Consider the following 72,089-nt stretch of genomic DNA (forward strand, 5'->3'; position numbering starts at 1 on the left):
ATATCTCATGGGAGAGTTTTTAGTAAATGCACATTTTACTATTGTTGAATCATTTTCTAAAAAAGTTGTTTTATAGCTTTCCCACCCTTTTCTATCGCATTATCTAATCCAGAGTTTTAGTCCACATTTACTCTGCATCTCTTACCCAGGTTTGCTGTAGAGAGATTTTCAGTGGTCACACTCTGTACCTTTTCATAGAGAAGTTGCTGTCTTGATTCTTTCAGTAACTAACCACCACTTATAGTCTCGAAATTAAAATGGAGATTGTCACAAAAAATTAATAATCGTTTGATAGATCTGCTTCAGTCCATTATGTTCATTTTAACCCTTCAAGTGATGTGACACTCATAAACTTCCGGTGCGTTCCCCAGTATCTCATGCAGTGTGATGTGCCAGAGCCAGAACAACTGTGCTCTTGTATCAAGTAATTCCTGTAGTTTTGGAAAATGGTCGGTGGAGACTCATTTGAGGAGTGGCTTCATCTATACATTTTAGTCAGAGGAAATTTGAAGGACAAAATAATAACCTTTGTTATAAAAACATCTTAATATAAGAACATTTAAAAAGTCTTAGAAATAATAATAAACCTTAGAAGTAAAGCAATGGCTACTAGAGGAATGATACTTGGATAATGTTTGAGTTAAACCAAATCCAACAAATATTTTTATTGGAGTGTTCCTTTTGTTCCCCTTGAAAATGTTTTATATTATTGAATATCACATGTCTCTCTGAATTTCTGTTTTCAGGCACGTTTCCTGCTAGGAACATATGGAAAGGGTAAATGTCTGGAGTACAACTTGAATGATATTATAAACTATGAGAGAGGATCTTGAAGGATTAATGCAGTTAAAAGAGCTAAAACTATGTCTGCAGTTAGATTTAGACAGCCATTTTGCTTATCCTAGACTCCTTTTATAGAATATGAAAAAGAAAATGTGAAAAGCAGACCTTATAAAAATCCTGCATCTTTATGTGTTTACGTTTTGATGTTGGTGTCAATTTCCTCTCCTACAGATGCTGGGTACTATTATGTTTTGAACACAGAGGCATTTCGTGTGTGTAAAACTGCAGAGAATTCTAGTGGTGGACATTTATAAATCGTTAATGATTTTCATGGAGAACTTTCGCTCAGAACTTACTGCTGATTCATACAGATCCCTATGCCTGTGTCTCATGAACAGGCTGAAGCATTGTGATCCTTAGATGCTAGAGGTGAATTTAAGAGCTGGCCAAAATAAGGGCAGATACGGGCAATTACTTCACTAAATCAGGCATAAAATGTGCTATTAGTATTTGGCTCATTTAGTCTTCAGTTCTCTACCTTGCAGAGGTTGCAAAGACATGGCCTTTCTTTCCTCTCATACCTTTAAGTTTAGACCTCCAGGGAAAAGTGCACCCACGCGTTGTCTTCCTGTGACTGCTTTTGTCCCAGAACCCTCGCTGGCTGAGGCACAGTGGGTGAACCAGGCAGTGCAGGACTCAGGGGCTGGGGGTAGTCGCAGGCTGGGGTGTGGCGCCAGCCTGGAGAGGTGGTGATATTGACCGCACGTCTGATCACGTGCCAGACCATTGGGCACACGTGTTCCTGGGGGGGCCTGGCAGTAAATCTAGAAGGTAGGCTTATTACTCTTATTTTACAAGTAAGGTAGCTAGTTTAAGATTTTCTTGCCTAAGTCTTCAGAAGTTCAGACCTAGGATAAAAATGTGACTCTGTTTACCAAGTCTGCTTTACCTTTGTTTTACTTTTGTTGTTATTTTTATTACTGAATCTAGTCTTACACATTTTAAGCTTACTTATCCAGCTTGTTAATGACTTGCTCTGTGAAAAACTGACATTATATTGGTCAGTGCTAGGAGCATTTAATATTTTACCAGTCAAAAGGAGATCATCAAAGCATTTTAATTCTTATTTTGGCGTCAGCTCACAAAGCTGAAGTAAGGGATGCTGGTAGAGGAGATGAGTGGTCCTTTAAGTATGATCCCAGAATGCTCTGAATTGATTCAGTCGTCATGTAGGCCTGAAATTGGTCGTCATTCAAAATTCAGGGCAGATGGTCTACAGAGCTTTCAGGTACTCCTGGGTATTTATCAATTAAGATTCAGCAGCATTTTGCCTGTTCTCATTAGGTAATTACATTAAACATATTTCTTATCACAGAAAAGAAAAACCTAATTATCAAATCTTGATTAAACCTTGTGCCAGAGGCTAACCTTTTGACCAGTGACATATGACCATGATAAAAGAAAGTCAAACCAGCAAATCCCCTAGGGGGACAGACAATGACTAGCAAACACCCAGGAGCTGATCCAGGAAATGTGTTTGCTCTTTCTTTGTCCTGCTCCTTCCTACTATGATTATAAATAATATTAGCATCATTGAAACCACATGTATTGTTCACATCTATGACACTTTTTCCTATAAGTATGTCTTGATTTTGCTTTAAAGCTAAAGCTCTTCAAAATATATTTTTGAAGAAAAGCTTTGGTGGCCAACAAATGGGCACCAACACATTTTTCTTTCTTCTGCTTCCTCTTTGTAGGTAGATGACAGAAGGTTGCATTGAAATACATTTAGAGAGTAACTTCTCTTTCCATTTTTATTGAATCTAATGTGACAGTAAACTAAAGCCTAAGGCTCTTTTAGTCTCTGACACTTTTATATTTTAAATTCTAACTTCATCAGGCTAATATCACCAATCTAGATATTTCTCACAAAATGTTCTAAAAGTTGATTATTGGATTTTTGGGGCTAGCATGGCATGATCACATTTATGATGATAATCCCAGGGTTTGATGTGGTAGATGTTTTTTATTGTCTATAATAATTTAGAAGGATTTGAGGCCTAGAGAGTTAAAGGGAATTTTCCCATTTTTAAACTGTCTGGTACCTAAAACTTTGTCTCATTTCGCCATATATAATGTATCCTCAGTGGGGAATCAAGTTTGCTAAACGACGCCATTTCTATAATAATTTCTGTTATTAGTGCACACTTGGATTCATAAACAAGTTGATTACAAGAAACTGATCCCCACACTCCTCCCTGAAGTGCCTTTCTCCTGTGTGAAAGGGCATAGTTTCCCCTCCAGCAGGTCTGCTTATATTGAAAGGTCCTTTCTAGTTTCAGCTCTTATGAAAGTATGTAGGATTAAGACTCTCCTGAAAGAGTCTTTTCTTAACCAACTTATAAAAATTAGCCTCTCCCCTCCCTGCTCTGGCAATTATTTTGTTTGTTTATTTTGGCTTATGGTTTACCCCAGAAGCAAGAAAACTCTACAAGGCCAGGGGTCATGTCTGCCTTACTTACCATTGTTTTCTCAGTGATCATGGTTCAATGCCTGGCACACAGTGGCTGCTTAAGAAATATCTGGAGGTGGAATGAATGCGTGAATGAGTGGATGTATACATGAATTAATGACTGAGGAAGAAGGGTGGATGATGTGATCAGTGGTGAATTTCATCTGGATCACTTCTGAAGGGACCCCAGTATATTCAGTTTTGTAACCACCAACAGCCCCAGGCTGAGTGATGAATAACGAATAACAACAAAAATCCAGCAGGCAGATTTACTAATCTTACTAGAGTCACTTCCATTTATTAAACTCATGCTCTATGTCAGACTCCATGCTACATGTGCCATTCTGGGGTTTTTTGTTGTTTTTTTTTTTAGTCATCTGTATAACACTTGAAAGGTCAGGACCAGCTTCATTAAGGAGGTGATATCTGAGTAAGATAGAAGGCAGATAAGAAAAAGAAGAGCAGAGTTCTGAGGTCTTATGCAGATAATTCAGGCACAAAGTATGCTATTAGCATTTGCCAGATATAGATTTTCACTGTGGGGAAATAGTCTTCTTTGTCTTTTTGCTATTTTGAATTTGGCTGCCAAGAGAATAAAAGGCACAAACTCTTTGTCCTGTGGTAAATGTCTTCCCCCAGAGCTAGCCTGATGCCATCACCCGCATCAGTGGTAGTGAGAAGTGGCATTCCAGCTCCCAGTTTAATTGGCAGAAGGAGGAGGCAGGTCAATGACATCCATATGTCTGCCAGGTGGGTAGTGCCAGTTGCAGCATATGTCTATCAGTCAGCAGCCCTGCTCAGTGTATAGTCTTCGTCAATGTGGGGAGGGTCAGCGCTCAGAGAGGCCTTCTGGGAGGGTAGTGTGTGCAACTCACAGGAAAAGACATTGCAAAGCATCTTGTCAGAAGGAGCTTGAGCGTCTTCGTCCCTTCTCCCCTTCACACGCAACCATGTAGTAGGACAGAAGACAATTCAGAGGTGGATTTCTTGTGATGAGAAGTACCTGCAAGTAGGTGAGTTTTGAAGTGCCAGATAGAGTGACTCCATCCTTTTGATTGTATAAGGAACCAAAAGAACCATTTGAGCATTAGGATGCAATTCTGACACTTGAAGTACATTAATACATTTTTTTTCATCAAGCCATATAAAGACCAGAGACATATATCAACTGCACTGTTTCTTGGCTGTCACTTGTGTTTGAAAGCAGCAGATTGACAGGCATTTTCTGTACCCTGGGCTAACTTAGCTATGGTTCCCTGCCCTTGTTAGTTTGAAGAAAGGTGGATAATGAGATCAAAGGTAACAGACTTATAATATTTCATCTTGCTGTCAGAACCTATCACTTAAATAATTGGAAAATCCTGAAACACTGAAATAAAAGTAGACCTTAAGGGAGTAGAAAGGATTTTTTTAAAAAGAGGATGAGAGGCATAAAAAGAAGAAAGAAATTTGACTCTGGGAGATAACGACATGTCAGTGTATGCTCTCTCCCTGCAGCAAGTATACCACCATGGTGGGGTTGATAGTAGTGGAAGAGGCTCTATGTGTGTGGGGACGGGGTACACGGGTACAACTTTTGCTTAATTTTCCTGAAAACTTAAAACTGCTCTGAAAAATCAAGTCTGTTTGAAAATTTAAATGGATAAGTGTTTTAAAATCCATGCATTCTGTTGGGATATTACAGTTTGCAAGACGTAAGTATTCATATTGATGACCACATTCATGTGAATGACCACGCACCCACTGGGGAGGTCTGAACATTCAGTCACATCTGTTTCCTTCTTGTGAGTTCTTCCCTCAAAAGGCAGTGGCTTTGTTACTTCTTCTTTGAGGTATACTTCCATATCAACATATCATTTTGCTCATATACATGAAAATTTACTTTTGAGTGATGTCTAACAGGATTATCAAAACTTGAGAGTTTTGAAAGAATTTCTCCCAGGCCACTCTGAAGATTCAAAGATCTAAAGATCATTGTGGATCAAGCTGGGCCACCATAGATAGGGAACCATGATGTAAGGCTTGGGAAGTTCAGTTCCTTGGTTCCCATAATTGGTGAGATATTCTCAGCAATTATGGTGATTCTGTCTCTGTAAAATCTAGAGGAGACTTTCAAGTTTAGGGCTATGTTTGCTCTATTAATTTGTGAAGTTCTTGCCTTGCCTGTGGTTTCTCTAAATAAGAAAGTGTTTAGTAACAACTAGAACAGGAACAGAATCACAGACCTGGAGATCATATGGAGGGTTACCAGTGGAGAGGAGAAGGGGGGAGAATGGGGAGAAAAGGTACAGGAAATAAGAAGCAACATTGGTAGGTATGAAATAGACAGGGGAAGGTTGAGAATAATATAGGAAATGGAGAAACCAAAGAACTTATATGTATGACCCATGGACTTGAACTAAGGTGGGGGAATGATGGTGGGAGGGTCGGTGCAGGGTAGAGGGTAATAAAGAGGAGAAAAAAGTGAGAGAACTGTAATAACATAATCAATAAGATATACTTTTTAAAAGTTAAAAAATAGAGTTCAGTGTAGTCTCATTTGTTTATTTATTCATTTTTGTTTCCCTTGCCTAAAGAGATACATCAGAAAACAATAGCACTACAAGCAATGTCCGAAATTTTACGACCTGTGTTTTATTTTACAATTTTTATGGTTTTGGGTCTAATATTTAAGTCTTTGGTTCATTTTGAATTTATTCCTACGTGGTGTAAGAAGGTAGTCTAGTTTAATTTTTTTGCACATATCTGTCCAATTTTCCCAACACTGTTTATTGAATAATCTGTCTTTAACCCATTGTATGTGCTTGCTTCCTCTGTTGAATATTAATTGACTGTAAAAGTGGGAGTTTATTTCTGGGCTTTCTATTTTATTACATTGATGTATATATCTGTTTTCATGCCAGTATCCTGCAGTTTGGATTACTGTGGCTTTATAGTATAGTTTGATATTAGGTGGCATGATTCCTCCAACTCTGTTCTTCATTCTTAGTATCACTGTTGCTATGCAGAGCCTTTTGTGGTTCCATATAAATTTTTGAAATATTTGCTTTAATTCTGTGTAATTGGAATCTTGATAGAAATGTTAAAGGGACTTACCTAAGAAAAAGAAGATAAAAAAGATGAACAGTGAAAGGACAGCAAACTCACAGTTATTAACAACCACACCTAAAACAAAAGCAAATTAAGAGGACAGGTAAATCAGGAGCAGAACCATAGAAATGAAGATCACATGGAGGGTTAGCAACAGGGTAGTGGGAGGAGGAGAAGGAGGGAGAAGGTACAGAAAATAAGTAGCATAGATGGTAGGTAGAAAGTAGATAGGGGGGAGGGCAAGAATAGTAGGGGAGATATAGAATCTAAAGAACTTGAGACACATGGACATAAACTAAAGGGGAGAATGATGGGGGAGGGGGTGTGAGGGGTGGAGGGGAATGAAGGGGGGAATAGAACAACTGTAATGGCATAATTAATAAAATACATTAAAAAAGAAATTTTGTTGAATCTGTAGATTGTTTTGTATAGTATGGACATTCTAATGATGTTAATACTTCCTATTCATGAACACAATATGTACTTTGACTTATTTGTATCTTCAATTTCTTTCTTTGGTGTCTTATAATTTTCTGAGTACAGGTCATTTACATCCTTGGTTAGATACATTATTCTTTTTGAAGCAATTGTCAGTGGGATTGTTTTCTTTTTTTTTAAATTTTTTTTAAAGATTTTATTTATTTATCTTTTAGAGGGGAAGGGAAGGAGAAAGGGAGAGAAACATCAATGTATGGTTGCCTTTCGTGCATCCCCTGCTGGGAACTGGCCTGCAGGGAGCCGGCCTGCCACCCCAGTATGTGCCCTGACTGGGAATCGAACCGCGATTGTCTGGTTCGCAGGCCCATGCTCAATCCACTGAGCTACACCAGCCAGGGCTGGGATTGTTTTCTTAAATCTTCTTTTTGATAGTTTATTTGTGGCATATAAAAATGCAAATGATTTCTAGATGGTAATTTTATATCCTGCTACTTTACTGAATTCATTTATTGATCCTAGTAATTTCCTGGTATAATCTTTAGGGTTCACTACGCAGAGTATCATGTCATCTGCAAATAAAGACAGTTTTACTTTTTTCCTTTCCAATTTTGATGCCTTTAATATCTATTTCTTGTCTGATTGCTGTAGCTAGGACTTCCAGTACTAAGTTGAATAAGGGAAGTGAAAGTGGACATCCCTGTCTTGTTCCCAATCATAAGAGGAACATTTGTAGTTTTTGCACATTGAGTATGATGCTGGCAGTGGGTTTGTCATATACAGCCTTTATTATATTTAGGTATGTTCCCTTTTTCTCACTTTGCTGAGAGTTTTTTTTTATCATAAATGGGTATTGGATTTTATCAAATGCTTTTTCTGCATCTATCAACACCAAAAAAAATTCAATTAAAAAATGGACAAGGAACCTGAATAGACACTTCTTCAGTGAGGACATACAAATGGCTAGTAGACAAGAAAAGATGCTCAACATCACCAATAATCAGAGAAATGAGAATTAAAACCACAGCGAGACATCTCCTCACAGCTGTCAGAAAGGCTATCATCAATAAATCAACCACCAACAAGTGCTGGTGAGGATGTGGAGAAAGGGGAACCCTTTTGCACTGTTGGTGGGAATGCAGACTGGTGCAGCCACTGTGGAAAGTAGTATGGAAACATCTCAAAAAATTAAAAATGGGACTGCCTTTTGACCTAGCTATCCTACTTCTAGGAATATATCTGAAGAAACCCAAAACAACTTCCAGTGAAGATGGAGGCGTAGGTGGAAACACTGTGCCTCCTCGCACAACCAAGTTTAAAGACAACAAAGTCTTAGTAACAAAAATGCAGTCAAAACACAGAAAATTGAACTGTAAAGAAGTCCAACAACAACAAACCGTTCAGCCAGACTGGTAAGAGGGGTGGAGTCAGTGGCGGAGTGGGGTCAGGAAGGAAAGATTGGTGGATCAACCCAGGAGCACAAGCGGCAGTTGGTCAATCCCAGGTGTGGGGTGGCAATGGGTGGACCCAGTGAGGGCTAAAGGTGGCTGGCTGACTGTGGTCACTCATTAGTGCACAGGTAAACCAAGTGAAGGAGTGAGCAGTGAGACAGACTGCTCAGGCCAGGGTCCCAGGGACAGGAATTAGAGCCTGAAAGCACCAATTGGAAAGACTTTTGGGGTTGAGGTGCCAGGAGAAGCTCCGAGGCTCACAGAAAGTTTGTTGGAGAGACCCACGGGGTCCTGGAGGGTACACAAGCCCACACACCCGGGAACCAGCACCAGAAGGGCCCAATTTGCTTGTGGGAAGTGGCAGAGGTGACAGAAATCTGAGAGAGAGCAGAACAAACAGCATTGCCCTTCTCTGACCCTGCTGCCACATACAGCATCACAAACCAGCGCCTACATTGCCCCGCCCTGGTGAACACCTAAGGCTCCACCCCTCATATGTAACAGGTGTCAACAGACCAAAACATTATGGCTCAAGAACAGCTCAAAGCCCCAGAGCCAATAATTCTAAGCGACCAAGAGATAGCCAAACTTTCAGATGCACAGTTCAAAACACTGGTGATCAGGATGCTCACAGAACTGGTTGATTTTAGTCACAAATTAGTCACAAATTAGAGGAACAAATGAAGGCTAAACTAATTGAAATGAAGGGAAATGCACAGGAAACCAACAGTGATGGAAAGGAATCTGGGAACTCAAATCAAGGGAGTGGACCAGAAGGAAGAAAAAAATGACCAAACAGAAAAGAATGAAGAAACAAGAATTCAAAAATATGAGGAGAGGCTTAGGAACCTCCAGGACATCTTTAAATGTTCCGACATTCAAATTATAGGGGTACCAGAGGGGGAAGAGGAAGAGCAACAAGTGGAAAACTTATCTGAACAACTAATAAAGGAAAACTTCCCCAATCTGGCAAAGGCAATAGACTTCCAGGAAATCCAGGAAGCTCAGAGAGTCCCAAAGAAGTTGGACCCAAGAAAAAACACACCAAGGCACATCATCATTACATTAGCCAAGATTAAAATGAAGGAGAGATCCTAGAAGCAGCAAGAGATAAGGGGACAGTCACCTACAAAGGAGTTCCCATCAGACCGTCAGCTGATTTCTCAAAAGAGACCTTACAGGCAAGAAGGGGCTGGAAAGAAATAACTTAAGGGGGGATTTTGAGGGAAAGAACACAAGAGGCGGGGGGGGGAGGGGGGGGAAGGGGGTGGGGGGGAAATAAAAAAAAAGAAAAAAAAAGAAGTATTCCAAGTCATGAAATCCAAAGACCTACATATCCAGCACAACTTTCATTTAGAATGGAAGGACAGATAAAGTGCTTCTCAGATAAGATCAAATTCAAGGAGTTCATCATCACCAAGCCCTTATCATATGAAATGTTAAAGGGACTTATCTAAGAAAAAGAAGATAAAACAGATGAACAGTGAAAGGACAGCAAACTCAGTTATTAACAACCACACCTAAAACAAAGGCAAACTAAGAGGACAGCTAGATCAGGAGCAGAACCATAGAAATGAAGATCACATGGAGGGTTAGCAACAGGGAAGTGGGAGGAGGAGAAGGAGGGAGAAGGTACATAGAATAAGTAGCATAGATGGTAGGTAGAAAATAGACAGAGGGGAGGGCAAGAATAGTATGGGAAATATAGAATCTAATGAACTTGTGACACATGGACATAAATGAAAGGGGGGAATGGTGGGGGTGGGGTGTGCAGGGTGGAGGGGAATGAAGGGGGAATAGGACAACTATAATGGCATAATCAATAAAATATAGTTTTTAAAAAGAAACCCAAAACACTAATTCAAAAGAACATAAACTTTCTATGTTCATTGCAGTGTTATTTATTGATACAATCACCAAGATATGGAAAGAGCCCAAGTGTCCATCAGTAGCTGAGTGGATAAAACAGCTATGGGACATTTATACAATGGAATAGTACTTGGCCATAAAAGAGAAGAAACTTTTACCCTTTGAGACAGTATGGATGGAGAACATTAGGCTAAGTGAAATAAGCCAAATACCATATGATTTCACTCATATGGAATCTAGTAACAAACTGAACTAAAATGCAAAATAGAGACAGACTCATAGAGAGCAAGCAGGGTGACAGCTATGAGGGGGTTAGGGAGTGGAGAGATTGAGCAAAAAGGAAAAAGGACTCATGGACATGTGCAACAGTGTGGTAATTGTAGGGTGGGGAGGGGATATAAGGGGAATAAATGGTAATGGAAAAAATATAGTGAAAAAAAGAATGAGTTTGGTAAGGTGAGGAAATTCATGTTTTCCTTTTCAATTGATTTTAATCCATGTCTCTAACTATATGGCTTACAAATAGTGCTTCCTTTTGTTCTATAAAGTTTTCATTTCAAATTGATTGTTACAGTGGAGAAAACTTCATGTCCATTGGGCAGAATTTGGAAAAATATTCATGAAATGTTAAAGTGGTAAATCAGAATGCATCATTTTTTACCCTTTTAATTTGGCCAAGATTTCTGGGAAAAGATATAGCAAATGGTGGGGACACATTAAAACCCAAACTTGAGATCTGCAATATTAAGAAAAGGAAATGAATGAGTATGTGCTACCCTGTGGAGGTGCAGTGGTTCTCGTTTGGGTTTCTGTGATGTGCTCTGTGAGTTCAGAAATCCAGTTACTGTACGTATGATTAAATAATTCAATTCCTTGTGTTTTTACGAACTCTTTAAACATTTATCAGTGAATGGTTTTTAAGTATATTACGATCTCTTTCTCAATTACCTCCTCTTTGAGAATTTCAAAATCGTACTCTAGTCTGTTGAATATTACATATTTCCATTTGTAGGATGTATTAAAATGGCTTTGGGAACTGTTTCCTGGACACCAGAAAATATCAGTGTCATAATAAAAACCCAACTCTGTACAAAAGGCACTGATTAATATAGTGTTTTTTCTTAGCTACTGAATGATTCATCAACTATTTATTGGACTTCAGAAAGAAGTTCATAAAAATGGAAGATAACAATTAAAACTCCCTGAGGGTTAATAATTACCATCCAGTTTTCTTAAATGTATTACCTTACATATTAAAAATAATTCCTATACAGTATATCTCTCTGTAATCTGTGTGAATGCACACACTTATAAATTCATCATTTTTCTAAGTAATGGTTTTGTGTTGTGTTTTTATTCTACTATTATTCTTAAAATAGAGCTGAGAGCAGGAAGCTTCCAATTCTGAATCTGTTATGTAAGCCTATTTATAAGCCTCTTTTAGTTGGCACTGTTTGTATTTAATTATTACTAACTCTTTATTTCCTGTGGAAAAAATCAAATAAATATTATAAATATTTCTTCAGATTATATAATGAATCCCCTTATATTTGGGTTAAATCTTTGTAAAACAAGCCTTTCAGCATCACTTCTAGTGGGAAATATTATATAATTTCAACACAGTGAGATCGATATAAAATTTACTTCCTATAAAGTTTATTCTATGTAATGTTTATTTTTTGGAAAACCATTCTCACACGCAACTGACAACTCTTTTCTCATCCTTAAAATATTGTGTTCTTTATCTGACTTGGAAAACATTATGAAAAAGGCTCACTTTAATTCTATTGTTCAACAACAGTGAAAACCCCCTTATATGTGGTGGTCATGCAGTCGGTATAGAAAGCAATGTTCTGGAACTCAAGAATATTTATTATTAATGTTTTAATTGTAGTTCTTGTCACTTAAATAGAAAACACCTAGAGATCAGATTGCTTACAATTACGAATCTATTTATTAGGCAAAACAATCAATAATAACCAAAATCAATGACCTATTTAGGCAAAAAAATCAAGTCACTTGATTTTGTGTCTTGGATCAAGTTTCCCCCCACTTGGCTTTGTAAAGATAGTTTAAGGCAATATTGCTCAGTGTTATCTGAAGCCCTCCTGCATGGAAGTGACCTGAGGTTCTGGTTAAAGATGCACATCTTTGGACCCAGCACTTCCTGGAAGGAGCTCTCCTCAGATTTCGTAATGATTCCTATCTCGTCAAACATAATCATCATCTGGCTACTCGCTAGCACTTGCCACAGGTGCCTGTTTCTCCTCTTGGTGCACTTTCTCCCCCAACATTTGTGAAAAGGCCTTCTTGGTACCTCTCAGCAACAGCCCAGTGTCCTTGCCTAGTTCTTCCTCTTTTAAGAATATGCTCTTTTAACCAGTATCCGATACTTTTCCCATCCTGCCAAGCTGTGGCACCATATTTCTTTGTTATTTTAATCACTTACTGTTAGGACATTCCACCTTCTAGGAGCTGATTCATTATCAGTACATTTTAGATTTAGAAAGTCCATTGAATTTAGGAACTTTGATATAAGTGGATTTAAAGGGGATTCCTGTTCATAAGAAGAGTTCATATAAAGTTATCAATTTAAGAAAGTAATAAAAACCTCTAAACAGACAAAAAATTATCAAGGGAAAAGCAAGTAGCAAGCCATTGGTGAAGCCATTCACAATTTAATAAAAGTTAATAGGGATTTCACCCACCAAAGAGTATAAAGTATTACATATAAAATTGGTATAATTATGTAACTATCACAGCAAAGGAGGTTGGATGGCTCCACAGAGCTATTTCTGATTCTTTGATCTTATTACTTACTCACAAGTAATGTTTCTTTATGAAGCAGCTCATGTTGCATTTTGTTATAATTATGATGTTCGTGTCTGTTGTCTGGCAGTGCAAGGGAGACAACTGAGTGAGAATATAAAAAGGGGCGGAGAAAGTTATGAAGCACAGCAAAGGTTGATAGGCTTAAAAACCATCATCCAGGAAACAATAATCACTCCAGTAAATAATCTTGGGATTGGAAAACGGCTTACAACATTTATACAAAAAAACATTTCTCAGCACCTATTGTATATAAAAATGGTAAGCATTTCAGCACTTCCAAGAAATTGCAGATGCAAATGTACGTCAGATGTAGATTCTGACTCAGGAAATTTAGAGTAGGGGAAATTTGTCAAGAATATGGATACTTATGATTGTGGTTCCGTTAAATACAGTAGTTCAGAGTAGGGAAGCTATCTTTTGAAGAGTTTTATATTAACAGGAAATAAGTGACATTTTAAAAGCATAAACCTGATTAAGTCTCCTCCACTTTAAAATACAATGCTGTTTGCAACAGTCTTTTTTCTTACAAAACTTTTTACAACGAAATGAATAATATATCCCTTCCTTTAACCCTGAGTATTTTTCCAGAATGCTTCTACCCTCCTCATGCAAAGTTCTCAAAAGGAAGAATCTTTAGTTCCCTTTTCCACCTTTTAAACTAAAGCCCATTGACTCAACTATCAACTACAAACTGACTTCCACATCCACTTTTCCTCACCCGCAGTCAGTGCCAAATACAGCAAACTGTGTTCCGTCCATTTAATTACCTTATACATCGTCTGCATTTAGCTCTTGATTTTTTTCCCTTGAAACTGTTTCCTCTCCTAGTATCTTAGATTTTGTGTTCAGTTAATGATTCCTTTTCAGACTTCTTCTCGAGGTTCTCTTTCTCACCAGTACCTTAAATGTTGGTATGCTTGAGCGATTCATCCTTGGTTCTTTCAATTATTTTTCTCATCATAGTTTTCCTGGCTGAAACCCCCATTCTTATGGCTTTTTTCCTACAAATAACTCATGTCTCCTACAAAAGATTTGTGCTTGCTTTTCCACAATGTAGAGAAGCTTTTCAGCCAAGAGCTGTACTTTCCAGACCAAGCTCCCTTGGATCCAGGAGATGGCACAAGAGCTGTTCATGACAGTAGAATAGAAGGAGAAGTAACAAGTCATTTCTGGGCCCGGAGCTTAAAAAAACACTCTTCTGACTTTTCCCGTCCATCTGTTGGCCCTGGGAGAAAGCGGAATGACACAGTGAGAGTATCCTGGGACCCATAATCGGGCTGTGACTAACTACCAGCCGGAAACATGTATAATTGACATTTATGTGAGTCAAAAATAAATTTATATTATATTATGACACTGGGATTGGGAATTTATTTATTACTGTAGCTAACATTAATATAGAAGTTGGCAACTTAAAGTGTGGTGCTGTAATTAAAAAACTTAAAATATGTGGAATTCAATTAGCATTTTGGTAGTATCAGAGTGTGGAAAGATTATGATAAAGTCACACAATGGCAAAATATTTGATGAACTATTGCCTATAATAATTTGGAAGATATACAAGACTCCTGTCTGTAGTTAATACTGTTTGTTGATTGTTACTGGTTGAGTTTAACAAGGTATGAGAAGGAAAAAATGAAGTTGGGCAAGAAAAAATCATTATACAAGCAATGAATGAATGAAGTAGAGAGCGTTCAGAAATATGAAACCTCTCAAGGTGATAAAAGTTTACAAATTTTAGAGCCAAGTCAAAAAGCATTTTTTAAGAATGTTTGAAAAATGCTTCGAGGAGATGCAATACCAAAGGTATAGTCTATGAGAGAAATAATTGATAAGCTGGACTTCATTAAAATTGAAAACTTACGCTCTTTGAAAGACAAGCAAATAAGAAGACATCACAAATTGGAAGAAAATATTTGCAAAAGATATATTTGATCAAGGACTTTAACCAAAATATACCCAGAACTCTTTAAAAAAATCAACAATAAGAAAATGAACAACCTATTAAAAAGCAGGCAAAGGTCTGAACAGACACCATGCTACAGAAGATATGCAGATGGAAAATAAGCATATAAGAAGGTGCTCACATTATACACCATTAGGGAATGGTAAATTAAAATGATGAAATGTCACTACATACCTATTAACATGGTGAAAATCAAAAACACTGACACCACCAAGTACTAGTAAAAATGTAGAGTAATAGGAAGTCATTAATTGCTGGTGGAATGAAAATTAGTACAGCCACTTTGGAAGATATTTTGCAGTTTCTTATAAAACTAAAGATACTCTTAGCATATAGTCCAGTAATATTGCTCCTTGGTACTTACCCTAATAAAATGAAAACTTTGCACATACGGATGTTTACAGCAGCTTTATTTATAATTGCTGAAACTTAAAAGCAACCAAAATGTCTTTAAGTAGGTGAATGAATAAATTAACTATGGTACACACAGTGGAATATTATTCAGGGCTAAAAAGGAATGAGCTATCTAGCCATGAAAAGACACAGAGATGAAAATGGAGACATAAGTGATACCCCAGAAATACTAAAGGTCACAAGAGAATGCTGCCAACAATTATTTACACACTAACTGTGTGCTCTGGAAGAAATCAGTAGATTCCTAGAAACATGAACCTATGAAAGACTGAATCATGAAGAAATAGAAGGGCATCCACAGACTAATAACAAGTAAGGTGATTGGAGCAGTAATCAAACATCTCCAACAAAGAAACACTCAAGACCAGATGGTTTCATGGGTGGGTTCTATCAAACATTTAAAGGAGAATTAACATGAGTCCCTCTCAAATTCTTCCAAACAATTGAAGAGGACATTCAAACTCATTTTTTAAGGCTAGCATTATCCTTATACCAACACCAGGAAAGGATGCTACAAGAAAAGCACAAGCCAGTATTTCCAATGAACATCAATACAAAAATCCTAAACAAAATACTGGCGAACCAAATTGGACAGCACATTAAAAAGATCGTAAACCGTGATCCAGTGGGATTGGTCTTTGAAGTTTGTTGCAGGCTACAAAATCCACTTTTTGTGTGTGGACAGATTATACCTCACCATTTCTTTTTATCTTCTACAGTAGTTTATTGCAAAAGGGGCTGATTCTAGTCAATGGCTGTGTGATTTTTTTCTCCAGTGAAGGAGGGAGCAGAATAGACAAGGGAGGGATAGAGTAAGTGAAGACACTGTGGTTGGCTAAGCACTCCGTTGGAATGGTCAATGGGATGTCTATTAGTCAGTTTCAGCTTGACTGCCCTTTCACAGTGCAAAAGGCTTTCTGTCACCCACGTCATCAGCAACTTCCATGCTCAGGAGGAGTTCTCATGGAAGTGTTTCTTGTTGATTTACAAGTTTGTGTGTATGTGTGCCTATGTTTGATGAAAATCCGGTGAAGGTACTGAGTTTAGGAAATGGCTGTAAGTGATTGAGTAGAAAACAAGAATTCAGTGGCATTTGAAAGAGGCAGCTAGAAGTTATCTTGAGTTTCCCCAATTGCTGATTAGAATTTACAAAAATCTAGGGAGAAAGTTGTAACAAAATGGGAAAGTTTGGAGCTGGAGCTAATCTTATTTGGAGCTTAAGGAAGTGAGTGATTCGCTTTGATGCTTTGATCACATAAAGCATTTATATTTTAGCATTAATCAAAATGTTAAAGGATGACATTTCTTGCTTGAAATTTGAGGCACATATGGAGTAGAGATAATTTTGGGTACATCTCAAGGGGCTGAGAGAAAGACAGAAGAAGATGTAAGTGAAAGGGTAGTCTAGAGAGAGGTCACTGGAAGGAAGAGGGGAGAGGAAGAGTCAAAAGTCATTTCCAAATACCCATTTCCCCAAGATGCCCTCAGAGACCTGGCACTTCTTATTTCTCTGTTTTATTTCCTTCCCCTATCCAAGCCCTGGTGGAGCCTGCTATTATTTACAGGTATCTGCTCTTCTTCCTGAGTGTGCAGCTACATGACATTTCCCAGTGTCCTTGCATCTAAGTCGAACCATGGTATCTGAGCTATGGAACGTGGGCAGAATGTTGCGAACTACTTCTTGGGTTGGCCTTCAACTATTTTCTTTTTCTCCTTTCAACTTCATGGCCATAAAAAAGGTTGAGGAGATACTTCCCGGGAGAGATCCTGACAGGGGACATTGGCCTTTGACTTTATGTAAGTGGTAACCATTTTTTGTTCAGCCATTGATATCTTGTTTTTGTTTTTACAGTAGTGACTGCTACTCTGACTTGCTATGACAATCAGGGCCAACTCTCTCCACCTCTGTATCTCTCTCTTCTCAACTGTTGCCTCAATCTCCCCCTCATTTTCTATCTGGTCTTCATCTTTCCTTTGTGCATGCGGCTTATGTGACATTCAGTGGCAGGGTGGGCATGACGAGGGCAGGAAAAGGGGCTGATTTGAGGGAATGGTGACTAGTTATACTGGAGAAGAGGAGAATTCAGTAGAAGCTGGACCAAAGGCAGCTGGCAGCTGGCAGGTACCGTGGGACTCCTGTTGGTCCCTCTCACTGGATAAATTTGGATTCTGTGCTACCTTCACTGCTCTGACCGTTCATGACTTGTCAGCCATGTGCAGAATTGTGTTGTCTTCAGAGAGGGGTTGAAGAAGATTTGGAAGATTTGACTTTAAGCTAATTGAGGACAGGGATTGCATATCTTTGTAGATTTATATTTTATTTGTTAAGAGTTTTAAAAAAGAGAGGATGTAATTTTTGACAGGCTTAATGAAATTAAAGAAAGCACTAAAATCTGCCTCCAAGATACTGATTTAAAAAATGCTTAAACTGTGTCATTAAATAAACCCTAATAAATTTTCATTCTATTATGAGCATTTTGTTAAAATGTGCTTATGCTTCCCAAGGTCAAAAGCACCTCCTTTATGCAAAGGTCTTGACGTCAGCAGTTCCTGTCAAGGCCAGATGGTTTGCCTCGAAGAACTTATCTACTGTCTCTTGTTAAGCACTGTGGGCTGCTTATGACATATTTTAGATTCTATAGTTAATTTTCAGGGCATTCATGTATACGAGGTTCATTTTAAATCCTTTAACACATTTTCCTCATATGGATGTTACAGTCCCTTGTGAGAACATGTGTTGGTTATGTTAGAATTAGACTTAAAGTAACAAATTGACTTCCTTTAAAGGCTGTAGAAAATTTTAACCCTCAGGAATAAAAACCTAATTAGGTGGTTAAGTCTTAGGGAACAAGTGAAAATAGACAAGGGGAATTTTTCTGGCAGAGCCCCCCACTCTGAAAACCCATGGGGATGGGGAGTCGTCAGGAGACCAGTGTTTTCTCCTACAGTCCTCCCAGGTACCTGCTGCCATGTGGTGCAGTGCTCAGGTGAACAGATGCTGAGATGGGGGATGAAGAGAAGAGGGCAGTGGGCCAGTAATTCGGGGAAGCAGAGTGTGGAAGGAAATGTAGAGTTGCCTGTTTGTAAGAAGCAGAGATTCAGGGGAGATGAATTCTGTGATGATTATAAGCAAGGGCAAAGATGAGCTCATTCAGAATAATTTTTCTTTTTTAGGCCTGAAAGATTACATTAAATTGGAATCTTTTTCTACTCTTGCTTTGTCCCTCTTTAAACTGGACTCTCCTTGACCTGCTCCAGGCCATGCCTCTGTATCCCCTAAACACTTGGATATGTATAATTTCTCATACATTATCTCTTTTTATCCTGGCAGTAGGCATGTGAAGTAGGAGGTGTCTTCAGTTTATAAACCAGGAAAGGAAGGCCCAGAAGGCTTGTAGATCTATTTTGAATATCTTACAAGCAGGGTGTTTCAAGTGTGGGTCATTTGTTTCTAAACCTTATGATTAACTTATAATGTGTTCATTGCTAGCTTATGAATCTCTTTATAATCTAGTTCTTTCCTTCTCAGGCTTTGTATCTCGTCACTTTCTCACTTTGCAATCTGTTTTTCAGTCATGTGGAACATCTTTCAATGTCTTGCTTTGCCACAGCCTCTCTCGGTTCGGAGGATTCACTCGTGTTGTCTGCTTCTGCCTTTAACACTCTGGCCACTGTTTTGTCTGATTAACTCAGTTGGTCTTCACATTTCGTCCTATGGGTCAGCACTTCCAGAGAGTCTGGACTGACCGGTGCTCTCTGTAGTGGCCCCCAGAGTGCCTTGCTCGCCCTTTCTCTTCATATTTTTCATGCTTAATGTGTTAAAACTGTATCACCCACTGGTGTGTGACCTGTGTGAGAGGAGCAGACCACATCTGTTTTACTCAGTGTTTGGGTCACAGTAGGTGTTCAATATTTATTCTTTAACTGACTGAAAGAATGAATGAATGGGTGGTTGAATATTCTGTATTCTAAGTTACCCTTTTGTCTAGCTCCTTTCCAAGTCTCCTTGAATATTTTCTCAAACGTTTTAACATACTAAGAATAACAGTTAATTTGGCTTAAAGGTGTGTGCTATGTTTACAGATATGAAGCCTCTCTAGTCATTCCTTGGTTTTCTGAAAGCAATAGAAGACCAGGCAGCACTTTGAGACAAAAGAATAAATAAAAAATCCCATGTTGCTAGTTTTCTGGTTCCACTTTTTCTCACTGCCAAAAATAGCCCTGAACACTACTAGTCAATTCTGCTTTTTTAGTCCATCTTTCAAAATTTGTGGATATTTTCTGTGAACCATTTGATACCTATACAGAGCTAAATGATAGTTCAAAATAACCATAAAAATGCAAATTTATAGGAGTTCCCCATTGAGCAGGAAAGGTTATTTGAATTTCTAGTCAGAACATATTGTAATCTTAGACCTTGCTGAAATCAGTCCCCTTGAGATTTTCTATCCGTAACTTTAGTAATTGTCTTCTTCCAATTCTTTGTTAGATTCCCTCAGTCCCGTCTTGCAACTTTGAAAACTTAGGCATTCCTTGATAGAGATTAAAAAAAAACCTCAAATGAATAAAAGCTTCTCAAAGGTTATCTCTCTTGAACTATGTCCAAATTTCCCACAAATGAGCTACATAAAATCTTGCCATATGTTCTTCTTTATATTTGGTACATTATAAAATGAGCTAGGTATATTCATTCACTGATTGATGAAAGTCATTAGTTTCTGAATATTTAGATAACTCACTGTCTGGTATTGTTTGATTTACCTAGACAAGTGAAATGTGGTTAAAACAGCCTTTGGGTCTTGCACCATGGGGCCCCCTCTTTCGGCGTGGAAAAGGTCTGGGCAGCTGGCTGCCAGCTGGAGCCTCATACTGTTTTACTGAAGTGGAATTGGGACTGTAACAAGCTTAATTATAACAAGACATCACCTGCATCACAGAGCCTGTTACCCCCCCTGCCCGCAAGAGCTCCCTCCCACTTCTTTTTCTTTTTAACACATTGCTGGTTGTTTTGAAGCCTGTTTTCAATATTTCCACCCAGGCCTTATTTAAGCTGAAAGCTTTTTTAGTGATATGCTTGATTTAGTTACAATGACTTAAAAGGGTAAATCAAATCTAGCTACTTTTGTGTAGGTAAGATGAGGAATAGGGTGAGGGAACTTGGAAATAATGGTGTTATCCATGAACTTGATTTAAATAATAGATCTGGCTAGATCATCTGTTTCATGGAGTTGATAAGGAAACCGTATGTTCATATCATTAGTATATGTTTCCTGAGGGTTTACCTTTATTTTGCTTTATGATTCTCTTAAGCATATTATATAATGTAAGCCTCACATTTGATTGTAAGTACTTCCTAATGTAGGTGAAACAGTTTTCAGCATGTGACACTTAGGAAATACCATCAATAGCTTGACTTATCAGAAGTCTATATGAATTTGCAAAAAGAGATTAATGATCACAGATTTAAACATTATGTTATAAACCCTTGTATTTTCTTTTTAACATGAGCTGCTAAATGCTGATTAACAGCTGGTATTTCCTTTGTGTTGTGTTTTTGGTTCATGAACAAATGATTGCTAACCTCTTTAAGATGATGACCTGGGGGAGGATTTAGAGAAAGATTTGAAATTACCTTTTAAACAGGAAGAGAAAAAAAGTGATGGAAGTTTCTGAAGGTGACAATAGTAATGATACAATGTGAAAATGTTGGTTCAGAGTAATAATCCCTGTTGCTTTTTGTGCTAAAATATTTCTAGATCCTGAGCAGCCTGGAAATGCACAGGGCCACCTGAATAAATTAGATGTTAGCATAAAATAAGTGGAATTGACCCTTTTGGGCTTATTTTTGTAGCTTTCTTGTCAATAAAGTAATTACATTCTATATGTCGGTAACACTTGGGATTAGAGATATTTATAGGTCTTGGAAAAAGAACTGAGGACAGTTGGCTGAGCCCCACAATCATATTCCAATAGACAGGGTTTCCTAAACTGAAAATTGGATGAAAGGACCAACTGTAATATTTACTGTATACTCTGTGTTAAGTTTATCTGATACGTGATAGTCAGTGAGAGACAGGGAAATGCCATATTGCTTTGGACAATCTTATGAGGGAACATAGTCCTGTAATGGAAGAAAATAAACCATGATTCTTATAATTATTGTATGTATTATACTGCTTAGTCTGTTGTTCACATATTTTAATGGTTCAATTCAATTTCCCTCAAGCCCTAGACTCAAACAGGATCTCTTCCTTGTAGCTTTTCCTGACTTTTCCTCCTACTCACCCCACCCTCCCCTCCAGCAGGATTACTATCTCCTTCTCTGCACAGTGCATTCCTCTTCTATTACAGCGCTTCTCAAATTGCATCGTAATTATTTGTTTACATATCTGTCTGCCTCACCAGACTGTGAGCTCTTCAAGGACTGAGACAGTGTTTTATGTAATTCATTTGGTATATCCACAGCCTGTCAGTGTCTGGCACATAATAGGCACATAATAAATGCTGAAAGGAAAAAAAAGGGTGGAGATTAATGAATGAATGTAAATTATTGTCATCTCTGATTTATTTGGCAGTCACATCAGGAGTGTGCGAAAAAGAAACGCCCATCTTACTACTCCTTCAATGTCATGTAGTCTTTTCCAGAACACTGTGGAGTGTTTAACAGTCCCCTCCACTCATATTGCGTACTTCCACAGTAATGACAACAGCACCATAATTACAGCGCAAACACTACCCAATCACTGTAAGGCATACCCAGTTGCAGTTCTGGAATCTAACAGTGCAGTTTTTGGTTTCAATTGTAATTCACTCATTAAAAAAAAAAACATAATGTTTGACTGGTTATATAAAACTTGTTAAATAATTGTTAGACTTTTAAAATTCATTTGTATTTACAAATAGTTTAAATTGGAATTTATCCTTTGGAAAATAAATAAAGGGTTTATTAAGCAGGCATTGGTGCAATCAAGTAACTGGGCTTGTTGGTAAAAGGTATAGTCAAAGGTTAATAACAGTCAGTGAGTAAGTAGGATGGTAGCTGAAAAGCCTGCTGGACATTAGGTTCATCCTTTGAACAAATGTTTCAGTTTCATTAAAAATTAAAATGCATTCCATTCATATTTTCTTATTACTATGTAAATTCATGTGTATTTAAGAAAAATGTAATTATTCTAGTTTCACTCACTTACGCTTGAGTCCTTAAAAGGATGTTTGGTGATGGAGAAGAGGGGCCTCTTTTTTGGCTGTGCTCCTTATTATTTAAGCCCCCTATGACATTTTTTCCCTCACCTCCAACAAACCTGACTAGTTAGGTGGTCTCGCAGTAGCGCAATTGCCTCCAATACCAATTCTGCCTGAAAAAAATGGGGAGAATATTTTACCCAATATCCAGATTAAAATATGTCTGATAGGTTATGTTGTTTTTATGAACAAACTTATATACAATCAAGCAACATGTAGAATTGCAGCATGAACATGTGTAGATCTTTAAGAACAGGGACTTTCTTTATCTCAGTTATACTGTTGGGTCCTAGCAGGATGCCTGGAGCAAAACAGAAACTCAGTGAATACTGAATATGGATTAACTGACGAATGCATCAGCAAATGTCATAGGGTAGAATCCATTGGTTTGTTTGGTGATGAAGTCAACAGAAGGAAATGCAAAGGGCATTTTTGTACTTGAAGCATGCGAGGAATTTCAGTTATGGTTAGGTGATTGCAGAGGGGGAAAACTTGATTTATATTCAATGCGTATTTTATACCCTGGAGAAAACAGGAGGGTTGCTCTTAAACAGAACAAAGCAAAGATTTAATTAAAGTGATAAAATTTCTGATGAGCCAACACTGGGACTAGAAAGAGGCTGGGATTGGAATATGGGAAGTGCTTGTTCTTTCCTCTCCCCCTGTATCTCTAAAATGACCAACATGATTGTGGTTACCAGGAAATGGGCAGCAGCCAGTTACCTTATTTCCTGAGTCAGCATTTTCCCCCTCTCTGCACTAGAATGTTCGAACTCTCCTGAAGGGAATCTCTTCTACTTGCCATACTCCAGCTCCACACTAGTGGTGTCTGAAGGAAGACCTATGCTCCATAATAACTCACTGACTCATTGAGTAGCACATGAAATGAAACAGTTACAACTGTCATTTATTTTTATTTAAAAAACTTAAGTACCTGAGTTAAGCTTCATTCATTCTTTGGAGTTTTTTTTTTTTAATTTGTTAAGCATAACATACATACAGAAAGTGAACAAAATGGGAAGGGAATTAAAAATATATAAACTTCTAATTATAATGTAAGTGATAGGGCTCTAATATACAGCATAAGGTATAGAGGAAAAAAGAAAAAAATGAACAATGAATCAACCATTAGATTGATTTTCACAACATGAACACACATGTAACCAACTCAGATAAGCTACGGGCATTATCAGTGCCATGGAGGACCCCATTACATTTCTTTCCCATGACTATCCCTCAAGGAAATTCACTGCCTTGACTTCTAATACTGTATATTAGTTTTGCCTTTAAAAATTTTTAGATAAATAGAATCTTTTTGTATGTTAGTTTGTATCTGGCGTTATTCTGCTTATCTGTACATGTATGGAATTCATCTCTGTTGTCCCATGTAGTTGTATTCATTCATTGTCAGTGTTACATAGTTACTGCATTATGTGAATGTAGCACAGTTTATCCACTTGACTATTGATGAACATTTGGGTGGTTTCATTGCTGCCAATTTCTGGCTCTGATGGATAATGCTGCTATGAATAGTGCTGTCTTCCAGCACTTCTGTTGGATGAATACCTAGGAGTGGAATTCCTCGGTTTCAGGGTATGCGTATATAGTATGAGTAGATAATGCAAAATAGTTTTCCGACATGGAAGTACCAGTTTATACTCTCAACAGCCATTGTATGCAAGTTCTAATTATTTCCCATGCTCACCAGCACATAATGTAGTTAATGAAAAAAGAATCTCTTATTGTGGTTCAATGACAGTTGTCCTCATTGCTCTCCCCTTTCCTGCCCCCTATTGTCTATGTCTGTGGGTCCTTTATACATGTTCCTTGACTTGGCCCTTACAGCAATTCTTTTGTATATGTAATAACATTGCAGTGTGGTTTTAATCTCTACTTCCCTCATGACTAACACTTCTAGCATTTTTTAAAAATTCTTGATGACCATTTAGATATATTTTTTCTTATCCAAGTGTTTTACCCAGTTTTTGCTAGGTTGTTGGTCCCTGTCCTTATTGATTTGTAAAAATTCTTTACACCCATCTTTAGCTGATATACGTATTACAGGTATCTTCACTTCTCTGGCTTGTCTTTTCACCTTCTTAAGGTTAAAATACTACTAATTTGTATATGAGGTGACATTGACATCCTCACTGCACATGCGTGTCAGGTGGTCACTCATCACATGCAGAATGTGTGTGGGGGGTTGGGGAGGAGCTGGAGGGTGTGCTTCACTGTGGGGCACTCTCCCTTCTCCTCGCGAGACAATGCTATGCATTATAATTTACTATGTGCATGATTAAATTGATTGAATGATTCATTATCCAGTTTTTACTAGATTAATCTTTTTTTTTTCCTTTTTTTAATCTTTAGAGAGGAAGGGAAGGAGAGAAGGAGAGAAATATCAATGTATGGTTGCCTCTCATTAGTCCCCCACTGGGAACTGGCCTGCCACCCAGGCAGTTGACTAGAAATCGAACCGTGATACTCTGGCCTGCACTCAATCCACTGAGCTACACCAACCAGGGCCTTTTACTAGATTAATCTTAACAAAATGGATAAATGGTTTTAAAATATTCTTGCAGAGCTAATGTAAGTTAAAGATAATGTAAATAGAGCAAGAATTTGAGCAGTGTAATGAAGTGTTGACTTGCTGTTTTTTCCCCAAATAAGAACTCTTCTTCAGCTTGATAAAGAACATTAAAACCTAATAATCTCTTTATAATAGCTAGTCAAAAAATGAAATTATCATAAAAAGCTATTTAAAATAAAGATTCATGTCTATCTTAGTTAACAGCAAGCCTTATATATTTTCCTTTGTGTGTTAATGTATAAAGGTACCATGATCCACAAATCATTAAGTATGTTTATTTCAGTCTGATCCATTAAATTTTCTAGTGTTTTTGTATTACATATATAATTTATAAACAAATGAATATACATCTATTAGGACCATAATCAAAATAGTTTGGAACACTGCTGTATAAAAATTAAAAATTATTGATGTACCGCTATGTAGGGACATTACCATAAAAACTTCCAGGCAAATTTTAAAGTGGAAATTCACAAAACATCTTTTTTATTTTAGTTTAGACTCGGCTATTTGAAAAACATAGCAGATAGGTATACATTGCATGCCTTGGAGTGGAGGTGCCTGGAACAGAATTCTGATAGGTTTGTAAATAATAGAAGTCTTTGTTCTGAAAGCTCCATTATTCAATAAAAGCTATCCTGAACTTCCTCGTATTCTCAGGTAAGAGCTGATTCTGAGAATGGAATATGCCTGCTGAGGATGGTAGAGTTCAGTTTGGAATATCTAACCATGCCTTAACTATGGCAGAAAATCCCCTGGTAGAGGAAGTCACCACACAGTGGCAGGGGGAGCATTTTGGAGAGAAGCCAGCTTCCTAGAAACTTCCTTAAAGGCTAAAGAAAGCCAAGATAGTCAGATGCATATTTTTAAATACTAAAGGTATTAAATAAAAACTGTACATTTATACTGTAAGTATAAATAATGTAAAGAGAAAAAGATAATGGATGTCAGTTTTTCTTTTCATCATATGCTAGACATTTTGTAAGATTTTGTAACAAAACTAACTGGATAGTTTTGTTTGTGGGTACTTATTACGAATGTCTCCTTTGATCTGATGAACAGAAAATAGCCTCAAGAGTCACCTAATACATCTGCCTGTCATTGGCAGGCCTGTGAGAAGCCACCAGAGGTGGATGAGTCTTCAGACTTTCCAGCAGAGGAGTTTCCAGGTCCTGTCGACAACCCACTGCAGTGCTTTTGGCTGCAGGCTCGGTGCACACTTTTCAGCTGAGCCGCACATCATACACTTGGAATGATATGCCCTCCTCTCACTCACATCCCAAATGCTGTGAACACTTTGGAAGAAAAAGCTGTGGAAATGTGAAGCATTATTTTAGGAGCAGAGTCTTTGTTGCCGAGAAGCTTTTGCAAAGCTCTGGGTCTATAGGCGGTATATCTGCCACATCTGTTTTTGTGTGTGGGAGGCACACTATATCATCTGAGATGAATCACCTCGTAAAGGAGCATAATCTACTTGGGCTTTTGTGTTTAAGCTGCTCTCTGGTAGAGTGAGCTGTAGTATTTAAGCTTTAAGTGGTACATATCCAGGCCTCCTGGTAGCACCCTGCCAAGAGCAACAATAGCTACAGAGGAGAAAGATCTTCCTTCCATTTCTTCTCAGTCTGTCTTTTTAATATTGCTGCTGGAGCAGAGGCAGTGAGGATCCTCCAGGCCTGCCGCCGTGAAGCCTGAGCCACCCCACACCTGTTCTGGAATTAGAACAACTGAATCTGGCAAGGCAAGAAGACACAAAAACAAAAGATAAAAAGTATGAAAGACACAGGAATAAGGACGGGGGTGGGGAGGAAATGGGAGGGAGGTGGGGAGATGGGGGGGGGCTGGGATGGGAGAAATAGACAAAAAACTGTACTTGAAAAATAACTAAATAAAATAAAAAAAAGAACCCAAAATATTAGAAACAAGCAGTTAGGCATCTCATTAAACATTCATAGCACTTCATATTAGGGTTTCTGAAATGTGGTTCTTGGAAACGTCTTCAGTATGTAACCTTTGGCATACATTATTGACTCCTTAAATATTTTTCTTTAGTTCCCCAAAGTCTAAACAGACAAAGAAACCCCCAGAACAATGACTTAGCCTTCTTTGCAATTCTCTCTTGGAGCCTCTTGAAAAAAATATTTTGTTATTATAGATCATTAATTTGTGCGAAGAATATTATTTTTTGACTCTAAAATGTTTGTGAGGTATTTTAGTAGCTATTGATAAATTGTGTGTGTGAGGTAAGCACATCTTTCAAAAGAAAATACGTAGCTTATTTCAGTGGCACGTGCCCTGGCTTCCATTCTGTAGGGTGTGCTGAGGTTCGCCTTCCGTATCTCAATACTGGGGTAAGACTTCTCACCTAGACCAACGTAGCCCTCTGTGACCTAAGTCATGGGTCAGTCATGCCAGATCTGTGAGTGGGACAGAGGCCATAACATTGTCCCACATATCCCCCAGGTCCTACCTTTATATTCTGTTCAAAAAAAGAAAGCTGTAATCCAAGTGATGAACATGCCTGCTTCTCCTCGGAGAGAGTTGTGCAGTCAGAATGTAGACACAGGGTTGAGCTGACACCTTGTATAGGACGTTTGTCATTAAAATGGACTGCTAAAGAGGCCTGGGTCATAAGTTTATTCCCCAGTGATGCCCAGTTATCTTTGACAGTGTGGAGATAACCTTTTCCATGGCCTAATTGGCTTTTTGATAAGGTAATTGTGTGACTGTTTAGTTGATTTTCAAGGTATAGGAATGTAGTCTTGTTCTGTTCTATCACAAAAAAATTGGATAGGCAACATAGTCTTTATTCTTGTTCCTGGCAGTCTCACTGTACTGCTTCCTTTGGGTTTAAGTAATACAGTTCCTCTTAAAAATTAAATATAATTTGAGAAGCATAAAATATCAGGACATCACCCACCTTTAAATTTTTGTACAGGATATTATACCATCATACAAAAATGTGAGGGAATGTGACTCTATAGCAGCAAGTGTGGTAAAGTGGGGAAGGCCAGGAACAAAGAAATACAGTGTAGTCTCTGAAAGAAAAATAGTGGTTATCTTAGTGGGCTCGGGGAAGCAAGGGGGAACTTGGTTTCTGGTGGCAGGAAGGTCCAGAGAATGCAAGAGCACAGAAGAGTGCCAAGGAGAAAGATGTCCACTTCCCAGGTTCGCTCACCCTTCCTTTGACTTAGTGTTCTTGTGAATGGGTAACGCATAGTACAAGTGGACCCGTGAACCGGTTATATACGTGGACCAAAGAGGGATGCTGCCACTGGTGGAAAAATATTGTAAGATGTCTGACTGTAGGTCAAGAAAGCATTCACAACATATCACACAACATAATTAATACACTTAGCGCCCCTTCTAGAGCATAATATACATTTTATCTAAGTTCTAGTTCTCCTCCTCTTCCCTTGTCTTCCTCATCTTTTTCTCCTGTTTCTTCCTCTTCTTTTTCATCTATTCCTAATCGTCCCCCTTCTTCTTATTGGTTTTATTGACGTTTTTGTTATGTATTCTTATTACTTATTCCTGGCTTTACCTCCAGTCCTGACTCTTCAGGTCTTACCCAAGCACCGAGGTCATTTTGCCAGGATTTCAGCTCCATCTCCTTCACGAAGCTGTTTTTGAGTGACCCTAACTCATATCGCCCTTCCATTTGGAGGTCAGCACTGAATTGTGTACTGTTTTGAATTGTCCCTTGTTATTTCAAGTATTATTTAGTCTTTTTAGCTGAACAAGGTGAGAAATATTTTGAAGGTTGAAATCTGTTTTCAACCTTCACACAGAGAAATAATAAACAGAGAAATAATCCCTATTTATTTCTCTGTATTCACCAGAATTAGAACAATGTCTTAAATAACTGTTATCTGTTAAATGATAGGCATTTAATAAATACTGCTTGATTGACTATCTTCCCTCTGCATGTGCAAAAAAGCATACATATTTTAGTGTACTGTGAGTACAAGGGAGAAGAGGATGTATTAATGTTCACAGTTTACTTGGCACACTCGTATTTCTCTCCTGCCAGGTTAAAACCTATCCTTTACTCTCTAACTCTGGCCAAAAGAAACAAATATACATGAAGAAAGAAAAATCCCCAGAAGAAAAAAAAGAACCAAACAACAAAATACACAAAGTCAGAAAACATGACAAATCCAAATTCTTATGAAATGAATAAAAATAATACATTTATAAGGTCAGCATAGAAAATTAGAGTACAGATTACATCTGGGAAAGAATCACTCGGTCAAGGTTAGGTTTATTATCCTGGAATTGAAGCAAATATTTGAAATGAATTAATAATGGATAGAGCAGCATCTGATTTTTCCACATAATCCATTTTAGATCAAGAGTACTTTGTGGCAAGAACATGAAATCAGTTGAGACCAGCTGACCTTTGCAAAGACTTGTGGCTGGTTAACTTCATAGTTCACTTCATATTGTATTTGAGACATGAAAGAAAAATCTTCCAGTCCCCATCTGCTGAATTATTTTGCTCTCCTTCTTCAAACCCCATGCAGAAAACCACCTCTACCACAAAGTCCTCCAGTGGAAGACACATGTAAATACTCTGCTCTGGCGTGTTTGAGCAGTGAAACAGCCATTCAGATTCTTGAATAATTCAAGCAAACAAGACAATTCAGTTCAATATGACTCAATATGTAGCAGGACTTTTTTCCTTTCCTTTAAAAATGTTTTTGCTTTGTTCTCAGTTTGTCAAATCAGCTTGGAATTAAAAATATGATAAAGCGTGTTTGATATTTTTTGTCATGGTTAAATTTTATGGGTTAAAGATGTAAACTCCATATAGTATTTGCTAAGATTACAACATATTCTGCCAGATTCTATTTTAATTACAGCTTCTCTTTGGCTAAAATGAAAACTGTGTCTAAATGCTTGGTAGAAGAATGCTTCCAAGCTATGGTAGAGCTGTAACTCTTGCACGAGTTGAGTAGCACAGAGTTCTCTAAAGCTGAAAAAAGTCTTGTGGAGAGAGCCATTTGTTCTTCCACCAGGTCCTGTTCCTTGATGCTTCCCAGGCAGGCGATAGCTGGATGAACACCAACACCAGTGCACTCCAAATACTTGGCTAAATGAGATAGTTTATAGAAATTCTACCACAAAGACATTCCATTTGAATGGTGGAATTTGGGCTTGGCACTGTGCAGCATGCTTTTTTGTCTGCATGTGTGCCTACTTCTTTGCATCTGTGAATTTGAACTGTTCTTCCTTTAACTGTTCTGCTCCAGTGTGCCTAGTAGAATATTACCTCCTCTCTAAGACAAAATTGTCCTTTTTCAAAAACTTATTTCTACTCTAATGGAAACATTGCTCTCTCACTAAGAATCTGAATTCTCATTATTCTTTTCCATGGATGTTTCACATCCCTCTGGCTCTGATTAAATGGACTGAAGTGGAAATTGGCTTTATTTTGTGTACCATTTCTTGATCAGTGAACCAGCTGGGTGAGCAAGTAGGGTGTAAACCAAAGAGACATTATTTTATTTTATATTACATTATTTTCACATGTTCCACTTTCTCGTGTTAATAGTTTTAGTAAAGGAGCTTTGTCTTCTGAAACACCTCCCATGTTCATCATTCAGGGTCATTATTTCTCTCTGTGTGACCTTCCTTAAGACATCACTGCTGTTGTTTACCACACCCTGGAATTTATTTCAGGTTATGTAAATGTTTTGTCACAAAACCTTCCTTTTCATGTGTTTCCTGCAATCTTCCTCAATAACTTCAGTGCTTACACTTTTGACCCTGAAGATTCCGTGATCTGATTGCTTTTCATTTCTGACCCGTGGACCTGTAGCTCATTGCTTCCTGAGCCACACAGCCTGAAATTTGTCATCAGAGGCTAATATTTTTCTTTCTGAGATCTTTAATTCAGCACTCCCTTCCTCTTTTCTCTCCATTCTGACCCAGCCTTATATGCACAGCCAACTTTTTCAGCTGGCCTCTCTCATCCTTCTCTTTGTCCAACTCATCAGTTCTCAACCCTGGATAACCTCCACCAGTTGCTTCCCCTGCTTTCTTTTTCCTCCTTCCTCCCTCCCTCCCTTCCTTCCTTCCTCCCTCCCTTCCTCCCTCCCTCCCTTCCTTCCTTCCTTCCTTTTCTCTTTTCTTAGAGTGTCTTTCTTTTTTTTTTTTGAGACCATAGAACATTTTTGGAGAAAGATAAAACAAAATATGAAGACTTACTTAACTACTGAAGATACTCAACTTCCACTTTCAATGCTCCCTAATATTAAAACTTCATTTTTTAATTCAGCGTTAACATCCAATTTAGCAGTATTGTTTCCTTTCATGTCCTAATACCATCATGATACCCCATTCATTATTTTAGGGAGAGAAGAACTACACGTTTTCCCACCATTGCATACTCCATGTTCCTTTCTTGTCTACTCTTCTTGAGTTTAGATTCATGTCTCTCCCAATATTCTAAACTCCAAACATTACCAGCATTTTCAGGATATTATTAGCACAATTATCTACTTTTTATCTAACCAGTTCCAATCTGTAGACACACGCATTTTAAGTTAAAACAAAAACAAAGACAAAGCTCATTCATTCAACAGCTATTTATTGGAAACCTGCTGTGTATAGGCACTTATGTGGTGTCTAGAATGCAGAAAAATAAAAGTAAACACACACTTTCATGTACTTGCTGCCTTTCCTATATATAAACAGAATTCTTTACTTCCTTCAAAAACTTTTCTTAAGTTCACTTCCTCCACATTTATTCTAACCATTCCTTCAGAAGTTTCTTATAGTCTGGTTTTGCTTCCACTGAGATGATTCTCTCAGTAAAAATGATGGCTTTTTTTGTCTTATTAGATTTTTTCTCTGTCCTTATTTTCCTTGTTCACTTTACTTTGTTGTATATTGTTTCCTATTTTTCAAGTTCTCCAGTCATGTCTCAACATTCTTCTCCATCTCATCTCACACTTTAAATCAAGTTGCTCTTTACAGTGTTGTTATAAACCCTATAATATTTTCTCTTTAGTCACTTTATCAAGGAGCAGTTGCATTTCAAATAGTTCTGATTGTCATCCCTATATACCTGTGCCACAATTATGTCTTGGCTCTGGCCTCATACCTGTTCTGCAGCCCATATTTAAAATGGCCCATCCAGTAACTCTATGTGGATGCCCTGCCATACCTCAAATTCAACATAATCATAGTTATGATGTGGAATCTGGGACGTACTGAACAGTAGAAAGGCAGAAGCCCAAGCTGGGATGATGGCATACAGAGACTCAACTCTTCTATAGAGTCAACCCCAGCAAGATCAGCTGGAAATGTTTCAAGGCATGAGTCCAGTGGATATAGTCATTTTATGTACAGTTCAGGCAAGGCCAAACCAGTAGGTCTGAAACATTATTAAGGACATGGCTTTCAGAAAAGGGGTAGATATATAGATGCCTGTCTATGTTTATCAAGCCTTCAATTCATGGTTGGATATATGGAAAATATAAAGCAAATATAGAGAAACAGACCAGCAAGAGGCATAGGAGGCATTTTGGATGAGTTATTAGATGAGTTTCATGGGAGGGTCCTGGAACCAAAAGCAAGGTCACAGAACAGACTACAAAGAGACCAATGGTCAGGCCAAAACCTAGCTTCAAGGATGATGGCAATCAGACTTGGTGGTGCAGAAAAGAAAGAGAAGAGGTCAGGAAAACTCAAAGGTAGGCTTCCAGGTTATCTTATGACACCTGGATAGTAAGGGCCTAATTGCCAATGAAGTTCCTGTGCTTTTGCAGTTCCTGTTTCATTGGACATCTCGTCAACACTGACACTGTCAGCCAGGCTTTGAATCTTTAAAATCTCTATTTTACTAACATCTCTAAGGTGGCCCTTTTTTGGACTCTTTTTTTATTCTCTAAATATTTTTTCTTAATCTTCCTTAAGTATTATTTCTCTTTTTACACTCCCAAATATTGTTTGTTCCCTTGGCTTCTGTCTTTGGCCTTCTTCCCTTCTTTCTATCCTCACTTTCCTTGGGCAAACTAATTCAGTTTCTTGACTGTAACTACTACTGTTTCCTGTTGATCTGTAATCCAGATCTACAGGTCTGGTATCTCCTTGAGTTTCTGACTTAGGTATTTAACTATCTCCTAGTTAAATACATTTTAGTGTCTGAGTTATCCCGTTCAAATATGACATGTTCAAAGTGGATCTGAAAGTTTTCCCTTTCTCTCCCCAAGCCCACTCTTCCTTCCAATGTTTCTTATGTTAATTAATTAGAACATTATTCACCAAGTCACTCCAGCCAGAAAGTTGGACTCATCCAAACCACTTCCTCTCCCTCACCCCCCCCCATACAATCAACCAACCAAGCCTGTCAATCTTAGCTCATGATTATTTCTCTGTCTCTTCTTATACTCTCCTGGTTGAGTTCATCATAATTACACACCTGGAATTTTTCTCTGTCCAACTCCCCACACTCCCTGATTGCTGACCGGGTTCTCCACACTACATTTCTCTTCAAACAGTCTGGGTGCTCTATGTGAAATTCAGCTCTGGGCAGGTCACTTTCCTGCTTTTAACTTTGCCAAGGTTCTTCATTGCTTATTGAATCAACCTAAGTTTCTTAGTACAACTTAAAGAATCTTCACATCCTGGCCCCTATCCGGGCTCTTAGTATTATATATCCTCTTGCACTGTATTTTAATCTACTTGCTTAAAACTGAAATCATGATTTATTTTTACCTACTTCTTATTCCCCGAACACATACCTCCTCCTATATTTATTATAATTTTACTCAGTCTTCTAAACTAGAAAAAGTCAACATATACTCCTTTGATTTTCACTTTAATAAGCCCAAATAATTACTCACCAAATTTGATTAGTTTTCTGGCAGAATACATCTCTCAAGTCTGGACCCTGCATTGGATTCCTCTTTTAATAGATCTTCTCTGAACTACAAAAGCATCCTGGTGCCACAGAGGTTGACTTTCTAAGCAGTTGATGGCCCCACTCTGTGCTGTGGCTTTGAGTGATCCTGAAAATGACCCTACAATTATTGAGCATTTCTGGAGGAAAAGGACATATTATACATAAATCACATATGCCACCACTAGGTAGAAAGTAGGCACTTAATTGATATGTAATTAGCAGAAATTACACAGAATGGTATGTGGTCAGAATTTCTCAGCCATTGTTGATGGGTACAGGGTGACATTTATCTCCCAGGAGTTTTTGGTAGCAGGAGGGGTTAACAAGGATGAATGAATATTTTTTATTTTAACAAAGAACCATGAAGAATTTATTATAAAATAAGAGAACATGACAAAATGTTTATCATCTCAGTAATCTCAGTGTTACTGATACTTTCTTCTTGCCTACACAGTGTTGCCAAAATGTAGAAAGTCTTTTGAAGATATCTTGGCTTTTAGGAAAAATACAACCAGCCAACTACAAAATTTAAGGTTTAGGAAAAAACTCAAGAGAATTTTTCTTTCCAAAGATTTGTTGTTACCTATTTTTGATTTGACCAAAAACTCTATTAAAAGACAATTTTCTGGGAGATAGTATCTGTGAATGTTCTCTTACTTTCCTTTTTCCTCCTGCCTATTTAGTAAAAACAGATCCAAATTCAAGTCTTAAATTGAGTCCTGATTAAAAAAAACTACATGCTTTTAATAATTCAGTAGCTGCACAAGTGGTCCCTCAAGGCACGAACCTAACTGCAGTATATACTGTTAATGAGAATGGGAAACTTGAAAACAGAGAAGTGAGCCTGCTTAGGAATTGAAGATGGCGTAAAGGTGCCCTCTGCATCACCATTTAAGTAGCAGTTATAAAAAGTGACTGCTTGCAATGCTCAGAAGAAAATTTTCTGCTTATTTAGTTGTAAAGTGCAGATAGTTCACACCTTTCACCAGTTCATTTTTGGGGTCCTGCTTTTCACCACACCTTTTACTTGACCTTTAATCATAAAGACTCGGATTTCACTTTTCACCCATGTAGCCACTCATTTGGTGGCTTGCACTCCCATCTGACAGCACGTGCATAATCAGGATGTAATACAAGACCAGCCAGGCTGGGCCTTGCAGTAATCATCTTTAAGTTGCATTTGCATCAAACACTCTGTCTAAAAGTGGGGACTGCCTTTAATGTCAGCCAGTTGATGACGATGGCTGGGAAGAAAAAAGTGTCTGAGTTCTCTGAGAGGATAACCTTATCTTGAGTGTAAGTTTGTTTAGGATGTCAGTAGCCAGTCTGAACAAAGAATTCCTTGTATGGCGAAGATGCCTTTTGAATTTATTTTTTCCACTGAAGAAGTGAATTGAAGACAATAGTCTTTGGGGAGAAAACAGGGATAAACCACACTTTAGATCCCTGGCACTTATAATTAATACAAGTTTTATTTTTCCTGGCGACCTAAATGGCAGGTATATGCCATTTTGATTCAATTATCTTCATTCAGCATTTTTCCCATACCACCAATTTAGTCAGTCTAGACAGTGTGGTTGCTCTCTGGTGAGTGGGCTTCTTTCTGGGAATTGATTTTTTTTTTGGATCACTGTGGAAATCTCAGCAGACCTGGATAACTCTTCCCACACACTTCCTTTGCCAATATATTTCAATATCTGTGACGCCATAATAAATTAATACATCTGTATCATATTAATACTACATTAGAGCAATGCAGCAGTAACACAATACAATAGGAACATCGCTAACCCCCTATGACTTTCACATGGCTCTGCTGGACTAAAACCATTACTGTCAGTCCCAGCTCACAGCCTGGATGTCTGTGAAAAGGCAAAACAGACAGTGTCCAGGGTGCCTCTGAGTAGTATAAACTGTCCTGTTATCGGCACCAGCGCTGCTGTCCAGAGATAAGGAAAGCAGACGCTCGGACCAGCTACTCTGTGAGCTCCGCATTTTTTATAACCCAAGGCACTCTCCTCCTCAGCATTGTTGGTTTGTCATTTTCTGGGTAATTGTTCATAAATCACTGCTTAAATTGTTCATGACTCCATGTTTCATGCCAAAAAAAGTATTTCACTGAATATTTGATAGATTTTTCCAAAATTCTTCACTTGCAAATTGCTTGGATTTTGCAAAATGGTAGAGAAAAATATAAAGAGAAAAATTAGGACTTTTCTAAAAGCCTAGATTGTTGGATATAACTGTTATTTCCAGGGGGTGCAGGGAGGTAGAAGAGGTTAGAGGGGGAATAAACTGAGATGGAAGGGGAATTAACTTATGGGGAACACACAATACAATGTACAGATGATGTATTGTAGAATTGTGTGCCTGTAACCTATATAATTTTGTTAACTAAAATCACCACAATAAATTCAATTAGAAAAGGTATATAACAGATGCATAGATCTTAGGTAGACCCTTTCTTTCTAACCACATTTTTAACTTCCTAGTCAGGCCAAGTTGTAGGACATTTCCTTTCCATGGGAGTTGACTCTTCTTTCCCCCAAATTCCCCTCCCCCACAAAAAGAAATATTGTAACTTTTGGGGTTAATTAGTCCATTGTTTTATGAAAACTTTACAAAGACTAGCCTAAACCTTTATGCTGCATTTGAAATCCCCTGTCCTGTACTTCCACCATCATAAATAAAAATCAGAAACAGCTGCTTACCTCTCTCTGTTCCCTTTCGCGTCTTTGAAATATGTTGATAGGTTTGCCCCTTCCTATTTCTACACTAAATAGGCCAGTTCTTGTGACCTTTCTTCGGGGAGATAATTTTCCAACCATTTAATCATTTTCATTTCTCCTCATTGGACCTGCTCCAAGTTCTCTTTCATTGGGTGGGCCCCCGTGGTCACAGTGCTGTGGTGTAGACTCCTAAGCCCTGCTTAGTGGGAAGTTACTTCATTGGGAGCACATAGCATAGACCTGATGTCACTCTCTCCGCGTGGCTGCACCTCGTTTTGTCCAATTCCACCGTGTGAAAATCCAGATACAGCTGGAAAGTAAGCTCAGTAAGAAGATTCACCACGGCAGAACTTCTGAAATTACTCTAATATATTTAAAATATTGTCTATTTTCCGAAATCTATGTATGTACATATGTTAGAGAACATCTGTCATGTGAGAGGAAGTAATGTCCATCTATTAATTCACTCATTCATTCTTTCATTGATTTAAGAGTGCATGTCAAATGTCTGATATATTCTAATGGCCGCAGGGAGATGATAAAGATAAATACCTGGTCTCTCTTAGTTTGTCTTCTCACATTGAGGAGTGGATAGCACAGAGAAATAGTGTGTAAATAGTTTGGGCTTGTGCTCATTTCTGTGTGAAAACTGTGGCCCTCCCATTTAGTAGCTGCAAAACATCAGCATGTACTTTCTCCAAACCCTAATTTTCTCACCTTTAAAATGAACATGACATTGCTATCTCATGGGGAGAAATAAAGTTTAAGCAAGAAATACATGTAAATACTGTGACAGAGAAACTTGTTATTATATTCCAGGGCTTTTACTATAGCATGCAATTTTGTTTATTGACTGAATGAATAAATAAAGGAATGAATAAGTAAAACATACAAGAACTGATTATTACAATGTAGTTTAATAAGCACTATAATACAATCACAAACAAAATCTCATGGGAGAACAGAGGAGTAGGAGCAATCCTACTTGTGGAGACTAGAGTAGACACACAGGAAACAATATTTAAGCAGCATAATTAACAACAAGTAGAAGTCGGCTGTGTGAAAAATATGGGGAGCAGCATGCCAGACAGAAGAGAGAACCCAGGTAAAGGCGTTGAAATGAAAGTAAGTATGGCAGGTGAAGGAATTGCGAAGGTCAGGTGAATTCTGAATGAAAGTGATAGGGCTGGAGAAACAGACTAGGGTCAGAGATGAAGGGTCAAAAGTGCACTTTTAGAATTTATTTTTTAGGAAATGGGGAGATAGTAGGATTTAAGTGGAAGAATGAAGTTCCAAGAGATTTTGGGAATAATTACTAGTAGTAGAGTTGACAATGGTGTAAAGGATATAACTGGATGAAAAGAAACCGGTGACAGAGAGACTGGTTATGAAATGAAATCTGTTGAGGTGATTCAGGGTTGAGAGGAGAAAGGTCTGAATTAACAGAGGCAGTGCAATACAGAATGGAGAGATATTTCCTGGCATAAAATTAATTAAATTTGGTGCATGATCATCTAGGACTATTGATGAGGGAAATAGAGGAGTATATGTTGGTCTTTTCTAGTTTAGAAGACTGAATAAAATGATAACAAATATAGAAGGGTGAGAAGTGGATGAAAATAAGCCATGAATTCAGTTTAAGTCAAACACTATAAGGCTTTCTCTATAGAACTGGAAATGAGAATCTGTCATTTGAAAGAAAGGTTTGTAACAAATGTGGACTTGCAGATTGTTAATTTAGAAGTAGCAATTGAAGTTTGGGCGCACATGAAGGCTCACATGGAGTTTGGGAACTTTTGTGGTCCTTATCTAATTGCCAAATCTAATCCATATCATACTTACAAAAAATACTCTTTTTTTCAAATGTAAATGAACTTAGACTTGTTCCTTTGGTATAATTTAACCATGTTTTTTTTGTGCAACTGTCATTAATTCATTTAACATTTATTTCTGTTTCCAAGAGATTAGCCCCCTTACTAAAGGCATACCTCTGTCTTTAAAATCAGTTGTAATGGGGAGGTCTGGGGTGTGGGCTTGGATGGGGGTAAAAGGCAGAAAACTGTACTTGAACAATAGTTAAAATTTAAAAAAACTTGTAAAAAGGGATTTGGTGCAGAAGTATAAGTGTAATCTATTTCTTGAAGCACTGGTGACAGGAATATGTAGGAATACTGGACTTCATTACATGAGCAGGGCACATTAACTAAAGCAGGAGGAACGATAACTGCTTGTGATGTCACTGTGAATAAAAACATTGACTGAAGATCCAGTTGGCACCATTTAGAGCAGTCTAGCACTCAGTTTGTTCTATTGTTCCTAAAATCCAGGTATATTCCAAACCCACCTCCTCTGTCTTCTGAGCTACAGTAAAGTTATCACAGGTAACTCTGTGTTGATTACTCTATCAGGATGGCCCCCCTCAACCTTGAATTCTTTGTTCAGCAGTCATATGAGTGAGCAGCCAAAGAAATTTGGAGCTATTGTAAGCCGTTGACTTCTGTTAACCAGCTATGATCATGCATAGGATTCTTTCAAATAATATTACCTCTAAACTATCAATATACAATATTTAGAGTTTCAGTTTTAAAATTTCATAAATTTTCTTATGTGCCTCTGATTTAAATAAATAAAAACTTTAATATTTTTAAATGTTTTTTTTTAATATTTGAACTGTGTTTGGACTCTTTATAGGATAAGATACCTTCTTAATCATATCCCACTTCTACTTTTTTCTAGCTCTTGGGCAGAGAACAAGGGAAACACTTGGCTGCAATTAAAAGTTAAAATTCTAAGGATGTGCCTAAAAAATATCTTTAAAAAAAAAAGTTAAAGATTGGTCCAGTCAGGCAAGACTCTGCAAGATGGAAATTTTTTATAGTGCTAAGTATTTCTTCAATCAGCCATGCTGAGCGTGCAGCCTTTTCTCATAGCTGCCCTGAAGTTGATGCTTTTTTACCATTTCTTTCCAACGCAAATCAGTTTGGAAAATTTTTTTATGAAGAAGGTCCTTTTTGTATGGTAATTTTTGAAATAAATACACAGTGAAGTTAACAGAAATTGGAAAACAGAAGGCATTTCCTCTACTGCAGATGAGATCCTGTCGCTTCTCTTTTACAGGACTCCTCATTACAAAAAAAAAAAAAATCAGTTTTTTATGACAGTTTAGGATGTCTGTAATAAAGTTACAGACATTTTAAGATTTTAAATAAATTGATGCATTCCATATTTTTGGTAATAACATATATATTCCTCATGGCAGATCTTTAATCTCTAAGAACAGTTTTGCACAATTATTTAGTTATCAACTTTGAGAGAATATTCTTTGTGAGAAACAGAGATGCCAAGTAGTAATTTAAATTTTATGTTTGTAATTCCTTTTTGCCCAAGAACTTTAGTAACCTAATTATTTAGTTCATGATACTTACAGGTATTAACCCACATCTGTTTCATAAATCTAGAAAGATTCCTGAGACTTGTCCAGTATTTTTATGGGAAAACATAATAGACTAATCCCAAGCCTTTTCTTGTGTACATGTGTGTGCATGACATACACAGGCATACCCTGGAGATACTGAGGTTTGGTTCCAGACCAAGGCAATAAAATGAATATCATGATGGAGTCACACAAATGTTTTGATTTCCCAATGCCTATAAAAGTTATGATCACATTCTATGCTAGTCTTTTAAGTGTGCAGTAGTGTTATGTCTAAAATAACAATGCATTATTCATACTTTAATTAAAAATACTTTAGTGCTTAAAATGCTAACCAGCTTTTGAACCTTCAGTGAGTTGGAAGCTTTTTGCTGATAGAGGGTCTTGTCTCAGTGTTGATGGCTGCTGGCTGAACAGGGTAATGGTTGCATGGTTGTTTGGTTGCTGAATACTGGGAGTGGCTGTGGCCATCGCATAAAATAAGACAACAGTGAAGTTTGGTGCATCGATAGATTATTTCTTTGATGAATGATTTCTCTGTAGTATGCAATGCTGTCTTACAGCATTTTGCCCACAGTAGAACTTCTTTCAAAACTGGAGTCAAATCCTCTCAAACACTGCCTCTGCTTTATCTAAGTTTAAGCACTATGCTAAGTCTTTTGCCATCATTTTAACAATGTTCACAGCATTTTCACCAGGAGTATTCCATTTCAAGTAACCACTTTGCTCACCCATAAAAAGCGACTTCTTGTATGTTAAAGTTTCGTCATGAGATTACAGCAATTCAGTCACATCTTCAGGTCCACTTCTAATTCTACTTCTCTTGCTATTTCCACGACATTTTCAGTTGCTTCCTCTACTGTAGTATTAAACTACTCAAAGTCATCCATTATGGTTGGAATTAATTTCTTTCAAACTCCTGTTAATGTTGATATTTTGACCTTTTTATATGAATCATAAATGTTCTGAATGGCATGTAGAATGATGGATCCTTTCCTGAAGGTTTTCAATTTACTTTGACAAGATCCTTTAGAGGAATCACTATCCATGGTAACTATAACCTTACAAAATATATTTCTTAAACAATGAGACTTGAAAGTTGAAATTACTTCTTGACCCATGTGCTGCAGAATGGATATTGTATTATTAGTCATGAAACAACATGAACCTTGTTGCACATCTCCATCAGAGCTCTTGAGTGACCAGGTGCATTGTCAATGAGTAGTAAGAATATTTTGAAATGAATCATTTTTTTCTGAATGCTAGATTTCAACAGTGGGCTTAAAATATTCAGTAAACCATGCTGTAAACAGATGTGCTATCATCCAGCCTTTGTTTTTCCACTTACAGAGTACAGGCAGAATAGATTGAGCATAATTCTTAAGGGCCCTAGGATTTTCAGCACAATAAATGAACATGGACTTCAATTGAAAATCACCAGCTGCATTAGCTCCTAACAAGAGAGTCAGCCTGTCCTGGGAAGCTTCGAAGCCAGGCATTGACTTCTAACTATAAAAGTCCTAGATGACATCTTCCATTAGAAGGTTACTTTGTCTGTATTGAAAATCTGTTGTTTAGTGTAGTCACCTTCATCAGTTATCTTAGCTAGGTCTTCTGGATAATTTGCTGCACCTGCTATATTAGCACTTGCTGCTTCACCTTGCACTTCCACATCATGCAGATTGCTTCTCTCCTTAAACCTTATGAACCAGCCTTTGCTAGCTTCAAAATTTCTTCTGCAGCTTCCTCACCTTTCTCAGCTTTTATGGAATATTAGGAGAGTTAGGGCCATGTTCTGGATTAGCTTGGGCTTAAGGGAATGTTGTGGCTGGTTTGATCTTCTATCCAGGCCACTAAAACTCTCTCCATATCAACAATATGGTTGTTTTACTTTCTTGTTCATGTGTCCACTGGGGTAGTACTTTTAATTTCCTCAGAGAACTTTTCTTCTGAATTCGCAACTTGACTAACATGTTAGGTTCAAGAGGCTTAGCTTTCAGGCTGTCTTGGCTTTCAACATGCCTTCCTCATTGAGTTTAATCCTTTCTAGTGTTTGATTTAAAATGAGAGCTGTATGACTCTTCCTGTCATTTGAACACTTAGAGTCCATTGTAGGGTTATTAATTGGCCTAATTCTAATATTGTTGTACCCAAACAAACAGAGATGCCCAAGGACAGGAAGAGAGATGAGGGAATAGTGAAGCAGTCAGAACACACAATTTTTATCAGTTGAAGTTTGCTGTCTTATATGGACATGTTTCATTGTTCTCCAAAACAGTTACTATAGTAATATCAAAGATGACCAATCACAGGTCACCGTAACAAATGTAATAATAATAATAAAAGTTTGAAATATTATAAGAATTACCAAAGTGCGATACAGAGACTTGAAGTAAACAAATGTTGGAAAAGGGCACCAATAGACTTGTCCAATAATGCAGCATGGCTACAATAAAGCACGGTATGCCTGTATATTTTTTTCTGGAGGTATCTGCTATATCTAAAAGGAGTAGTCAGAAAAACCAACAGTTAAATTTTTGTTAATATGCAATATCCTACTCAATTTGACCCAGGCCTTAATCAGTGAGATAAAATGAAAAAAAAAAATCAGAAATGTTAAGTCAGAAGATCTGGGTCAAATACTTCAAATATGCCATTACTTTTATTTATTCATCTATTAAAAATATTTGTTGAATACTTATTATGTACTAGACACTGTGTCAAGTGATAAATACATGCTTACTCTATGTGTAATGTGGAGCAAATTACTTAACCTAGAGCTTCAGCTTTTGAATCCACAAAATTGGGAAAATAATGCCTTTGTAATGAGCTTGGGGGAGACTGAGTGTTACAGGGCACAAACGCATGCCCATTGATTCCCAGTTCCCAAGCCCGAAGGATCTTTTGAAGTAGGGAGTACTAAATGAAGATCTTCTAAGCCAAAACAGAGAGAAAGTAGTTGATATTGGGCTTTGGAGTCATGGTCATGTATATATTTGCAATAAAGAAAAGAAATTGGCATGAGGAATGAAAACACAACATATTTTCTCAAGGAACTTTGGACAGAACTATGTTAAAATCCTGAACCCACCTAGTTATTAGCTTATGGACTTCGTGTTAGTTATTGGTCCTCTCTGAGACTCAGTTACCTCATCTGTTAAATTGAATAATAATACTGACAACATAAAACTGTTAATGATTCTTATAAAGAATGTAGCAGAGTAGGTGGCAGTAATTATTATTGTTGTCATTGTTGCTGTTATTCTTAAAAAGAACTACTTGAAAACTCTACTAAGTTCATCAATTATGTAGTCAACTGACCTTTTTAATCATGCCTCCCTACCCCAGCCATTCCCACCTCCCTCCCCTGATTCCACATCCCCCTTGGTTTTGTCCATGTGTTCTTTATGGCTGTTCCTGTAAACCCTTCCCCCATTATCCCCTCCCACCTTTTTTTTTTAGTTAATGGTGGAATGACAAAGGGAGTCACAAAATTGTAGGAAAATTTAACAGTCCATTTCTAATACAAATTATTTTTCAGAAAAGTATTCCTTTTTAAAAGGGAAAGTAGCTATAAGAACAGTCCCTGGACAGAACTGCTATCCATTTGGATATGCAGGCAAGGTTACATATACACTTACTATTGGACCTCTAAGTGGAAAAAATAATCAAAGCTTTTCTACTTAAGATTTCAAGGCTTTCTTTGAATAAGTTCATAGAATCTCATGAACTTAAGTAAATGTTACTTCCTCTGAATTAAAAAAAAAACTCAGTATGCTCTTCTGTTTTATCTTTTTCAACATTACCCAGCCCCATGAACACTACTTGTTCATCTATTCATATTTTAAACTCAGTTTATTAAAGGACTGTTTATTTTTCCATGTCAGCATTCTGTTCTTTCTCATGCATGCCTTGCTTATCTAGACAAAATGATAGAAAATCCTCCATGTGGAAGGTTTAGTGGAAGTAATAGTACCAGCATTCTTTTATCTGTGCTGATGGAAAGATAATCCACATGTGAAAGCACTTGGTTCTTCAGCTTATTTTGAGTGACAGAAGCATAATAGAATCGCCTCAGCATTAACATTCTCCAATAACACAGCGTTGTCATCCTTTGTCTGATCCTGGCTCATACTAATCTCACTCACTGTTTCAAATTCTAAACAAAAACTAGAGAAATACACCTCAAAGCTATTATGTGGAAATGGATTAGGTATTGCTCTAAATCTTTAAACAAACCCTTAATTATATAAAAGTCCTATTTATACACTTCTCAAGGGGTGTTTATGGATAGGATGAAAATGAAGAATCTAGATCTCACAAGCAATTTGCATGTCTAATTCCTGTATATATTTTTCTTCTTAAAGTATTAGCCTTTTCTGTCCTTTCTCCACATTTGGTATTTTGTCTTCTTAATGGCGTTCTGCAAACTGTTTGAAGAATGCTGAAAGGAAAATTCTAGATCCATTTGAATTTGAATTAAGGATACCATGTCATTTTTCATTATCTCCTGCTTTTTAATTTAAAAAAAACCAAAGCTGTTACCTTTTGTTGTGAATCAAGTATAGCTATCCTTTGGCAATTTTTGAAATAGGAGGAATTTGTCAGCCATTTCTTCCCATGCCTCCTTTCAGTGCCCACCTCCTAAGACCTGAGAACTCCTGTATTGCTCCCTGGCTATCCTGAACTCTTGTCATATGCACTAACTATTTTCCAGGCAGTGCTCTTGCCTCCAAAGTCATCTTTCTTTCTTTGTGTCTGTGGAACGTTAACCATCTTGGTGCTTGTTTTCGCATCTTTCTCCTCCTAATCAGTGCTCAGGGAGGCAGCATGGCAGCAGGAGAAAGAACACTGAGCTGGGGTTAAGAGATTTGAGTCAAAGTTCTGGTCAAGACTTGTGGTGTGCTCACCAGGGCTAGGTACTATTTTAAGTGCCTACCATGCGATCTTTCATTAAATTTTCATATATAGTCCCATGAAAGCAAAGATAGGCGGGGTAAATTGCTTGCCCAAAGTCACAAAGCTGGCAAGATGCAGAACCAGGATTCTCATCCAAGTGGTCCCTCTCTAGAATCTATGTGTTTAATAACTGCATGCTACCAATGGCTCACCCTATGGACTTCTCTTGGCCTCAGTTTCTACTGTCAAATAGGAGAGGTCAGAGAATAGCAAATATCACTTTCCACTATGAAACTGTGCACTTCTAAGGAGGAATTCAATTGAATCAACCAACTTACATTTAAGGCTTAACCGGCAAGTGCTTTTTAAACATTTTTAACCTTTTTTATTATTATTCATTGAGGTACAATTGACATACAACATTATACAGTTTCAGGTATACAGCACAATGATTTGATATTTATATATAATGTAACATAATCACCTCACCATAATAAGTGTAGTCTATCACTATACATAGTTATAATTTTTTTTGATAGGGAGTTTTAAGATCTACTCTCTTAGCAACACTCAAATTTGCTGTACAGTATTAACTACAGTTACCACACTATATATTACATCCCCATGACTTATTTATTTTTTATTAGAATTTTGTACATTCCGACCCTCTTCACACATTTCATCCACCTTTAGCCCTACCTGTGGAAATCCCCAATCTGCTCTCTGTATCTTGGGGTTATTTTTAGATTCCATACGTAAGCAAGGTGAAATGGTATTTGGCTTTCTCTGACTTATTTCACTTAGCATAATGCCTTCAAGGTCCACTGTTGATCTTGGTAACGGTCTTTCCTTCTATCACCATCAAAGGGTGTACAATCAACAGCTGATACCTGAACATATAAATAAATATATGCACACCTACAATGATGCAGTGCAATCTAAGAATTTGATATTGCTGCATGTAGAGAAATCACAAAGTACTAATATCTTACACAGAACAGAAATTTATTCTTCCATGTAAGTGTTCAAGAAGCTGAGGTACCTTCGATCACCCAGGTTCCTTCTGTGTTCCAACTCTATCATCTTAGCTCCTGGCTTTCATGCTTGAAATCAGCTCATGGTCTTAGGTCACTGCATTTCATACAGAAGGAAAGAGAAGGCAACAAGCACTAAAAGCTTTTCTCCCACTTAGCTGTCTTTAAATAGCTTTCATTGAAGACTCATCAAGCACTTCCATTTAACCCTTCCATGTATATGTCTTTGGCCAGAATGTGTGGCCAAACTTAACACCAAAGCAAGCTGGGGCATGTTAGCTCTTAGCTGGGTACTTTGCAAACCAGAATAAAATGGAGTGTGAGTGGTAAAAGGCAGTCTTGGTAACCATCTTTGAGGTAATGGTAGAAACCTATGAAACAATAATATGAGTGACAGAGAAATCACATTTGGAAGGTGTTTAAGAAGAGTTAATAAAACTCGGTAATTGATTGGATGTGGAGAGTAAAAAAGATGGAAGAGTCAAGACTGATGAGTAAATTGAAGTGACAAAGTAGATGGAGGTATCATTTTCAGATAAAGAAGAACATAAGAAACTGATTACATGGAGAAGATGATCAAGCACTTATTTTTGTTGGGATACAGGTGTATGCAGAGAAATCAAAAAGTAAACACCAGGAGAAAGTTGGATACTCAAGCCAGAGCTCAGTAAATTTATCTGAGTTAGAAGTATGTAGATGTGTGAGCAGCTGACATTATAGATAGTAGCTGAAGTAATTGGAATGGGTAAATTCACCTGGAAAGAGTGTGAATGCTAAGAAGAGACTAAAGATTAGGATCCTGCTACTGAGAAACAACTACATTTAAATAAAAGAAAAGAAAGAAGAGTCAATAAAGGTGCAGAAAGATAGAGCTTGTGATCATTCAAGCCAAATTAAGTTTCAAGTAGAAGGGGATGGATAATGGTATTAAGTCGACTGAGGAGCCATGTAAAATAAGGACTAAAAATATATATATATATATATATATATATATATATATATATATATTTCAATATACTATTTTTCTTTTTGTTGGATTTATTGGAGTGACATTGGTTAATTAAATTATGTAGGTTTCAGGTGCAGAGTTCCATAACATATCATCTGCATATCGTATTGTGTGTTCACCACCCCATCTCGTCTCCTTCCATCATTGTTTATGCCCTCAGACCCTCTTCTGCCTTCCCCCACACCCTTTAAAAATTTAGTCTCAATGAAGTTCTCAGTGGCCTTGAAGAAAGTAATTTTGTGGCCTCTTAATGAAGAAACAAGGGAATAATGAGATAAGAGGTATACAAAAGGCAAGGAAATAGAGATGGTATGTTTAGACCACATTTTCAAAAAGTTTCTTGTGAAGAAGAGTAAAAGCAAATGTTAGTTGGAGGAAGATATGGAATGAAGGAAGAAGAAAATCAATATACCTGAAACCTATACAACTTTTTATTAACCAATGTCACCCCAATAAATTTAATAAAAATATAAATAAGTTAAAAAAAAGAAAATCAATATAATGAGATTTTCCAAGGCTTCTGCACAGTTAGACTGATTACTTTGAAGCAGGAGGAAGGTCATCTATTCATTGTGATAGGAAGGAAGAGTTAGAAGCAATTCCATTTACTTGTAGATAATAGGAATTTAAAGGAGTTCCAATCAGTGGCTTTATTTTCTTTGTGAAGTAGCCATCAAGTTCATTCTCTGAGAGAAAGAGGGCAAGAGTCAGAAGTTGCGGGGTGGTCTCTGGAAATGACTCTGGAGATTGTGTGAAAAATTTGACCCACAAAGCACAAAAGATCCACCAGTGCAGGGGAGGGCATGATTAAGATAGTAATTAATATCAGTGGACCAAAATTTTTAATTAAATTTTAATTTAATTGGCTTATTCACTTAGGTATTTGTAAATATATTAATAAGTAGGTTTTAAGAGGTTTTTCATTGTTTCTTTTTTGGAATCATATGGTATATTTGTCGGATAATATCCTTACTAATATAATGATATTTATAATATAACAATTTTATGAAATCAACTGGATTTTTTTTTTAATGTTTGGAAAATCTTCATCAATATAGAAAATTTTCAGATATCATTCCCATGAAACCACTTGAGCTTTATGGTATTTGGGAGCACACTTTTCTTTGATAACTGTCAGTTATTTCTGGTTTTATGTCTGTTAAGATCTTATGGGGGTTTTTTGAGTCAGTTTTGGTCATTCATGTTATCCTAATCTAGGGAATCATTATTCTCCACTGGGCTGTTGACAACAGATGTCTCACTCACTGGTCTTTGTTCCAGGTCACTTTTTTCATTGTCGGTACAGTTGGTGTGATCTGTCAGAACTGTCCTTTTAATTAATTTACTTCTGTGAAAACCCTGGAACAACTCTCCATTTCTCTCAAGATAAAATTCTTACACAAGCTATGAGTCATGAGTCTCTTTGTTATTTCTAAATTTACATCAATTATCTTTCTCTTCTTTTATTTCAATTCCCAGAATATGCTAAATTCACCCTCCCCCTGGGCATCTGCCTGTGTTTTTTTCCCTCTAGCTAAAATTTTCTTCTATTTCTGTTTCCTAGACTCTGGATAACTCTCCTTGTCCTTAAAGTTTTTGCTCAGCTGGAACCCTCTCCAGGAAGTCCTCCCTAACTCTTAAGATGATATTGCGTGCCCCTCCTGTGGAGGACATGTGCCTACAGAAGGACAGGAAGAGAGCATTTGGCCACTTGTGCCTGTCTCACACAAGCAACTATCAGCCAGTTGAGAGGACAAACATTGCTTTATTCATCTTTGTATTTTCAATATCTAGAACAAAGGTGGGCACATAGAAAGTACTCAATAAATATAAATTCAATGTTGAATAAGTGATAGGTGTGAATAACATCTAATTACACTGAAATTTTTAACAACTTACACTTATTTAGCCTTTCCAAAGTATTCATCTCTGTTACCATAGAAGTAACACTTTTATTTTCTTTTCCTACTCAAATATCATAATTCTGTATAATATTGAATTTAATTATGTAATTATATAAACAAGGGCAACTGGCATGAAAGGTGCTTGACTCTTGCTAGGCACATAGCTGAACACCTGAGAGCAGACCATTTTCCGACCAGGAGCACAGGGCTGGGCAACATGTGTTCATCTGTAAATTAATTCAATGGAACTCCTTTAGAGCTTTAATAAGATAGAGGAACAGCTCACAGTTCAGAAATCGTTGAAGGTTTTTTGTAAGGAGGAAGAGTTGGATCCTGAGACATATTTTGTCATGCAAGATGAAAAATGGACAAGAATCAGAAGATTGGCAAAAAGTCCTCATTAACTTGGAAGTTGAACTAATACTACACTATTAGAGCCTGATTTTTTGGTCCAAGGAGCTTGGGATGGTCCAATAGAAGAAATAATATGAGGAAAATTTTCTTTTGGTACTGGAAACACTCTGGGAAATTTTCCATAATATATAAAGAAGATTGTATTTGCGAGCCCAAAGGCTTCTGCACATTTTTTCCTACCTCCTATTTAATCTCTGTCTTGGGCATTCCAGTGTTTTATTTTCTGAAATCATTTGAAATATCCTGTTTGTAGTAGAATTTATTTCTTTTTGTTCTTTACAACGGTTAAGCACCACTTAACCATTCCACTGATACATTATGTCAAAGAAACAAATTTTTCTACCTGAACTGGGTGTAAGTATAAAATTTCCGTTTTTGCAGATATTTGGCCTGCACATTTTGGGACTTGACTTTGGAATCTTTTACTCTGTTACTGCCATTGGGGTCATGCAGATTTTATTTGTGGGGTTCAGAACTCAAGTCACCTGCCAAAGGGATGAGGCAACTGGATGGAACTGATTGACAGTTTTATTAATTCCTTTTTATTTATCCACCTATCTGTGCAATATTAATTTATTAGACATGCCTAATTAATATCTCCATTTTCATACATTGCTGTAAGATAATTTATCTCACTTTAATGTCTGTTAAAAAACTTACGCAATTATCTACCAGGGAATTCTTTGCTGGACAGTTATAGAATCAATCTCTTTCTCTTTTCCTCTCTGTCTGTCTGTCTTTCCCTGTATCTTTCTTTCAGGAATTGGGAGCTAGCATACTGATTCAGGTTTTGTGGATATGTAACTGGACAACTACCTAGATGTGAACTTTAAGTTTGTGCCAAGACCAATAAAAGCTACATTTATGAAAGAGCCTACACTAAAGAGACTTGATTTAAAAAACAGGTTAGAAACAAAGCAGACATGAAGAGGGCAGCAGAGATGAAATGTGGTTACAGAGAAAAAACCTGTAAGTGGAACCTAATGAACAAAACAAATAAGCAAAATACAACCAGAGACATAGAAATAAGGAACAAACTGTCAGTGACCAGAGAGGGGAGGTGGAACGGGGATAAATGGGGGAAAAAAGGGAAAGGGTCTAGTCAAAGAACAAGGATAAACGACCCATGGTAATGGACAACAGCGTGGGGATTGACTGAAGGAGCAGGGCGGGTGGGCAGGGCAGGGGAGAACAAGAGGGGTGGGGGGATTGGGACGACTGTAATTGAACAATTAAAGGGAAAAAGGCAAAGAGGCTGCCTGATGATTTTGGGATCACTTTATTTCTTTGCAATTCTCTAATATCTTTTCAGTAGACTTGCTAACTTGTAAGCAGGTGTGTGTTTGTTGCAACCAAATGTTTCTGGCTCGTTCTTTGTACCATATTGAGAATTTGAAAACAAATAAGTAAACTTTCAGATGGAGAATGTGACTCATTGAAGAGACATGGTGAAGAATGAGAAAAACATCGCCTCCTCCACCCCGATTCCTGCTTTTGATATATTTTTCCTTATAAATTATAGGGCTCATGCCCCATACTGGGCAGATATCACAGTTAGAAGCTTGCCTTTTACATGCTTGTTCCTTCTTTGTATTCATTCTCTGACTTACAGAAGTACTACCTTCTTTTTCTGGTGCTTAAAAATCTATGCTCTTATCTTTCTTCCTCATGTTATAACCAATTTCAGATATCATCTGATACATTTATTTACACAAAGAGAAATATAACTTTAAAGGTATCTCCCCCTCTTCCATTATTCATGTATATATGTCAGACAATTTCCCTGTTAACAGTATTCAGAATGTTAAGATTCAAAATAAATTTCAAATTGGGAAATTTTCACTGGTAAAAGGATTTGCATTTTGTGGGCAACTTGAACATGTTTGAAGTCACACTGCAGAGATGGTTGTCTCCTCTGTTTCTGTGTTAAGTCTTGGTATGATTTGAGTATGTCTGTGAGTGTGTGGAATGTGAGTATTTGAAAAGAGACCACCCTGCCTGTTTGGATTAGTGTCTGTATCTATTTTAACAAGTATGGTGCCTGGGAGTTCAATTATTATGAGTTAAACTCTAGTTAGGGGTTCTGCATACATTTCAAGGGTAAAGGGCAAAGTACTTGTAGTCTTTTCTCTACATTTCATAAGGCTCTTTGAAATATAATATTTTCTCTTAAGTGGACATGTCTTCAAAATGAGCCAGCCAGTTGACAGATAGCTTGCATATGCTTACAGATAAGCATATTCATAACATACAAGTATTCAAAAATGCCAGAATTGTTTTCTCAAAATTCAGTTTTGCATAGTTCTGGTAATTAACTCACTGTCACGCTCTGCATAAATTTGAATTGCTTCAGTCTGCAATTTCCAAGCTTCTAAAAAGCTTGAATGGAGATCAAACAAAAACTCTCAACCTCATTAATGCCAGTGACAGTGTAAGACTAACTCCAATTTTTTCCATCATATAATCAATAAAATCATATGAATTTATAAATCTGTCAAATCTCTGAATATATGTATTCTCAAACTTGAGATAATCTGTAAGATCACAGAAAAAAGTCTGAGGAAATTTATTTTTTTGCTACACTCATTCAGACTCAACTTAATCCTGGTATGCTTAGATTTGTTTATTTTAAGGTATCATGTCACAGTTTCCCGCTACTGAATAATGATGCCAGAGGAGAGTCACTGGAAACTTTTTTCTGGAAAAGGATACACAATAAAGTCACAAAGACCTAAGTGAGGCCATTAAAGATTAGGACTTTATTCAAGCTAGATTCTTGACTCATGATAGAATTGTCCATTTCGTTCTTAAACCTTTCCATTTGGGAAACAGGATAACAACATTAGCAGGGTCCAGAATTGTAATTGTGGGTGACATGATGAGTTCTGGTCTTACCCCAAAGTCAGGGGCCTTGTTTTTGTCTCTAACACCACTGTCTAACTGCAGATTGCTATCACAAAATGCCATAGGTCGAGTGGCTTATAAACAACAAAACTTTATTGCTCACAGTTCTGGAGGCTAGAAAGTCCAAGAGGAAGGTGCCAGGAGATTCAGTGCTTTCTGAGGACCTGCTTCCTGGTTCATGATGACCATCTTTTACTGTATCCACATACGGCGGAGGGGTGAGGAATCTCTCCAGGGCCTCTTTTATAAGCGTGCTAATCCCAATCACAGACTGTCCGTCCTCATGACCCAATTACCTCCCAGAGCCCCCAACTCAAATATCCTCACATTGGGATTAAGTTTCAACATATAATTTCTGAAGGAACACATTTAGTATATACAGTAGTAGCTACTATTAAATTATTTTTGAGCCCTGGCTGGTGTAGCTCAATGGATTGAGCACCGACCTGCGAACCACACAATCGCGGTTCGATTCCCAGTCAGGGCACATGCCTGGGTTGCAGGCCGGTTCCCTGCGGGCCACTTCCCAGCAGGGGACACACGAAAGGCAACCACACATTGATGTTTCTCTCCCTCTCTCCTTCCCTTCCCCTCTAAAGATAAATAAATAAACTCTAAAAAAAATTTCTTTTTAATTATTTTTGAACATGAGATCATTAATCTGTTCATGTATCCCACAAATCTTTTTTTAGTTTCTGTAAGATGCCAAGGTCTGTATGGGGAAGAAGAAATTCAGGGATGAATAAATTATAGTCTAAAGAGTTTCTGATTGGTAAACAATGTGAATTATAGTGATTGGAATATGCGAAGGTATCCTGTAAATCCGGAGGAGTGGCACATACCGCATTTTGGGGGGGTCATGGGATGAAGGGGGAAGAACTGAGGAGGTTGTGATGCTTGGGTCAAAAATTTAGGGATATCGAGGTGGAAACCAGACTTAGAAGACAGTTTGAGGAAAGGAACCCATACAAGAGGTAGCGGAGGGTGAGCTTTTGCTGTTCTGATGTTAAGGGTGAGGCAGGAGCGCTGAGGGATTGAAACGCTAGAGGAGCAGGTCGGGCCTGATAGTGAGGACCACAGGTGCCCTCGGTACTTGTAAACCCTCTAATCCAAACATCTTCTGTCAGGTTGGGGGAAATAAAACATCTCTTAATCATCTTTCTAGCTCATAATTCAGACCTACCACTGAGTAAAGGCTTGTCACATATTGCCTGGTATTACTCTCAACCTCTAGCTCTTTTTATTTGTTGTCGTTATTAAAATAAATGGGCATTTTTTACTTTTAGATAGTATCACAGATTTTAGTTAATTATGTAAAATTGGCTGAAAACTTTGAGTATACAAAACAATGTGAAAGCTAACTTTATCTATTTTTTCGTGTCTTACAGAGCACAAAATATTTAAGGCAACACAGGGTGATTCACAAAGATGAAAACACACACACACACACACACACACACACACGGTGGGTGGCACTAGGTGCTGACCCCTGGTGCAGCTTGCCTACAACTTGGCCTGGGAGTTATTTAACACATGCAAAGTCTCCTCAAGTAGGCTCAGTTTTCCTCACTTTACTGTGGGAAAGTGGGTGTCAGAGGCATAAAATACCTCCTCCACATTCAGTAGATAAGTACAGAGGCAGGGTTTGAACCTCAGTCTACTGGCTTCAGACTTCTAGTATACCATGTACTGCTAGTGCTAGGGACACAAACAGGAAAGAAACTCTGTTTCGATTAATATAAAATTTACATGCACAAAAATGGTAGACTTTGTTCATCATTTGGTGATATTTGATTTTAGATGACTAAATAGTTTTATGAAATGTTTGACCAAAAATTTTAACTATAGTTATACTTTTTATTCCTTTGACTGATCAGATACTTCTGATTTGGGAATGCTGAAAAAACTCAATAAATCACTCAAAAATCTCTTGAAAATACCTGTTGACTAAAGTTGCTTTAAAGTGGGTTGAGAACGGGAACCTCGTCTTTTCCTCCTGTAGTTCTTGGAAGGCTTCTGCTCTCTCTGTGGTTAAACTTGCCCTTGGCATATTTTCCTTGCAGGGAGATTGTCTGAATGGTGGCATTGAGGCTGGCAGCCCCCTCCCTGCCTAGGACTGTAAAGTCAGGGCTTATAATGTACAGTTTGTTATTTAGAATAATAAAAATAATAATACAGAGAAGGTTTATGATGTACAGTTTATTGTTTAGAATGGACACCCAGTGTCTATTCTGAACAGAAATGAAAAGTAAAGTAAATGGACCATATCCCACTGAGACAAGAAAATAACAGTAGCCAGACAAGATTCATATTTGGTTGGAATGTCTGAGGGGTGATCGTGTTCACATCTTGCGTTGTTTATAATGTCTATGTTTTGTTTTTAGTAAAAAAGATCAAAGCAACTCTAACCTCTTGGCATGGGGCTCAGTGTATTTCCAATTTCCAGTAATTCTTTCTTTAAAATATTTGAATAAAGACATGTAAAGAAAGATAATTTATTTTTAACCTGCCAGTTAACAACTTTCTCTTTAGTGATTTTGTTCAGTGTGTTAGCCAAAGAATGATTTATTAAGCTTTTCTGCCTTTCCTGGTTATTCTTTTCTCTTCATTTCTTAAATACCTGGACACTCTCCATACTCCTCTGTGAGAGGTACAGCCCCAAGTTTCAGAGCCTCAGTAGAAGGCCCACACTCCACAGGAGTAGTCAGCAAATGGGGAATGTGATGGTTAATGTTTGTGTCAACTTGATTGGGACCTGGAGTGCCCAGATTTAATACTACTTCCAGGGACATGTCTTTGAAGACATTTCCAAAAGAGATGATAATTTGAATTGATGTATTAAATAAAGCAGCTTGCCCTTCCCAATGTGGGTGGTATCATCCAATCCGCTGAGGGCCTGAATAGAACAGAAAGCTGAAGGAAGGGAAAATTTATTCTCTCCGCCTGAGTCCATGAGCTCAGACAGTGGCCTTCTCCTGTCCTTGGACTTGGACTTACACTGTTGTCTTTCTGTTCCTTGGACCTTTGTCTTGGACTGTTATTTATGTCACTGGCTTTCTTGGGGCTCCAGCTGGCAGATGGAAGATTGTGGGACTTCTCAGCTTCCATAGTCACATGAGCCAATAACTTGAAATAAATCTCATTATATATATATGTGTGTATATATGTATATACACACACATACACACAATGTATGTGTATAAATGTATATGTATGTATATATTTATGTATATATAAATATATACATTTATAATGTATGTGCATATATAATGTATGTATATAAGTGTGTGTGTGTGTATATATATATATATACACACACACACACAGTCTGGCAAAAGTATTGCTTGTTTGAGTGTGGTTGGTAGGATAATAATTTGGGTATAATAGTTTATAGTTTTAATTAGAAAATTTCACCTAAAGTGTGATATAGTGTGCTAGAGTATGATATTGTTATGTTACAGAATTGCATGCTTGTGATTTTGTAATGAAGAAGGGGCGTTATTTGTGCCAGACCCTGTATAAAATTCTGCAGGATATATGCTATTGATTATGCTTTTTTTGAAAATTGTGGCTAATACAGAGGGTATGTGCTTCTTTATATTTGTTCCAAGAATATTATCCTCTCCCTTTTCCCCAATATTTGGGTTTGAGTCCTCTGTGCACAGACCCAACATGGCGCCCAGGCAGACAGTGCCCTACACTTGTGCAGCCTTTAGCATTCCTTCTCCTCCCTGCTTTCTTCCCCCTTTGAAAGTTCAGACGTGACTAGAAAGTAAGCCAGTTTTGTTCCCAGCTCTCATGTCCTTCCTTTCTTCCTTCGCCTTTCCTTCAAAAAAAAAAAAAAAATGTCCCCACTCTGACAGCTCTCTGGGTGTCTTTTCTTATCATCTGGGTCTTTCTTTTCTTATCATCATCATCATCACATCTGCTCTCTCAAGTTTAAGAGCAGTTCATTGGTAAATTAATTGCAAATGCATTATTAATAGCTGATAATAATAGCATATTAAAATGGCTTAATCTTCCTAAAGGAGTGAGTAATAATGATTTGAAACCCTCTCACAAGTGAAAGAACCAGCAGCCACTGGGCACCCCAACCCATCAGGCCCCGCCTCAGGAGGCAGCCTCCTCTGCCTGGCGCGGGTTACTCCTGACACTCCAACATCTCCGCCCTCGCAGGACTTACTCCCTGCCTCTCCTTTAAGACTGAAAAGTGCTCCTCAACTTTTTCATGTTAACAAAAAGTATTCAGCAGTGTGTTTCCACATTGGATTTTTGTTCTTTGTCTTTTAGACCTAAAAAAGATAAAATCAAATTTTAAAATTCTGTTATCAGACACCATCTTGTTAATGACCTATACATTTCTGTTGCACAATAAAATATTTTAATCAAAATTATAAGCCCTAAAATAACCAGAGAGGAATACGTTGCTCCTCCATTAAGGAAAATTGAGGAATTCAGACCAAAGGTGCTGTTTATCACACAGCACGTAAGCTCCCAGCTTGTATTGGTGTCTCTTTTTGAATTTTTTAAATAAACAATTGGCATCTCACCATAACTTTTCTCTTAACACCTTCTAAGAGACCTATGGGCCGTTATTGCATTGCTTATAATATATATATAAAGGACACTCTTTTTCCTATAATTTGGTAAGAGTCTTAGATTTAAAAAAATCTTATAATTTCAAGAATATAAACTGTGTATATAATATAAAGTAAGAGCTACACCAAACATGTAAACACTTGTGGTATTTTCTCTCTTAAAAGGATATACTTTTTAGAGGTTGTTAGAATGCCTTAAAAATCATGGCCCCTCGGATTTAAACTTACCTAACAAACTGCTCAGTTTCCACATTCTGTTTTATTTTGTCCTGGTTGTGTCACTGAAAAGGATAGTTTAGTGCTTAACAGTAATGGGAATGTAAAAAACTGGGCAAAGCAATTTCAGGGATTCTGATAGCAATTTCAAGTGATACCACAGTTTGTGTGAAATCATTCAGGACTCAGAAACCGAGAAACTAAATTATATACAAAAGCAGCAATTTACTGTTCACCTAATAAGGATTAGATCCAGGTTAGATACACTGGTGTCTCTAATCCTCACGACAATCCTGGGAGGTAGGAATTCTTGCTGTGCTTTTACTGAAGGCGAAACAGAGTTAAAGCAACTGTATTAAGCATGCGCAGTTCCCAGGTTTCAGAACAGTGATTTAAAGTAATGCTTAGTCTGTTGGCTCCCAAACCCCTGTTCTTACCATTTAACTTCCTACCTCTTCATGATTAAGAAAGATGTGCCCCTGAGACAGTGTTTGGTTTTTCAAGAATGGGATCCGTCCTAATTTTTATGTGATGCAATTTATGGATTAAATTATAAAATAATGATATCTGGGTTAATGTTTCAGAATTCCAGTATATTATTTAAATTCTTTTCTTGGTGAAGATAGTTTTATATAGTATATAAAGATTTATATAAAAGTTCCCATACTATATGTACTGTTTTGCAACTTGATTTTTTGTTTCAAAATTGATTTTGAAATCTGTCTATGTTAATATTGATAACCTTAGTTTATTCATTCATTTTTTCAACTTTTATAGCTACAGCTACATTATTGTTTAAAGTCTGTGCACGATTACAGTCCTAGCAGCAGTCAGTATTCCCATTTTCCCACAGCCTTGCTGTGGCAGATGCTACTAGTTTCCTATCCAATATGCATTTGCCATGTTTTTCTTACCTGATTTTTTTTCCCAGTGGCAACAAGTACAAGTTCCAAAAGTATATTTCCCAGCCTCCTTTGGTAATTAGAGGTGGCTGTGTGATACAGTTCTGGCCAAGAAGATATAATCAGAGTCTGTTGGGTGTTTCTAAAAACGTTTTAACCTGTCACATAGTCCCTCTTATTCTGCTGTCTCATTTTTTAACTATCCTGGAGTGCAGACATGAGGTTAGAGACAGAACAGTGATCTTGAATCCATGAGGTGTCAGTATGAGGACAAAAGATTTTTAGTAAGGATGATATAACAGAAAGATAAAAGGATTCAAGGAAGCTGATGGGGCTGTTGTATTGGCTACAGACTGCCTATCCCTATACTTCTGGTTGATGAAAAAAGTAAACCTTTATTAGGTAAGATCATTGTTCAGAATCATTTATGGAGAAAGATGTTGTACTCCGATTGTTTCCATTACATTCTTGGCAGGTTATTGATATATTTAAAAAGATGATTTTTGTATTTAATCCAACATTTTTAAAAGTTTTATGCTTAAAGACGTAAGAATATCTAATAACCATTTTTGCCAAGAAAATGGAGCCTTTTTAACTCTTTAAACTTTGAGCTTTTAATTATATCAGTGCTTTGCTTTCTGGTTTAAAAAATTAATGTTTAGAGTGACTTAATGACTCCTTTCAATTATTTCCCACATTTCATATAGATGGATATGCTTTCTGGTCCAATGTATGCTAACATAACACTAACATCTTGTGTGATTTCTGTAATTAAAAGGAAGTTGGGAGGAGAAACACTTCTGCAGGGAAAGCATCAGGCACTTACCCTCTCCCCAGTATAGCAGTCAAAATTGGGGAAATTCATTAAAACACCACCCTTTACAGTCTCTGGAAATTGTCCTAAGGGCAGAGAGCAAATGGAGAAGTATTTATTTAGGAAAATCTATTAAATCTCAGAAGAGTGAGAGTCTGCGCCACGCAAGTCATGACCAGCTCTACCTCTCCCAGCCCCCTACAATGGGAACTCTACACAAGGCGTGCACAGCAGAGACAATGGGGGCCCCTTTTCCCCACAGCTCCCAGTCCACATTTCCCTTTTATTTCAGCGAGGAGCAGGCTTTCATCATTTTTCATCCTCCCTGGTACTCTGTGGCAGAAACTTAATTCAGGCAAGTGCTGAAGTCTGAGACTCCCCTACTCCACCAAATTCTCAACTATAGAGTCAGGGATTGCTGTTACCCAGTTTGTTCACCAGATGGAGATTCCACCCTGGGAAAGAAAATCCAAGAACACCGAGGTCTGCCACCTCCACTTAGACCCTCCTCACAGAGAAGAAATGCCCCTCTGAGACACAAGCAGACCATTCTATAAGTTCTGCACAGGAAGACTATGCAAACAGGTCCATAGCTCCTCTCCAGAGGACCAGATTTATTTGGAACAGTTTGTGGGGTAGCTCAAGCCTAAAAACTGGGTGAAAAACAAAAAAGGAGATTTTGGTGGTGAGCAGTTAAGGGAGGGTGGGAGCTCCATGGTAGCAGTAAATCAAATGGCAGCCCAGCTGGAAGTTAGGTGAAGAGGAGCAGGAGAAGGGAAGCTTAGGAGAGCTCCCCCAGGGCATGACCAAGCCAGAAAGACTGGCTTAGAAGACTGCCCTTGCTGTAAAGCATTTTCTGGTAGTAATAGTAATGATGGCAATAACAATCAGCCAACATTTATTAAAGTTTAACAACCAGGGAGCAGAAACATTCAAGGCACACCAGCAAGCATCTCAGCATGCAGGTGAGAGAAAGGCAGCCCAGCTAAAGCCACAGTCATCTCTGAGCAAGATGGGCTTCTGGGTGGCTGTGCACATTAGGCGTTTCACTCTAATGTAGAAATAGAATTTACTGAAACAGCCCATAATGTCACTAAGCAACTGAATATGAAACAAGTACAATAAAGCTGATGTTAACAGAAAATCAGTCTCAAGAGTTGTTATGTCAAGTTTTCAAAAAAAAATGGCAGGACTTGCAAAGAGATAGGGAAATGTGAATCATATATAGAAAAAAATCTAAGAAGCATTGGAAACTACATTTGATAAGGCCCAAATGTTGGATTTAGCAAGGACCTGGATTTAGCAGCTACTATAATTATGTTCAAAGAACCAATGGAAACCATCCTTAAAGAATTAAAGAAAGATGTGATAATAATGTCCTATCAAAAAGAGAATGTCAGTAAAGAGAGATAGAAGTTATAGAAAAAGAATTTTATGGAATTTTGAATTTGGAAAGTACAATAAGCAGTATGAAAAATAAAATTAACTTGAGGGGGTCAATGGTAACTTTAAGTTGGCAGAAGAATGAATCAATGAACTCTAAAGTAGATAAATAGAGATTATGTAATCTGAAGAATAGAGATGGGAAAAAATGAGAAAAAATCAACAGAGCCTCAGAGAAATGTGGGATAATATAAAGTATACTAGAAGTATCAGAAAACATTTTAAAGAGAAAGGAGCAGAAAAGTCATTTTAAAAAACAATGGTTGGAACCTCCCAAATTTGATTGAAACTCAATCTACATATCCAAGAAGCTTAAAGAATTTTAAGTGAGAACTTAAATATCTGGGAATAAACCTAACCAAAGAGGTAAAAGACCTGTATGCAGAAAACTACACAGCACTGAAGAAAGAAATCAGGGAAGACACAAACAAATGGAAACATATACCGTGTTCATGGATTGGAAGAATTAACATCATCAAAATGTCCATACTACCCAAAGCAATATACAGATTCAATGCAATACCTATTAAAGTACCAATGGTGTATTTCACAGACATAGAACAAACACTTCAAAAATTTATATGGAATCATAAACAAGCCCGAATAGCAGCTGCTCTTTTGAGAAAGAAGAACAAAGTAGGAGGGATCACAATACCTGATATCAAACTGTATTACAAAGCCACTGTAATCAAAACAGCCTGGTACTGGCATAAAAACAGGCACATAGACCAATGGAACAGAACAGAGAGCCCAGAAATCAACCCAACTCTCTACAGTCAATTAATATTCGACAAAGGGGGGCAGTAACATAAAATGGAGTAAAGATAGCCTCTTCAGCAAATGGTGTTGGGAGAACTGGACAGCTACATGCAAAAAAATGAAACTTGAGCACCAACTTACACCATACACCAAAATAAATTCAAGGTGGATAAAAGACTTAAATATAAGCTGTGACACCATTAAAGTCCTAGAGGAGAACATTGGCAAGAAAATCTCAGATATTCCACGCAGCAACATTTTTACGGATATGTCCCCTAGAGCAAGGAAGATAAAGGAAAGCATAAACAAATGGGATCTCATCAAAATAAAAAGCTTCTGCATGGCTAAAGAAAACAGTATTAAATTAAAAAGACAACCAACTGTATGGGAAAACATATTTGCCAATGATACCTCAGACAAAGGTTTAATCTCCAAAATATACAAAGAACTTACATGACTCCACTATAAGAAGACAACTAACCCAATTAAAAAATGGGAAAAGGACTTGAACAGACACTTCTCCAAGGAGGACATACAGAATATCCAGAGACACATGAAGAGATGCTCAATATCGTTAGCTATCAGAGAGATGCAAATTAAAACCACAATGAGATACCACTTTACACCAGTCAGGATGGCTAAAATAGACAAAGCAACAAACAACAAATGTTGGAGAGGGTGTGGGGAAAAGGGGACCTTAGTTCACTGTTGGTGGGATTGCAGACTGGTACAACCATTATGGAAAACAGTATGGAATTTTCTCAGGAAAATAAAAATTGACCTGCCTTTTGACCCAGCAATTCCACTGCTAGGATTATACCCCAAGAATCCTAAAACATCAATTTCAAAGAACCTATGCACCACAATGTTCATAGCAGCACAATTTACAATAGCCAAGAGTTGGAAGCAACCTAGGTGCCCATCAGTAAACGAATGGATCCAAAAATTGTGGTACATATACACCATGGAATTCTATGCAGCAGAGAGAAAGAAGGAGCTACTACCTTTTGCAACAACATGGATGGAACTGGAAAGCATTATGCTGAGTGAAATAGGCCAGGCATTGAAGGACAAATACCATATGATCTCACCTTTGACAGGAAGCTAAAGAATAAAACAAACAAGCAAACAGAATAAAAACAAAGATGCTGAAATAGAGAACAAGTGGGCAGCAACCAAAGGGGAGAGGGAAGGGAACTTAAGGGGAAAAAGGGGGAGGGATTTTGAGGAACAAGCATGAAAGACACAGAGATGAGGACTGGGGGGGGGGGTAATGGGAGGGAGGGGGGAGACCGGGTGGGGGGGTGGGGTGGGATGGGAGAAATAGATTAAAAAAAAATGTACTTGAAAAGTAACTAAATAAAATTTATATTAAAAAAAAAGAATTTTAAGTGAGAAGAACACAAAGCGATCCACATTTAGCCACATCACATTCGAAAAAGATCGAAAGACAAAGGCATAAGGGAAATCACGAAAACAGTAAAAGAAGAATAATTCACCAAGAACTTTGCTTTCCTCAGTAAGACCAACAGTGGACTTACCAAACAAAACAAAGGAGGCTGGAAGACATACTCAAAGCGCTGAAAGAAAATACTGTTAACAAATTGTTGTGTCAAGCAAAAGTATCTTTCAAAAATAACAGCAAAATAAAAACATTCTATATACACAAAAACAGATGATTTTTTGCAGGCTAACCTTATAAGGCATATTAAATGATAAGGACTTATAAATCCTTCATGCTGAAGGCAAGTGATCTCAGGCAGTGATTGAAATCCACATGAAAGAACAACATTGGTGAGGTGATTATGCAGGTAATTATAAAAGACATTATAGTTGGGTAATTTTTCCCTTCCTCCCTTAACTTATTTAAAAAAACAGTTGTATAAAACAATGTATATGCAATTATTTATTTTTTTGCTTATAATGTACAGAAATACAATATAGGGGTGGGCAAAAGCAGGTTTACATTTCTGAGTAACATTGTTTTTGAGTTAATAAAGCTGAATCATAACTTGCATGCCTCTTTCCATACAAACAATTGTAAACCTACTTTTGCCCACTTATGTATATTCACAAAGGAAATGGGTGGGAGCAAGGCTGCACTGGAGTGACAAAGTGACGCCAGAGCTTTAGAAAGCAAAGAGAACCAGGAATGGTAAATCAGAAGTTTAATATAACAGACTCTATAAATAAATATTTTCTCCTTTCTTCTCTTACCCTCTTAAAAAGACAAAACGTATATATATTAACAAGTATAATAATGTATTGTTGTGTGCATAATATGTATATAACAATGTAAAAATGGTAGCACAAAAAAGAGAAGAGGGAAAATAGCATTTATAGCAATTACACTTTCATATTTCACTAGAACTAAGTATTATGAAACTGGGGTATGTTTTGATATATTAAGATCCAAACTGTAGACTTAGAACAAACACTAGGAAAGTAACTCAGAAGAGTATGGTGAAAAAATTATTACAGAAACTGAAATAATAAATGCTTGATCTCATTTACTTTCTCAACTTCTTAAAAGATTTATAATTATATAAAGGAGCAATGTATTTTAGGGTTTGTAACACAGACATAATGTGTATGACCACAGGAGCATAAAGAGAAGGAAGAGGGAATCGTGCTAACAGGAGAACATCTCCGCATCTCACTAGAATTAAGTCAGTATGAATCTACAGGGGGCTCTTACAAGTTCATATGTCTACTGTTAGCCTAGAACAACCACTGAGAAAATAACTTAAGAATATAGTGAAATAGTGAATAAAGAAATTAAAATGATACAGCAAACTTAGTGCTGAAATATTAATAAAATATATGAAGAAAGAAGTAAAAAAGGGATAGAACTAAAAAGATATGAAACAAAACCAAAAGTAGCACACGTAAATTCAAACATATCAATATTAACCTTAAGTGTGAAGGGATTAAACATTTTAATCAAAAGCTGAAGATTATGAGACTGAACTAAAAAAAGATCCAATTTAATATTGTCTACAAGAGACATATTTTAGATTTAAAGATACAAATAAGTTTGCAGTCTGGATGTGATACACCACACCAGCAGCAATCAAAAGAGAACTGGAAAAACTGCACTATTACTGGGCAAATAGGCTTACATACAAAGGTGTGTTACCAGAGATACAAGGGGCATGTTTTATAATCATAAAATTGTTGATCTGTCAGATATTATATAATGAGTATAAGCATATGTGTACCTAACAACAGTGTCCAAAATGCATGAAACAAAATCTTCTGGAATTAAAGAGAGAAATAAAATATTAAACAGTAATAGTTGGAGACTTCAGTACTCCCACTTCCAGTAATAGAACAACTAGGCAGGAGATCAGTGAGAATATAGAAGACTTGAAAAACCGTATAAACCAACTGGACTTAATAGAAACCTCTGGAATATCTTGTCTAACCATAACACACATAAAATGTCCCAGGACAATCATGGATGAGGCCATGAATCAAGACTCAGTGCATTTAAAAGAACTGCAGTCATATGAAATATGTCTCCAGCTCAGGTGGGATAAAGTTATGGAACAATAATAAAAGAAATTTCAAAACACAATTGTGTTGAAGTTGAACAACACACTCCTAATTAACCAAAAGGTAAAAGTAAAAAAATACAAGGGAAATTCAGAATATGCTATGAAATGAGTGAAAAAGAAAACACAAAACTTAATGGGATGCAGCTTAAACAGTGCTTACAAGAAAATTGTAAATGCCTACATTAAAAAAGAAAAGTATCAAATTAATGATCTAACTTTCACTCTAAATCATTGGAAGAAAAGGCCAAACTAAACCTAAAGCCAGCAGGAGGATGAAAATAATAAGTATTAGAACAGAAATTAATTAAATAATTAAATCTAGTAGGAAAAAATCAATAAAACCAAAAATTGGTTCTTTGAAAAGATCAGCAAAATTGACAAACTTTTAGGTAGTCTTGCCAAGAAAAAAAGAGAGAAGGTCCAAAATAGTAAAATCAAGAATGAAAGAGGGGACATCACTACTGACCTTACAGAAGTAAATTGGATTACAAGAAAATACTGTAAATAACTGTATGCTTATAAATTAGATAGTTTCGTTTAAATGGACAAATTCCTAGAAAGATGCAAACTATTGATATGACTCAAGAAAAAATAGAAAGTATGAATAGACTTAACAAATAAAGAAATTGGGTTAGTAATTGTAAAACTTCACACAAAGAAAAGTCCAAATCTGGGTTACTTTACTGGTGAATTCTATGAAACATTTAAAAAAGTAATACCAATTCTTCATAAACTTTTCCAAAAAAACAGAAGGGAGGGTGATACTTTCCAACTCATTCAATATGGCCAGCACGTCTGTAATATATCTGATAGAGGATTTTTATCCAAATATATAAAGGACTCTGGCAACTTAGAAATATAAATCGTCCAATAAAAATGGGCAAATGATCTAAATAGACATTTCTGCAAAGATACACAAATGACAAATAAATGCACAAACAGGCCTTTAGACAAATCAAAATCACAATGATATGCCACTTTACACACACTAAAATGGCTAAAATTAAAAGGACAGTTAATGAAAAGCAGTGACAAGTGCTTTGAGAAATCAAAACTCTCATACATTACTAATAAAAATATGAAATGATGCAGCTACTTTGGAAAACAGTCCAGCATTTTGTCAAAGCTTAAGTATAAAGTCGACACAACATTTTCACTTCTTGGTATATGCTGAAGAGAAAGAAAAATGTGTTCATACAAAATCATGTACATGAATGTTCATGTAAACATTATTTATGATAGCCCATGATAAGTTGCTTCAGTTGATGAGTGGGTAATGTGGTTTCTCTACACAGTGAAATATTATTTTCTTACAAAGTATATTGAAGTTACAACATGAATGAACCTTGAAAATATGCTCAGTGAAAAAAGCTAGTCACAAAGGACCACATATTACATATTTCCACTTAAATAAAATACCTGAATTGGCAAATCTATAAAACAGAAAACAGATTATTGGGAGACTGAGTACTAATGGCACAGGATTTTTTTGGTGGGGAGTAATACAGTTTTCTGAAATTAATTGTAACAATGGTTGCCCAAGTCTGTGACTATATGGAAAACCATTGACTAGTATACCTTAAGTGGGTAAATTGTATGTTATATGTGGATTACAGCTCAATAAAGTTGTTTAAAAAAACTGAGAAAAGCTAGCTGCTAAAGCAAACATTGCATTTAATTTTTTCACTTTTTATTTGCTTAGCATATACTGATGAAATTTCTTCATCTCATAACTGATATACTGTAATAAAGTGGAAATGAGAAAAATAAGGATCAGAAGAACCCCATTTATTCTTCTTAGCTGGTACTTTACATGATGAACTCTGAAATATTGATAGCTTCTTTCTCCTGCAGATGGTTCAGACACAATGGAATGCTTAAGATTCAGAGGGACCTAAGAGATTATACATGCTCACCCTTCTCCCTTTTAAAGTAGATGTGGAAAAAAACAAGACCTTGAAAGATAAGGCGACTTACCCAAATCCCTGTAGTGTTGAAGCCTGAACTATAACCCAGGTCTTTTGTTTCTAGACTGTGACTTCATTAGTTTAGATAACAGTTATAGTTGTGATACACCTATTCAACTCATTATTAATTTGTACTTGGATTCACCCAAATTTGAAATACTTGTGTCTAAGAATCAGAGCTTTACCCCTAACAACAGGATTTGCTCTTCACTCTTTTTCTTTCAGATTCAAGATTTTCTATTTGTCAATGAAACCACAACATTTATGCATGCATGATTCATTTTATTTAAAACACATTGTTGAATACTTGGTATCTACCAGTTTCTGGGCTCTGAAATTGCTGTTCCTGCATGGTGCCACAGATATGAAAAATAGATATGCTACCTACAACATGGGGTACTGAGGCAAGAACAAAATATTATCCAATAACATCAAGCAGATTGAGCAAAGTGACATGGGAACATAGAATAGGAAGAAATTGACACCATTTAAAGGCAAGACTATTCCTACCTGCCATTGCCAGGTGAGAAGGAAGAAAAGATGTTCCAAAGGGAGGGAACAGCACGTGCTAAAGTTAGAAAAGTAGGCAGAAGTGCAGTATGGGGGGAAGGTGGGGGAAGTACTTGAAGAGGAGCTATCACTTTTATGTTTTTAATTAAAGTATAACATACAAATAGAAAAAGGCACGTATTTAGAGGTAGGCCTTGGTAAATTTTTACTGTGGGCAGGTTGATGTAGTCAACATCAGAATAGGAAAATGAAGGCTATCAACCATGCAAGAACCTCCTTCTGTCCTTCTAGATACCGCCTTCCTGAAAAAGTAACCGACAACCCCATTAAAGCATTTAAAAAGAGGATGGGTGAGACACCAATGTAGAGGATCAACCAAAATAGTCGAGGATTAGAAGAGTAGGAGAAAAATGTTTAGTAAGCTATTAAGTGGAATAGGGAGGAGATAAGAATTTCAAGTAAAGTAATTCCAGTAGAGCTGGAGAGAATAAAAGAAATTAGAAATTTAAGGGCAGTATTTCTCCAACCCAATTGTGCATCACAGTTATCTGGGAGCTTTAAACAGAATATACTTCCAAAGCCCACTAAATCTCCAGGTTTGAGTACCAGGCATCAGCATTTTCAAAACTCTCCTTGTGTTTTCTCATGTGTGAGCACATTTAGGAACCACTGACTTCAGAGACAGAACTCACAGGACACAGACTGCAGGAGATGAGGAAAAGGGGCAAGTCAGTGGAAGCCATGGAGTTTCTATCTTGGGAAGCTGGGAGAGTAAGAATAAAACATTTATTGAGTTTAAAGTGACTCTTGAACATCAGAAGTAAATAGATGCTAAGCTACTGAAATTATTAGTTTTGAGTTAAAAATAAACTATGATAAAAATTCGGGAAATTTAAAATGTGGCAATTCAATTGTATTGAGAAGATTATTTATTTCTTTAAACTATTTCTCAATTTCATTGATGTTGATGACAGAGGAATGACTATACTTTAGTTGTCTTTTACTAAGTGCCTCGGCCCGCGAGGCAGTCAACGGGGTCCGCCGATATACCTGTAACGGATGAAGGGGGATGGGACAGGAGGCGCGAAGAATGGCAGCAAGACAAAGGATTCTGATCAAGCTGCAAATTTTATTTCAAAATGGAGGGAGTTATATAGAGGAGGGCAGTGGAGGAAGTGCAGTGGATAGGTGGCTTCAGAGCGTGCTCTAGCCTGCGATTGGCCGGGGGGTGCATGGCGGGCGCGTGATCAAGGCACTGATTGGTGTGCCACCCGCATGTCCAGGAGGGGGAGTTCTATGGCTCCTGACTGCAACATCCTGCCATTCAAGGCGTATCTCTCAGGTCTGATTGTATCAGCCTGTTTCAGGCTTATCCCAGCCCCCAACACTAAGTGTCTGCTCCCGTCTTCCAAATGGAGGATTAGGTGACTTAGAATGGTTTAGCAAATAGGAACTTCTATGACATCTTTGATTATAATTAATAGCCCTGGGTATCCTAAGTGTAGTTCTTTCTGCTATATCTGCCTGTAGTGTTTTGAGATGAAGAGAGAGGTAATTAGAGAAAACTATAAATACCATGCTAGTGTCATACATACAGATTGCATTGTAACTTGAATCATGGGTGACCATATACAATTAAGTAGTAAAATAAGATGGACAACTGGTGTGACTGGTGCTCCTTCACATGTTAGGAGTGAGTGTTAACAGCTCACTCTTAGGAAAAGATTTAAAGGAAGGTTGCTTTACTCAGAGTAGTTGGACTTCTTATATGGCAGCACAGGGCCTTAAAAGCAAGTGCTACAACAAAGTGCCTGCAGAAATTGCAAGGTTTACTTCCGTTGCATTTTGTTGGTCAAGCAAATTGCCAAGGTGGGCTGAGATGCAAAGGGAAGATAATTAGATACTACCTCTCAATGGCAGGAGAAGAGCAGAATTTTGGGCTATCTTTAATCTACCAAAGATATTTGCATCCAAGCTCTGGTTTTCAAGAAACAGGTTAAGTAAATTGATTTTAGGGATGTTTATATATTCTGTGACTTCTACTGCAATTGGCATCTCTTCCACTCAGTGTCTCAAATCATCTACATCTGCATCAATAGCTATATATTTGTATATTTTAGAATAGAAATAAGGAAAGCAATCTCAGCAGTCTTTGAGGTCAGTTTCACCATTGTTTTATTTACAAGTTTCCTGAAAATTACCCTAAAAGTTTAAAACAGGTTTTATGCATTCTGTTAAATAATGCTGGAGACAGGTAGCATACTTCATAAATATTTGCATTTAAATTTAGGGGGAAATGTCAAACATAGTCTCCCACTGTCTATATATGGAAATTTTAAGGTGTACTTTTGGGAATATTTGATTCTTACATATTACCTGACTAAAGGTATTGCAGCATACTTTATGGAGTCAAGGGTATGTTCTTGTTGGCTCATCTGCCTCTGTCAGAGTGGTCCAAACATGACTTTCTGAAGGTAATCTTGCTCTGCCTATTTATTTCCCTAACTCACCATAAAAGGGTTCTCTGGTGGTCTTCTTCTCAGGGGCTTATATTTGTTTGTTTTCTCAGTCTTCAGGGGAGAATATCAATCCTACTCCCAGCTCAGCTGCTAAAGCCTGAACTCAACTGGCAACAGAATGCAGCTGTTTTCCAGCTTCTTGCTAGGAAGTCTAATCCTTGCCACTAAATACCTTTGAAACCTCTGCTGAAAGAAATGGTATTTGTGAAGGATGTCCTGGAAAACCATCTATGCCATCATCTCGAAACTCACAGCTTTCCCTGATGGATAAGCCATAAAATCTGAGGATTGCAGCTTAGAACGCATCTTACTGAATTCCAGCAGATGCGTTTATCACAAGAGACAATCTTACAAAACTCCTTGCAACAAAATAAGAATGCTGGGTACATTGCACAAAGTTCTCAGTACATGTATCAAACAAAAATTCCTGTTGTTTTAGCATCAGGATCATTTATGAGCCCTTACATTTGTTTTTGCATTGTGGGCACGGTGAATCGTATAATTGATCAAATTTCTTTCTTCTGCTGTCTGGTGGCAAGTTCACGGACAGTGGCCCCACTCTAGCAAGTATGAGACGTTGCAGCCTTAGATGATGGGCATGGAGGTGATTCCCAGTCCCACTGTACTCTTTTAACCTCACTGGCCCACTTTTTCTTGATTCTAAAAACATGGATTATCTTGCTCTATTTTAAGTGAATCTATGAATCGCTTTAAACCATTTGAGAACCAATTAATAAAAATTCAAATGAACAGGTGCTGAGGACCTGTTGGCCTATTTTTCACCTACCCTGGGATAAGAATAGCCGCTTCTATATTTGAATTAAAAACCTTTGGTAGAACAGCTTTATTCTTTTGTAAATAGATAGAAATAGTTATGCCCATAGAGAGATACCTTCTATTATGCAATTATGTAGCCTCAGAGAGTTAGCAAGTTCGGGGAGTGGAGAGGAAGCCCCTCCCATTCCCAAACCTCAGACAGGCACTCTGCTACTGCTGGGCTTGCAGAGGGTCTGCTTCTGCTGCCGGGGCCTGAGGCAAAGGGTTGCTGGCATCCTGGCCGGGCAGGGAGACCATAACTCCTGCAGAAACAGTGTTGTAACTTGTAGTTTTACATGGTAAAAATAGTACTGCCATATGTGTATATGATAGAAACACATACACACATACATACATACATATATCAGTAGGCATTTTAGACATATAAAATTCATGTACTTTTGAGCTTATCCAAATATCCAATCATAATTTTGCAACATTGTTTCTATGAAAAATACAATCCCAGTACCAAGTAACCTTATTATTAAATTTCCTCAGCAAAATTTATTTGTGATCTGGGGACTTCCTTTGCCTCTATTTGCGTGTATCTTGAATACATTTTTGTGGGATAAAAAAATGAACATAAGCCACATCTTCATTTGACACAATGAAGGGGGATAATTTATTAAGAGTATGCTACTTGCAATTACTTATTCAGAAAAGGAATTTTCCTGCTTGGTATTTAGCATTTGTGTTTCTCTACAAAACTATATCTAAGTCTTTCTGTGTAATTTTCTTTGTATAGTATGCCAAATAACTACATAATATCTGAAGTGGAGAACTGAAAAATATTTAAATTATCATCTATTTAAAAAAATATTCAACTAGAAACTGCTTAGTAGTGAAATCAAACTGAATAAAAATGTTTGGGACAACATTTAAACAAGTAAAACTAAGAAAATAGGAATGATTAAAAAATAAAATTCCTGAGGAGAGTGGCACCTTCCAGGGAAATGGCTCTCAGCTATGCCTACTTTGAACAGTGAATGAAGTCACATTCACTCCTGTTCTTCGTGTGATAACTCTATTGATACTGTAACAACTGCTTTGCCACTCACGAGATCAGCGTGGGTGTTTAGAAAGGTGCACAATAGCCCCGAAAGGTAAGGCCATGGAGAAAAAAGGCAGGGGGGCACCATAGCAGCATTCTTCTGTATATTTAAGGGACGTATGTGTGTGTGTGTGTGTGTGTGTGTGTGAGAGAGAGAGAGAGACAGACAGACAGACAGACAGAGAGAACTGGACAAACATTTACCTCTTATTAATCTTTTATTGGCAGGGCATTATTCTAAGAAATCCAGAGTGAGAGGAAAAGCAAACTGAGACAGAAATGAAGGAGGGTGAACAAAAGCAAGGAGGTCTGTTGCCAGGCTGACCACGGCACCTCAAACCACAGAGCTTACTGCTTTGTCCAACGTGGTACCTGAGAGGCCATTTACACACCTCAGAACAGCCCACTATAGGTAGAGAAGGTAACCCTTTCGTCTGTTGGTCTTTCCTGTCTCATATCTCTCACTGTTTCGCTCCGTGGAGCATTGTCACCCCTGAGTCTTGCTTTGTGTTC

This window comes from Artibeus jamaicensis, unplaced genomic scaffold (assembly GCF_021234435.1).
Source record: "Artibeus jamaicensis isolate MK-2021 breed Jamaican fruit bat unplaced genomic scaffold, CSHL_Jam_final contig_233, whole genome shotgun sequence".
Lineage (NCBI taxonomy): Eukaryota > Metazoa > Chordata > Mammalia > Chiroptera > Phyllostomidae > Artibeus > Artibeus jamaicensis.